Source organism: Cherax quadricarinatus, chromosome 39, assembly GCF_038502225.1.
Source record: "Cherax quadricarinatus isolate ZL_2023a chromosome 39, ASM3850222v1, whole genome shotgun sequence".
Lineage (NCBI taxonomy): Eukaryota > Metazoa > Arthropoda > Malacostraca > Decapoda > Parastacidae > Cherax > Cherax quadricarinatus.
Window position 1 is genome coordinate 16,266,854 of NC_091330.1, and position 72,089 is coordinate 16,338,942.

Below are 72,089 nucleotides of genomic sequence, written 5' to 3' on the forward strand. Positions count from 1 at the left end.
CATCTCATGGACATTTCAATGCTCAATGCATATAATATGTACCAAATAAAGACTGGCAACAGACCACCGTATGGTGAATTTTGTTTGTCTGTTGTCAGACAACTCATAATGAAGTACCAGGTAAGAACACCTGCTATACAACATGGTCCTCGAATTCCTCAGGATATACCCAAGCGTTTGAGGAGGGAAGGTGATCATTTCATAATACAACTTCCTTCAACTCAGAAGAGATGCATCGTCTGTGCACAAACAAAACGACGGCAACAAAGACGCAAAGACACTCGGTTTGTGTGTGAGGAATGTAAGGTGCCTCTGTGCATGGTGCCTTGTTTCAAGGAGTTCCACAAGCTCCAGCAGTTCTAAAACCATGTCCAGTGATTGTAAATATGTAAATATATGATAGAACATTAGTATTATACAAGATTTGTGCATGTTTATTGTAATAAACAACAGTGGTAAACAATAATATGATAATAACTTTAGTGCGGTCATTGTGTTCAATACAGTGAGTTTATATATATACATTATATACAGTATTGGTCTCTCAGGCCCCAAATGTTAGTAGGAATAGAAAAAAATTGGAAAAGAAAAGGAAAAACAACAAAAACCGCAAAATAATGTAATGCGCGTATGTGGAATTCGTCGATGTTGCCGCCACCACATCATTTTTGACAAACTTCTTGGCACTGTATCTTGGTAAGTACTGATCAGAATTTTTTTTTTTGTCTTATTACCTTCACAAAAATATGCTCTTTAATTCTGTAAGAAAAAATAATTTTTTTTTTTTCAAAATTTCTTGGACACTGGAGCACCACTTCAGATTTTGGCCTTGGACCCTGAAGGGGTTAAGTTAGCAATAGAAGTAGGCATTAAAAACACAATAAAAGGTAATACACACACAGAGTACACTTATTACTTACCTTAAAATATTAATACTAATGTGTGAGAGGTGAGTGGCAGGGTGTTTATTGAATAAAATCAGAATGGCACACCATCAGCCTCTAACTTGGCACTTAAAACAAGAGGCTTACGACTTCTTTTTTTATTACAGCTAACCTTAGACGCTATCGTCAATGAGAGCCAACTAGTTAACGAAAGAGTAAACGAGAGAGAGAACGAGATACAGAGTTGAGACAATGTAAGAACACAAACTGAACAGGTAGTGGACGATCACTTGGTCAGGCGAAATAAATGAGTATTAATATGTGTCTACTTTTAGTTCATTCACGTCCATTTGTAAGAGTTTGTAAAACATTTACCTCAATATTTTTTTATTTTAATAATAATTACCTCACAATACAAATACTCTTACATTGTGTACAAGTTGTACAAGTTAGTTCAGAATAAACAAACAGCAACACACCATTTTTAGACTGAATGAAGATAATAATAATAATAATAATAATAATAATAATAATAATAATAAAATTATTATTATTATTATTAATAATATTATTAATAATAATAATATTATTAATAATAATAAAATTATTATTATAAAAAACACTAAACCCACAAGGGTCATGAATTGCTATACATAGAGTAAAGGCATACGAAAAGAATATTTTTCTACAGTTACCCCCAGTGTTTGACTAGAGAAAACGTAATTCTTCCGACACCACCTACACAGCTGCTTTGTAAACAAATCTCATATTTACGTCAATTTTTATTCTGAGTGTATATATCATGTTTATATGATATGTAATGGGTTTCATATATAATTTTGAGGAAAATATCATAGATGGATTAATGAAAATGCCTATATTGATGTAAAATAAGACATTTAGTGTGCCCAAGAGTGATTATTATTACGTAGTATTGGCGTCATGAGTAGAGAGAGACTTAGCGATTTTAATGTGTACCTGCACACCAGCACAGTGTGTAAGTATATTTAGGTACAGGTACACAAGTATAATTATCAGAGTACATATAAAATATGCAGAAACTTTAAAACACTTGAAATTTTGGAAAGTTTCCTGACATAATAGATGTGGTCATGGAAAATGTAAACAAACCGGGTGAGGGGTGCCGTATTTAAAAGACCACTTGCCGTATAGCAAATTTTGGTCATAATTTGACATCACCGTATTAGTGGAACGCCATAAAGCGAAACGCCGTAAAGCGGGGCCTTACTGTACTGTACATTAAGAAAAAGATTTAAATATCCTCCACAATTTCCATTATAGAATGCTACAGGATTAAATGCATATAAAGACCAAGGCTTTCCAACACTCTCTTCTAGTATACAAAATACCAAGGGAATTTATTACAATATGTCTTCACGCTTACAGCCACTACAGTGGCTGTAAGCGTGAAGACATACTGCAATACTTTGCAACAAGGATGCAAAGGAGAAAGAGCTCTATACATAAGAATGGAACTTCTGTATTCAAAGCTTTTCAAAGACCCAAATAGGCAATGACTGCTAGAAAATAAAACAGTTGGTGAAAAATGTGCAAACTGGCAACCAGAATTCAGAGATTTGCAATAGCTTCCTAATGATGCAGATGGAAATAAAAAATGGAGATTAAAATTACTGCATATAAATAAATACTATATTCTTCTTATTGTAGGGAACATAAATGCTGAAATGGGAGAGACTGTTGTAGATGACATAGCAGGTAAATTTGGAGTGCCAGGGGTTAATAATAATAGGGATCTTTAACTGTATTATGTATAGAAAGAAGTTTGGTAAATACGTATTCATGTCTAGGAAAAATAAGTATACAAGCTATGATATAGTGGATAATGACAGCAGTTTGCTAGACTATGTAATAGTAGAAAAAGTGTAGATTTCTGCATGTTTATGTTTTTAAAAGGGTAACATATGTCAGATCATTATTAAGTAGTAGATAAGTGAAAGTAAGAGGAAAATGGAGCACAAAGTGATTGTCATCAGTGGGTAAAAGTAAAAGTGAATGAACTAAATGAGATATGGGAAGATATGAGCAAATTATTATTGGAAGAAAGGTATGTTAAAGTACAGGTAATGAGGGAAAGGATGAAGAGGTATTGGGTACATTTAAAAATGGATTGCTAGAGTATGCAGCAAAAGTTTATGGGTGTGAATAGGCGAGGTCTTAATTAACTTTGATGAGAATAAGAAACAGTTTTGGAGGGAGACTAATAGGCTGAGAAAGCCTGGGAAGGGAATGAATTTAGAAGTTAAAGAAACAGAGATGTCAAATGAGAAGGTGGTGTTGGGAAAACAGAATAAATTTTTTCAGCTGTTAAATGCTTGTGAAAAAAAAAAAAAAGGAGGCAGTAATTTCAAGCAGTGGAAAGGGAAGAATAACTTGTAGGAGTAAGGCAGAGTCAGATGAGTGGGTAGAATGAGGGTAAAGCAGCTAGGACAGATGGAGTTAAGACATGTTAAAACCAGGTGAGGATAGACTTTTGGAGTTGCTAGAGAATATGTTCAATATACATGTATATGCATGAGACAAAGGATGGAGCCTAAAGATTGGCAGAGAGCATAGCTCTTTTACAGTGTCCCGTAGCTCGATTGCTAGCGCACTTGGCTCACACACTGAGATCTGGAGATAGAATCTCTGGTATGGCTGGAAAACATTAGGGATGTGTTTCCATAAGACACCTGCTGTCCCTGTTCACCCATCAGTATAAAATGGGTACCTGGGTGTTAGTTGACTGGTGTGGGTAGTATCCTGGTCCAAAACTGACCTAATTTGCCTGAAATGCTCAGCATAACAAGTGGCTTTCTATATTGTAGTATGTCATTGATGTCAGCTAGACCTGTATACCTTGTACATGTACTTGTAGAAATAAGATATTATTATGATTATACAAGGTGAAAAAGGGGAAATGAGAGTTAAAGAATTATAGGGAGAATAAGTTTAGGTATACATGTATTGGGTAATGTAAGGAATATCTTTAAAAAGAGTTTAGAGTAAAAAAAGAAAAAAAAAGTAGGAGTGCAGAGGAACAAGGAAGATTTAGGAAAGGTATGGGATAAGTACAGATCTGTCACATTTATGAATTTAGAAAAGTAATGTTTACATGTGAATAGTGAGGCTCAGGTTAAGATCTCCTAGTAAAAAGTAGACTTTGGACAGGGATGCATGATGCCACATGGTAGTTTAACATATTTATAGATGGGATTGTAAAAAAGTGAATACTAAGGTGTTAGAAAGAGGTGTGATACTGAAAGGCAATGAATCTGATACAAAGTGGAAATTGTCACAGTTGTTCTTTGCCAGTGACATTATTTTTTCAAGTCCGAAAAGATGTTGCAAAGGTTGGAGGAGGAATTTGGGAGGATATGTGAAAGATGGAAATTAAGAATGAACATAGAAAAGAGAAAGGTAACTAAAAGAAAGTTTAGGAAAAAGAAAAAAAAGCTGGATATCAGACTGGGTGAGGAAATATGAAGTGAATGTATTCAGATATTTGGGAGCAGACATATCAGCAGATGGGTCTATGAAAGACAAGGTGAGCCATAGAATAGACAAGTGTAAAATAAAGGTAGGTAGTGTGTTGAGGCATCTGTGGAAAGAAGTTAATTTATGCAGACAAAGAAGAACACATCAGAGTACAGTGATACCAACACTTGTATGGGTGTGAGGCATGGGCTCTCAATATTGAAGCAAGGGGGCTGGAGGCAGTGGAGATGTAATGTTCGAGAGCAATATACGGTGTGAATGTTACGCAGATATGTCAGAGTGTGAAGATTAGATGGCATGGGATTATCAAAAGTACAATTCACAGAGCCAAGGAGTGGTTGTATAGCTATTTTTGGCATTTTGAAAGGATTTAGCAGAATAGGATGCCAAAAGCAAATGTAAATCTGGGGGTGAAGGAAAAAAACTGTTGGAGGGAGGGGGAGGGGTTTTCAAGTGCTAGGGGCTTGAACAATCAACAGGCTTCTGCAAGTGCATTACATCAGAGTAGAAAAGAGTGTTTTTTACTGCTTAACGTGCTATTGGAGGGCGAGCATGTTAACATTTATGAAGAAAATCAGATAAACCAGGAAGCACAGATCCTGGAGGTGGGAAGTACAGCACTTGCATTCTGAAAGAGGAGCAGGAATGTTGCAGCTCAGCACACTTTTGGCAAGACAGTGACCAAGTCATGGTGAATCTGTTTCCTTTTTCCGGGGGCTATACATTTCAAGGACCCCAATGAATATAAATCACGTTGACTTTTTTAGGTTATCCTAGGTATTTTACACTATCACAATTGATCTTATGTGCACCTGTGCCTAAATAAACTTGCTTACCTCTATGGGAGATGGCATATGTATTAAAAAATCTTAGACATCCCTTGAGCCTTTATTCCTTCTGGAAACTTATCTTCCTTAAATAACTGAACTGAAATAACAACATCTCAAAGAACAATTTGACAATTAAAATATTTCATTACTGAAAATGAAATGACTGGTACCTTTACCCAAGATACTTACAGCAAAATGATTACAAAATGAGCAAAACTAATTTAAGCAGAGTACTACCTGGTACTGCTGCTGCTGTGGTGGCTGCTGTGGAGGAGGTTGATACTGCTGTTGTTGAACTGGTTGTTGAAATTGCTGCTGCTGTGGTGGCTGTTGATACTGTGGTTGTTGATAATGTTGCTGCTGCTGTTGCGGTGGAGGAACGCCTGGAGCTTGCCGATATTGCTGTTGAGGTACACCCTAAAAATATAGATACTAACAGCCAACATTCAAAAAACAGACTAATAAAACTCGAGCAGTCATTAGAAGGTAACCTTTTATTAACATCGTAATGTTGCAAAATTATAAAGTAAACAGTATCGAGAGCGGTTAACAATGTTAAACTATGAAGTAAATAGAATTCAGAAGTTAGTACTGTATGGGAGAACTGTAAATTCAGTCTAATAAGGTAACTTCGCTTGGACACTTTCCCCAGACTTGACACCACCCTTGTTATGTATGGGGGTTGCAGCTGTTCCACAAGGTCACAGTGTCTACACCTTAATCAAATTAGTATGCGAATCACATAATAGTGCTCATATCATCAATCTCCCATAGTTTTCAGCCAATGATATCAGGGGTAATAGTCAACTTTGGCAGGATAGTGCCCTTTACTTCAATGGTAGTATGTTCAACTCAACCAGAAATATCTATGTTTGCTTCCCAGGTGGAGCAAGATGTATGGACATCTCTCCTGCTGCCTATGTTCAACTATCTATAAACTGGATTATGTACTAGGTTTTAGCCAGTTATGGGGAGGCATCCTAGGAAATAATTCCACTGAAAATCAATTATTTATTTATTATTAATTTGGACATGATACATAGATGTACAAAGAAATACAGTGGTTAAGTGTACATGCCAAAAGCCCCTTGTATGCAGAGCATTATGGGCAGGCTTAAAATTAACTTAAGATTAATTAAGCAATGATATATTCAGTGGTAAAAATTACAATAAGCAAATAACAATTAAGCACAAATGAGTATTTCAAAGGCAGGTCATATGGTCATTTGATGAGTTACTGTGTATTCAAGAGAATGGAGTATTCTGTTAGGTAATGTAATTAAAAAAACAAAGTTTGATAGGGTCACAGGTTATACATGTAATTTATAAGATACAGTTATGCAGTATTTATTTAGTTGTGGGTGAGCAAGTGGTTTTTAAGAAGAGACTTTAATTTATAAACAGACAGCGTTTCTTTTATGTTCACAGGTAACGAATTCCAGATTTTTGGGCCTTTTATGTGCATTGAGTTTTTGCATAGTGTGAGATGGACACGAGGAACATCAAAGAGTGATCTGTGCCTTGTGTTATGGTCATGTGTTCTGTTGAGGTTGATAAGGAGACGTTTGAGGGGAGGGTTTATATCCGAGTTAAGTGTTCTATGTATGTAGTAGGTACAATAATAAGTATGGATGTTTTGTACGGTGAGTAGGTTTAGAGTTTCGAATATTGGTGGAGTGTGCTGCCTGTAGTGGGAATTTATCATTCTGACTGCAACCTTTTGTTGGGTAATTAATGGTCTGAGATGGTTTATTGTTGTTGAGCCCCATGCACAAATTCCATAGGTGAGATAGGGGTAAATGATTGAGTGATATAGGGTCAGGAGGGCTGACTGTGGAACATAGTACCGTATCTTCGATAGTATGCCTACAGTCTTGGAAATTTTCTTGGAAATTTGTTGTACATGTGTTTGAAATTTGAGCCTATTATCAAGGTGGATTCCTAAGAATTTTCCCTCTGTGAGCTTTGTGATAGGTGATCCGTTTATCATTATGTTAAGAGGGACATCTGTAGCTCTGTTTCCAAACTGAATGAAGTAGGTTTTGTCAATGTTGAGAGCAAGTTTGTTAGTCATCATCCAGGAAGATATTTTCTGTAATTCGGTATTTACAGTATTAGCTAGCATGACTGGGCATGGGTGAGAAGATGTATGTAGTATCATCTATAAACAGTGTGGGTTTGAATAGTTGCAATGCATTTGGTAGGTCATTTATGTAAATGAGAGAGAAGAGGGTCAAGAACATTTCCCTATGGGACACCAACTGTAATTGGCTGTGTGGAAGAGTTTGCTCCATTTGTGTACACATATTGGCTTCTGTTGCCGAGGTATGACTTTAGGTAGTTGAGGAAGTGCCCTCTTATAACAGTGTGACAATTTTATGTGGAGCAAATCGTGGTCAACTGTATCAAAAGCTTTACGTAAATCAATGAAGATCCCCAGTGGGACTTCTTTTTTCTCAAGTGCAGTGTATATTTGTGTAAGCATGTGTATAATAGCATCATTCGTATTTTTATTAGGCCTGAACCCAAACTGACAGGGGTTGAGTATGTTGTGGGAGATGAGGTAGGAATAGATTCGCTTATGAATTAATTTTTTAAAGATTTTAGAGACAGGGTGTAAGTTGGATATTGGTCTATAGTTATTCAAGTCTGTTTGGTCTCCTCCTTTATGTATCAGGGTGACCCCTCGCTATTTTGAGAATTGTAGGGAAGGTAGAGGATTTGATGGACTTGTTAAAGAGTGTTGCAATGATTACCTGGAGTTTACCTGGAGAGAGTTCCGGGGGTCAACGCCCCCGCGGCCCGGTCTTTGACCAGGCCTCTTGGTGGATCAGAGCCTGATCAACCAGGCTGTTGCTGCTGGCTGCACGCAAACCAACGTACGTGCCACAGCCCGGTTGATCAGGAACTGACTTTAAGTGCTTGTCCAGTGCCAGCTTGAAGACTGCCAGGGGTCTGTTGGTAATCCCCCTTATGTATGCTGGGAGGCAGTTGAACAGTCTCGGGCCCCTGACACTTATTGTATGGTCTCTTAACGTGCTAGTGACACCCCTGCTTTTCATTGGGGGGATGTTGCATCGTCTGCCAAGTCTTTTGCTTTCGTAGTGAGTGATTTTCATGTGCAAGTTCGGTACTAGTCCCTCTAGGATTTTCCAGGTGTATATAATCATGTATCTCTCCCGCCTGCGTTCCAAGGAATACAGGTTCAGGAACCTCAAGCGCTCCCAGTAATTGAGGTGTTTTATCTCCGTTATGCGCGCCGTGAAGGTTCTCTGTACATTTTCTAGGTCAGCAATTTCACCTGCCTTGAAAGGTGCTGTTAGTGTGCAGCAATATTCCAGCCTAGATAGAACAAGTGACCTGAAGAGTGTCATCATGGGCTTGGCCTCCCTAGTTTTGAAGGTTCTCATTATCCATCCTGTCAATTTTCTAGCAGATGCGATTGATACAATGTTATGGTCCTTGAAGGTGAGATCCTCCGACATGATCACTCCCAGGTCTTTGACGTTGGTGTTTCGCTCTATTTTGTGGCCAGAATTTGTTTTGTACTCTGATGAAGATTGGTGACAGCACTTGCGAAGCTTTTTTGTATATAAAGGATGATAAGGTATTTAAATCTCCTGTCTTGTTTTTTAGTGTGTTGATAATAAGGGAGACTTCTGTTGGGTTAGTTGGAGCTAGGAACAGTATGTTCGGGTGTTGCCAGTGAGGTTGTCATTGGGTGGGGTATTTGAGCTTGGGATTTTATCGGCAAGGTTTTTTCCTATGGTGGAAAAGAAAACATTGAGTCTGTTTGCTGTTTCAGTTGGTGGGAGTTGGGGTTCATCTGGTTTTGTTAGTTCAAATGTGCTATTTTCTGATATCTTTTATGTTCCTAGAATTTCTGATAGGGTTTTCCAGGTCTTTTTTATATCTCCTTTTAATTTGGATAATCTGTTCTCATAATACAATTTTTTAGCCCTTCTTATCAGGCTGGTTAGGACTGACGAGTAACGTTTTGTTTGGTTTCTGGTTACGTGACCCATTCTGTACTGTTTTTCATATAAGTGCTTTGTATTTATGAATTTCAGGATGCTGGGTGTTAGCAAGGGACTGTTCAGTCTCTTAGCTGTGATCTGTTTAGCTTTTTAGGGCAGTGCTTGTTATAGAGGTATTGGGCCTTTTTTAAAAAATTATTAATACTGTACGTTCATCAATATCTGTATAGATTTCTAGCTCAGTATGCCAGTCGATGTTTGTCATTGCTGTTGTGAAGTTATTAATATCTTTATTTCTACAAGTACATGTACATGGTATACAGGCCTAGCTAAAAACAATGACACACTACTATATAGAAAGCCGCTTTTTATGCAGAGCATTTCGGGTAAATTAGGTCAGTTTTGTCCCAGGATGCGACCCACACCAGTTGACTAACACCCAGGTACCCATTTTATACTGATGGGTGAACACGGACAGCAGGTGTCTTATGGAAAGACATCATACTGGAGATTAAAACTCCGGACCTTAACGTGCGAGCTAAGTGTGCTAGCAATCGAGCTATGGGATGCCTTATACACTAACTTTGATGGGTTAACCGAGACAAAGAACCTAATTAAATCATTTGTCCTTTACATCATTTGCAGAAATGTTGTGGTCCTGGCACTGACCCGGGGATATGCCATATTTCCTGACTTATGAGTGACTCCCTGCTACAATATGGTGACAGCTAAAGTACCTAGCAGTAAGCAGGTGCCTGGGTATTAGCTGACTGATATAGTTCTCATCCTGGTGGAGAGGGTTAAGGAACCCCAATGGAAACGAGGGAGACAGTCCATGATGACATCCTAATTAGTGGGTTATCCTGGGTTACGAGACCTCTGAATTAATAACTGCAATATAATCATCTGCATTCCATGAAAATTGCCACCTGTAAATTATATTTTATAAATCAATATCTAAATATTAAATTTCATACATAAGAGGCAATGAGTGGTACATGCTGTGGTCCATGCAGTGGTACATGCTGTGGTACATGCAGTGGTCCATGCTGTGGTGCATGCAGTGGTGCATGCAGTGGTGCATGCAGTGGTGCATGCAGTGGTGCATGCAGTGGTGCATGCAGTGGTACATGCTGTGGTACATGCTGTGGTACATGCTGTGGTACATGCAGTGGTACATGCTGTGGTCCATGCAGTGGTACATGCTGTGGTACATGCAGTGGTCCATGCTGTGGTGCATGCAGTGGTGCATGCAGTGGTGCATGCAGTGGTACATGCTGTGGTACATGCTGTGGTACATGCTGTGGTACATGCTGTGGTACATGCTGTGGTACATGCTGTGGTACATGCTGTGGTGCTTGCAGTGGTACATGCTGTGGTACATGCTGTGGTACATGCTGTGGTACATGCAGTGGTACATGCAGTGGTACATGCTGTGGTGCATGCAGTGGTACATGCTGTGGTACATGCTGTGGTACATGCAGTGGTACATGCTGTGGTACATGCAGTGGTGCATGCAGTGGTACATGCTGTGGTACATGCTGTGGTACATGCAGTGGTACATGCTGTGGTACATGCAGTGGTACATGCTGTGGTACATGCTGTGGTACATGCAGTGGTACATGCTGTGGTGCATGCTGTGGTACATGCTGTGGTGCATGCAGTGGTACATGCTGTGGTACATGCAGTGGTACATGCTGTGGTACATGCTGTGGTGCATGCAGTGGTACATGCAGTGGTACATGCTGTGGTACATGCAGTGGTGCATGCAGTGGTACATGCAGTGGTGCATGCAGTGGTGCATGCAGTGGTACATGCAGTGGTACATGCTGTGGTACATGCTGTGGTACATGCTGTGGTACATGCTGTGGTACATGCAGTGGTACATGCAGTGGTACATGCAGTGGTACATGCTGTGGTACATGCTGTGGTACATGCAGTGGTACATGCAGTGGTACATGCAGTGGTACATGCAGTGGTACATGCAGTGGTACATGTGTGTACATGCTGTGGTTGCATGCTGTGGTACATGCTGTGGTACATGCACATGCAGTGGTACATGCAGTGGTACATGCAGTGGTACATGCAGTGGTACATGCTGTGGTACATGCAGTGGTACATGCAGTGGTACATGCTGTGGTACATGCAGTGGTACATGCAGTGGTACATGCTGTGGTACATGCAGTGGTACATGCAGTGGTACATGCTGTGGTACATGCAGTGGTACATGCTGTGGTACATGCTGTGGTACATGCTGTGGTACATGCAGTGGTACATGCTGTGGTACATGCTGTGGTACATGCTGTGGTACATGCAGTGGTACATGCAGTGGTACATGCTGTGGTACATGCTGTGATACATGCTGTGGTACATGCAGTGGTACATGCTGTGGTACATGCTGTGGTACATGCAGTGGTACATGCAGTGGTACATGCTGTGGTACATGCAGTGGTACATGCAGTGGTACATGCAGTGGTACATGCTGTGGTACATGCAGTGGTACATGCAGTGGTACATGCAGTGGTACATGCTGTGGTACATGCTGTGGTACATGCAGTGATATATGCTGTGGTACATGCAGTGATATATGTGGTACATACAGTGGTACATGCTGTGGTACATGCTGTGGTACATGCTGTGGTACATGCTGTGGTACATGCTGTGGTACATGCTGTGGTACATGCTGTGGTACATGCAGTGGTACATGCTGTGGTACATGCAGTGGTACATGCTGTGGTACATGCTGTGGTACATGCTGTGATACATGCTGTGGTACATGCAGTGGTACATGCTGTGGTACATGCAGTGGTACATGCTGTGGTACATGCAGTGGTACATGCAGTGGTACATGCTGTGGTACATGCAGTGGTACATGCTGTGGTACATGCTGTGGTACATGCTGTGGTACATGCAGTGGTACATGCAGTGGTACATGCAGTGGTACATGCTGTGGTACATGCAGTGGTACATGCAGTGGTACATGCTGTGGTACATGCTGTGATACATGCTGTGGTACATGCAGTGGTGCATGCTGTGGTACATGCTGTGGTACATGCTGTGGTACATGCAGTGGTACATGCAGTGGTACATGCTGTGGTACATGCTGTGGTACATGCTGTGGTACATGCTGTGGTACATACAAGTACTGAACTTTCACTTTTTTGGGGTTACGCTGGGTAATTTATGCCTATGTTACTGTACAGGATAATTGTGATCACCTAAATTTGTACAAGTGTACCTAAATAAACTTAATAACCATAACCTACACACCTCAGCAGTAATTAAGGGAGCAACAGGTGTTTTAAACACATGTATGGGAAGGCACTAGACCCACAGGGGTCATACGGTACCTGGGGCATGGAAGGAACGTAATCTTGATCCGAGGAAGAGGAGTGATAAGTCCAATTCCTCAGATCAAGAGCCTTTCACATTCATAACGGCACCTGGCTGTGTCCGTATGGAGGGGGAGTATATATCACCAGGGGAATGGAAAGTTAAGCTTGATCCGAGGAACAGGAGGGTAGCTCCTGTTCCTTGGATCAGTAAGTTTAGACCTGCTTGCTGACCTGCTGCTGCTGCTGCTGCTGCTGCTGTGGTGCTGGAGGTCGTGGCTGCTGCTGCTGCTGCTGAGTACCTGCCTGCTGGTACTGTCCCTGTGGTACCCCGGGTGCTACTCTCTGCTGTGCCACAGTCATCACTGCCAGGCACAGTGCCACACACCACCCTAACATGGTGTACATCAGTGTAGTGATGACACAAAGGTGTAGCGAGTGAGGTGTAGTGAGGAGGGAGTGCAGTAACACCCTGCTACCCTGCTGACACTACTACCACTGCTGCCGCTGCCGCTGCTGCTGCCTCAGTCTGACGTGTACCTAACTCACCTCATTATCTACTCTACATTATATCTATTTTACATCTACTCTGCTTTTCATTACTCGTTTATCAAGAAACTCAAATAATAATTTGCTTAGCCTCTGGGTATTATTTTATTCTTGTAAAATACACTAAATGTCACTTGATGCTTTCTCTTTAGTTTCCCATTGTCTTTGAAAGAGCCTTGATGCCCTATGGCAGGACTCTTGATCCAAGGATCACAATTATTTGTCTTCCATCACCTTGATCCAAGGATCACACCGCTCTTATTACTTTAACGCTTCCCCATAAGAATAATGAGAATAATTCAAGGGTACCTTGATGACGGGATTTCGATACAATGAATTAAAGCTATACTCCCCTTCCTCGGATTAAACAGGATTACCCTACATCCCCACGGAGCTGTATTAACCCTAAGGGTTTAGCGCTTCCCTTAAATTACAATAATGGTGCCTCCTCCCTCCAGGTAACCTACCTGGCACCCCGGGGGTGCCACAGCTCACTGGTCAGATTATAATCATGGGGGAGCGCTAAACCCGTAGGATTATACAGCGCATGGGGGGGGGGATGGGAGGCATTCTCGCTCAATTCAGGGAACTGGAGCAGCACAGATCCAATTCCCTAGATCAAGAGCCCCTCACCAGCATCAAGGAACCTCCCTTGAGGGGTCACTGGTCAGATTATTATTATTATAATCAAAAAGAAGCGCTAAGCCACAAGGACTATACAGCTTCACTGGTCAGAGCGTTGGGCACCCGCCAGAAGTGTCTTGGGTTTGATACCCGGGCTCGGCACAATGCATAAACGTTTCATCTAAAATCGCTTATCTTCCTGCCAGTAAAAAAAAAAAAAAAAAAAATATGACTTAAATTCACAAAGTGCTAAACCCACAGGGGCTCACACAGCACCTGAACATTCTAATAACATGTTCATTTTTCCACTATGTATAATCTACCTTCTCTATAATTACTATCGCATTTGTTTTGTCTGTTTTGTAAAGTGAAGTACAGGATCTTTCCTTAATTCATGGTATACTTAACAAATCTTTATAGACGATTGTGTTGTAGAGATCTGAGCAAAGCTCAGACCTCTGCAACACAAGTGACACGAAGTTACAGTAGAAACAATCCTGCCAACAAGTGCGTTTGGCTTCGTGGATGACATGGCGGGCGGTTGCTCTCATCCACTTAAAATCAAGTAGGAGCTCTGTAGTCCTATTGTACCAATATCTGCCCCACGAAGAGCATTTCAAACATACTGCATGAGCACAAGCAGGAGACCACCTAGACACGCACTTCTGACAGTGCCTGCCTGAGGTTTGGGGTATAGAATGTGAAGCCGCAGTTAAAACTGAGGTCAAGAATAGGTGTTACAGCTCATCAATGGAGGATGAGGAAGGAATCTCACTAAAAGCAGTTTGCCACAAGTACTGGTCCCAACGCACTCTGTCAAATTGACAGCATGGGTGACGATGGGGTGGAGAATACAAATGAGAATTAAGAAGGATTGGAAAATGATCACTGTCATGTAAGTCCAGGAGCACAGATCAGGTAAAATCTAGTGCAGTTGAGGAAGAGCAAACTGAGAGAACAATGCAAGAGATCGAGTATGAGGATCAAAATGAGTGGGAGAACTCGTATTAAATAAATAAATACCTTTATTTCTACAAGTACATGTACAAGGTATACAGGCCTAGCTGATATCGATGACATACTACTACATATAGAAAGCCACTTGTTATGCAGAGCATTTTGGGCAAATTAGGTCAGTTTTGTCCCAGGATGTGGCCCACACCAGTCGACAAACTCCCAGGTTCCCATTTTACTGATGGGGAACATAGACAACCAGTGTAAAGAAACTCGCACAATGTTTCTACCCTCACTGGGAATTGAACCTAGACCCTCAGCGTGTGAAGCAAGAGCTTTAGCCATCAGACCACGGGGCACTATGCAGATGGAGAGAAGTGAGAAGATCCTCTAACCGAATGCCGCAAGAATCACTGTGAGACCCCCCCCAAGAGGAAATGGTGAGCATTAAAATCGCCAAGTAACAGAAGTGGTGGTGGTAGGGAAGAAACCGGAAATGCAACGTCTGGGAGCACTAAACCCATAGAAATATACAGCACCTGTAGAGGTGGGGGGATGGAAGGTATTCAGACTTAATTCAGAGAACTGGAGCACAGATCCAATTCCCTAGATCAAGATTCCCTCACCAGCATCAAGGAACCTCCCTTGAGGGGACATCTCTATCAAAGACACAACCTCCTCAACAAGACCCCTGGACACTGGTGTACCACAGGGAAGCATTCTTGGCCCCCTCCTTTTCCTTTTATACATCGACTTTCCAAGCATGTCACAACAACTTATGGCTATTCTCTTTGCTGACAACATGACTTTTGTCATATCCCACCCTAATCTAGCTTCACTCGATACTATTGTTAATTAAGAGCTCGCAAAAATAGCAACCAGGATGACAGTCAAAAAACTTACAGTGAACACAGACAAAACCTTTTACATTATGTTTGGGAGTAGAGCAAGTGAAGTCCAACTAAACATTATGCTTAACAACATCCTTATTGCTAAACATAACAAAGGAAAATTCCTGAGTCTACACTTTAACAGCAACCTGAAAGTCAACACCCATATTCAACACAACAAAAAAAGTATCTGAAACTGTTGGCATCCTCTCAAAGATACATTACTAAGTACCATAAACAGCACTACTTACACTATACCATTCACTGATCTACCCCATGCCTCAATTATGCAATTTGTGCCTGAGGTTCCACAACGACAAATCACCTAAAGCCAGTAATAACCCAACAAAAAGCTGCAGTATGAATGATCACACAATCTACATCTAGACAACCCCCCCCCCCTGCCCCAACTTTTCAAAGACCTAAACTTACTCACTATACAAAACATTCACTCGTACTACTGTGCCACCTACATTTGCAGAACAATCAATTCTAATATATGTAATCCTGACCTGAAGCACTTTCTTGACAGTTGCAATAGAACCCACAGATGCAATACTAGGCACAAAAATCCCTATGACATTCCCTGTGTCAGGCTAAATCTTTTCAGAAAGTCAATGCACATAAAAGGACCCAGAATTTGGAACACTTTGCCAGAAATCTCCAGAACTACTGGCTCGGCATTTTTAAAACTACAGTTAGAAAACACCTTATCTCCTTAACCTATCCTCGCCCATCATAAATATGTAAAAACTATATGTGTACAGTATTTGCTCAATATCATTAACTTAATTAAAACATTATAATTAATATATACTACTTACTCTCGATATCTGTAATCCTCTCAAATGTTAATCATTCCATTTTAGGTTAATAATCAAAACTCTAATACTTCTCTACCAAACTTATTAAAGCCATATAGCATAAACTAATAGAGCAGTCAATTTTCTTGTATTCATTATAGCTCACCTAATGACCATAGGTACAATTACTGCACTGTTATTGCCTTATTAATCTTAAGTTAGTCTTAAGTTTGCCCAAAATACTCTGCATATAAAGGGGCTTTTGGTATGTGCACCCAACTGTTATACTCTTTTGTACAAACATGTATCATGCTAAAATAAAATTATTAGTATTATTATGAGGCAGAACTACGGTACCATTGCAAGAACTGAGAGAAAAGTGTTTTCGAATTGTGATAGGAATAATGTCTATTGAAGTAAAAAGGAAAAGATTGTGAGCCTGGCCAGCATTTCGTACTGTGATGATATGTGCACCACTCTCAAGAGAATGAAATGAAATATTTTGACCTACATGGCACAGAAATGCCTTGCTACTACCATGATCAGAAAGATAGTCAGCGGGAGATGTCAGCTGCAGTGAAAAACTTAGTCCAATGTGTACTTTGAAATGTAGTGTGTAAGGGGAGAGAGTGTCATGCTGGTCTTTTCTGGGAAGAGTGAGAGGCAATCGAAGCAGTGTAATCAGTTAATAGTCGTGGTTGTTTAGGAGTGGAACCAGAGGTGGTCCATCCTGAGATTGGGCAGGTGATCTGAAAAATCATTGCACCATAGAGAGAGAAGCAGGATGCATGGTCAAAGACATGCAGAGGTCAGATGTATCATAGGAGTCAAGCAGAACCTTGGCACTAGGAGCAGGCAATGAAATGTTATTCGCTGAAGGTACCGGGTTGTTAGAAAGGTCCAAATAATAGTCCGATAATAAGGTAGATTCGTGAGAAAGCACTACAGCAGAAAGGGATCTGGGAGGACAAGTTTCACGGATTTGTGACTCCATGGTTAGGTTACATTTTTTCTGTCTATTTTTCCAAAAAAGGGAAAAAAGAAGAAAAAAAAAGGGGAGAACATGGAAGGGTAGCTCCTAGGAGGGACAAAAGGGTTGTAAATCCCCCTCCACACTCAAGAGGACCTCAATGTGGCCAGTAGTGCAGATGCAGCATGGAACCCATGCCATACCCTATCCTTCATGCCAGTAAACTGGCAATCCAGGATAGCAACCTCACATCCACCGAGCCACCTTGGTGGACAAAAGAGAGGGCAGTTGGATACCCACCACAAGGCATACTTCCTTCAGCCACCACCTCCTGGAATCCGACAGGCAGCCTCCAGAGATACACATGTCACCCGAAAGGTGTCATAAGCCCCTCCTCAGGAGACTAGAGAGAAATCGGGACATACTCCAGATGACCCAGATTCCACGGCAAATTACACCACCACCAAGGACCTCAACGGAATGCGATGGGCAACAATACCCTTTCCCCAACCTAGGAACTAGAATGTCTGAGGGGAACACCAAAGGCCAAAAGCAGCAAAGGGAGAGGGGAGGGATGGGAAAAGGAAGAGGGATGGGAAGGATGGAGCAGAGACAGAGTGAGGGGGTATTTAGGCTCAGTCGGAGAAAAAAGACCAAAAGGTCCAATTCGTCAGACCCAAATACAATAACCCCTTGAAAGGCCTCTATTATTACACTCAAGAGGAAGCACTAAAGCAATACAGTATGGTTATATAGTGCCTTGAGACTAGAAGACATTCAGGTTTAGTTCAAGAACTCTGAACAGGGTTCCAGTTCCTTAGAGTGAGAGCTCTTCACTAGCATCAAGAAACCTCCTCCTTGAGGGTCCTTGAAGGGTGAAGAGCCACTAGAAGAACATTAATACCTAGTAGACTAGACATTTTATTCAGGGGAAGCACACCTTTGAGGCCACACAATGCCTAGGGAGTAGGAGGCAATCAGCTTCAATCCAAGAAAGGGGTTAGATAGATCCAATTTCTTCGATCAAGAGCCCCTTACATCAAGTCACCAGCCCTGAAGGGTACAATATCAGACTGGATAATATACTTAAACTATTAAGATCCCACTGAAGCATTTTCAATGTGTTCCCTAAAGCTACAAAAAATTCCTTGGAATTTGTAGTTACCATCCCACCTCTTCCTTGAAGGGAGTCTGGCCCTGTTACTAGTTATAAATGTTTTACAAAGAGGTTGCTATTCCTATTAGTGATTTCTGGGACCTGACTACTGCACAAAAATATATTCAACTGGTCTATTAAATTATCAGTGTATGTGGGAATATTTTTATTTCCTATTTTAAGGGGCATACAAATCATAATTGCATCACATGAAAGCATATCCACAGCTGAACCTTCTTTGGAGATGATTGTATTACATGAGAATTAATAATTTATCAAGCAAATAATAAATGAACATGAATATAAACTTTTATAAACCCATTTCATATTTGGAATGAAAAAATGTATTTGATAGTTTAACAATATTATATCCATGAAGTTGAAAGTAAAAAAAAAAAAATTATAGGTACAACCTGGCTCCAGTGTTTAAAAAAAGCAACAATATTAATATATTGTTTATTAGAATGTGGGTTCAATCATAAAATTAATTATGAACATTTACCTTGTAACAAATTAGAAACATAGTCATACCTAAATTTTTATATTATACAATTAAAAAAAGATTTATATGAAAGAAAATTTAATTTGTTGCCCTTTAACGATGCAATGTACTAACCCAACAGTAAATAATGAAAATCTCTTAATTTACAGATGGTTTAAGATGCTATCTTCTCTGAAGAGAGTTTAATAGCTCACTAATGCCAATTTTGCCACTGGATACAGGCTCAGATTCAAGCCGCTCTGGTGGAAACAAATTTACTGGCGGTCCTGTAGGTACTTCAGTTAAGTTAGGTGCTGCTGGTGCAGGTGGCACTACTGGCTGTTGCTTAAGATTGCGATGCTGAGGGAACGTTGGCATCATCCGTGGATCACATGCTAGAAAAGAATGAGTTTTATTAAGGAGACAAAATATTCCTGTTAACACTAGGCTAAAATTCAAAAGCATATAACAATATTGCAGTATTCTTAGAGGATGAATTTTCAACTTTTGATGGCTAATATATCTTGCCTACAAGTATGATGTCATACTGGAACTCAACACATTCTTATAAACCAAGTCATTTTTTTCATTGTTCTCAGTGATTATTATTGTGTTATTATCATTATTAATATGGCATCTTCAAGACCAATTATACTCTGAGTGGCTCTGAGACAGGCAAGCAGACAGAAAGACAGACACACAGGTAGACAGAAAGACACACACAGGTAGACAGAAAGACACACACACAGATAGACAGAAAGAGACACACAGGTAGACAGAAAGACACACACAGGTAGACAGAAAGACACACAGGTAGACAGAAAGATACACACAGGTAGACAGAAAGACACTGGTAGACAGAAAGACACACACACAGGTAGACATAAAGACAGACAAGTAGACAGACACACAGGTAGACAAAGACACACACAGGTAGACAGAAAGACACACACAGGTAGACAGGCACAGGTAGACAAAGACAGACACACAGGTAGACAAAGACAGACACACAGGTAGACAGACACACAGGTAGACATAGACACAGGTAGACAGAAAGACAGACACACAGGTAGACAGACAGATAAACAGACACACAGAGATACACAGATATACAGGCAGACAGATACAGATAGGTTTATGTGCAACAGTGAAAACAAATAGAGAGTTCGAGAGAAAGAGCCTTTCTTTCCACAATCTCCAGTGCAAGATTCAGACTTCATCTTAGGGGCCATGGTGAAATTTACTGTCCAGTTAGTACAGTTAATACAGTATGATGATGCTGATAGGGCAGGGTTACTCAAACTGATGCTGCCTGCATGACGCATTGCCGCCACGAGTATTGTCAAATATTGTACTGTGGTGTGCATCAGCCGGCCCAGCCCAGCTGCCAGATGCACGGTCATAAGTCGAGTGGACGTATGTTGAGCAGGTCGTAAGTCGGATGGTAGGTGTATTTACTTAAAACAGCACTTCAATTTTAACCTAACATCCTTACTTGATTTATCATCACACAATATTTAATTAACTAAAACTATAAACAAAATAGCACTCTACTGCTTTTCTGTAATAACTTTTCTACTGAATTTACAAAAGTAAATTTGCAAAATTAGTCTACTGACTGCTTTTTATACAGTAACTACAGGTATTCTAAATACAAACCATGATTGATAATATACATACGTAACGGATTCTCTTTAAAATAGGAGCTCTTGAGGCACTCCTCTGCAGTAGCCCGTCTCTTGGGGTCATACATGAAAAGAAAGTTGAGCAGACGTTGTCCAGATGGTGATAGTACTGGGAACTTAGTCTTCAGATTATTGTATGGTTGAGATTTCAATGTGAAGTTCTCAATTGCTGCCAACTGAGAGAAGTCAGGCCAGATGGTGTCATTTGGTGTACCTGGCAAATTAATCATTATTTATATAAAGAAGTACGTACTTAAAATTGTAACTATGGTATTAGATTGTAGAGTACACAGTTCAGTCTTTAACACACAGGCCATTTCCCACCAAGGCAGGGAAAACCAAAGAAGGAAACACATTTAACATTACCCAGTTTATGACTGTCTTTTCAGAAGTGCACAAGCACACAAGCATAACAATTTTCCACTCATCTTACCTAAGAGATTAATAATGAGGTTAATCTGTTCAATTTCAGACTTCCCAGGCAACAGTGGCTTGTGCAACAGGAGTTCCCCCAGAATACAACCAGCTGCCCACATGTCCACACCTGTTGTCTGTGTCTTTGCCTGATGATACATAAAAAAGAAAATGTACGTATACAGTATCATAAATATTTATAAAGTTGGAAAGAGAACGTAAGGTTAGGTTGGGTAAGATTCATCAGGAAACAAGACAGGTGTTTCCTGATATGGGTCTTGGTCACATGATGACTTGTCGCTGGGGCTTTTGGCCATCTGACCAAGGCCTTCTGCTGGCTTACTAGTCCACCCCTTTAAAAATTAGGATTATATACAAAGAAGTTGCTTGCTTGCTTTAGATGCTTTGGGATGGATATGTCAGTAAATATTTTTATGGAGAATGAAGGAAATCACAAAAGAAATGAAGAGAAATTTACAGTTTAGGAGAATTTTTAAAGAAAGAGGTTGACCAATGCGTGCAAACACGTGACTGCATTAATGATACCACTACTACTGTGAGTGTAAAATATGGTTAATAAAAGTTGCAGCAGGAGAGAGAGAGGGTTGGAAGTAATGTTTTGCTGGAGACTAACATTTTTTTTTTTTAACACTTTGGCCATTTCCCACCAAGGCAGAGCGACTCAAAAAGAAAAAAAAAAAAATGAAAGTAAAAACTTTCATCATTGTTCAACATTTTCACCATCATTCATACATGATCATTGTATTTGCAAAGGCACTTAGATATGACAGTTTAGATGTCACTCCAAACAGCCAATATCACAAACCCCTCCTTCAAAGTGCAGGCACTGTACTTCCCACCTCCAGGACTCAAATTCGGATAACTGGTTTCCCTGAATCCCTTCACAAAATATTACCCTGTTCACTCCAACAGCTCGTCAGATCCCAAAATCCATTCGTCTCTTATTCTCTCCTATGCAGCATGCTTGCATGCATGAGCATGTTAAATAGGAGCCCAAAAATCTCCTTTACCCCCACCCGCCAACCTTTCCTAGGACGATTCTTACTCCACCTGGCATAGAATAAAGAATAAATAATAAGAAAATGGGGCAGTGGCATAAGCAGTATGATTCAAAGAGAAGAAGAGAGGTTATTGAGAATGTTTGAGAATTAAAAAATATTGGAGCAAGATAGCTTGGTAAAGAGGATGTATATCTTTCTTTCAACACACCGGCCATATCCCACCGAGGCAGGGTGGCCCAAAAGGAAAAACGAAAGTTTCTCCTTTTTCTTTCTTTCGACACACCAGCCATATCCCACCGAGGTGGGGTGGCCCAAAATGAAAAACGAAAGTTTCTCCTTTTTCTTTCTTTCGACACACCAGCCATATCCCACCGAGGTGGGGTGGCCCAAAAGGAAAAACGATAGTTTCTCCTTTTACATTTAGTAATATATACAGAAGAAGGAGTTATTAGAACCTTGCTCCTGGCATTTTAGTTGCCTCTTACAACACGCATGGCTTACAGAGGAAGAATTCTGTTCCACTTCCCCATGGAGGTAAGAGGGAATAAACAAGAACAAGAACTAGTAAGAAAATAGAAGAAAACCCAGAGGGGTGTGTATATACTATATGCTTGTACATGTATGTGTAGTGTGACCTAAGCGTAAGTAGAAGCAGCAAGACATACCTGAAATCTTGCATGTTTATGAGACAGACAAAAGATACAAGCAATCCTACCATCATGCAAAACAATTACAGGCTTTCGTTGTACACTCACTTGGCAGGACGGTAGTACCTCCCTGGGCAGTTGCTGTTTACCAACCTACTACCTAGGGAGGTTGTATATTTTTTTTTTCAACAAAGTGGCCGTATCCCACCAAGGCAGAGTGGCTCAAAAAGAAAAAAAAAGTTTCTCTTTTTAAATTTAGTAATTTATACAGGAGAAGGGGTTACTAGGCCCTTGCTCCCGGCATTTTAGTTGCCTCTTACAACACGCATGGCTTATGGAGGAAGAATTCTGTTCCACTTCCCCATGGAAATAAGAGGAAATAAACAAGAACAAGAGCTAGAAAGAAAATAGAAGAAAACCCAGAGGGGTGTGTATATATATGCCTGTACAAGTATGTGTAGTGTGACCTAAGTGTAAGTAGAAGTAGCAAGATGTGCCTGAAATCTTGCATGTTTAAGAGTACAGAGAAAAGACACCAGCAATCCTACCATCATGTAAAACAATTACAGGATTCTGTTTTACACTCACTTGGCAGGACGGTAGTACCTCCCTGGGCGGTTGCTGTCTACCAACCTACTACCTACAGGATGTATTTTTTTTTTTTTTTTTTTTTTTTCAACAAGTCGGTCGTCTCTCACCGAGGCAGGGTGACCCAAAAAAAGAAAGAAAATCCCCAAAAAGAAAATACTTTCATCATCATTCAACATTTTCACCACACTCACACATTATCACTGCTTTTGCAGAGGTGCTCAGAATATAACAGTTTAGAAGCATATACGTATAGAGATACACAACATATCCCTCCAAACTGCCAATATCCCAAACCCCTCCTTTAAAGTGCAGGCATTGTACTTCCCATTTCCAGGACTCAAGTCCGACTATATGAAAATAACCGATTTCCCTGAATCCCTTCACTAAATATTACCCTGCTCACACTCCAACAGATCGTCAGGTCCCAAGTATCATTCGTCTCCATTCACTCCTATCTAACACGCTCATGCACGCTTGCTGGAAGTCCAAGCCCCTCACCCGGTGAGGGGCTTGGACTTCCAGCAAGCGTGCATGAGCGTGTTAGATAGGAGTGAATGGAGACGAATGATACTTGGGACCTGACGATCTGTTGGAGTGTGAGCAGGGTAATATTTAGTGAAGGGATTCAGGGAAACCGGTTATTTTCATATAGTCGGACTTGAGTCCTGGAAATGGGAAGTACAATGCCTGCACTTTAAAGGAGGGGTTTGGGATATTGGCAGTTTGGAGGGATATGTTGTGTATCTCTATACGTATATGCTTCTAAACTGTTATATTCTGAGCACCTCTGCAAAAGCAGTGATAATGTGTGAGTGTGGTGAAAGTGTTGAATGATGATGAAAGTATTTTCTTTTTGGGGATTTTCTTTCTTTTTTTGGGTCACCCTGCCTCGGTGGGAGACGACCGACTTGTTGAAAAAAAAAAAAAAAAAAAAATATATATATATATATATATATATATATATATGTATATATCTGGATTAAACATAAGGTGTAATGCAAGTAAATAGTTAAAGGACCATGAAGGAGACAGTACTGAACCTTCAACAGACATACAGCATGTAAACATGCTTGAATAGAGGAAGCAAGCAGTGTGTGATACTTGACATTCTGTTGAAATGTGAGCACCATAATATTTTTGAAGGAATTCAATAAAATTAAATGGTTCTACTTGAGTTCTGGAGTTTAGAAAATACATTCTGAGATTGATGAGCAGATAATAAAGACTTGGGGCTGCAGGAGAAATGATAAATGATTGGTAGAATATTTCAGGTATAAATGGTGGTAAAGGATAAAAAGTTACCCATAAAAGCATTTTGCAGTGCAACACTGCTGCAAACACTCAAAATCTAACTCTCAGTTATAAGAATGACTAGATACAATGATTATAACAGCTTTCCACAAAAATAAGGATACAGGACTAGGTTTTGGATTTGAGTCTCAAATTCCTGCTGAAAAACACAACTTGCTGCAAGGAAACTTTTAACTGGTCTCAAGAGAACAATATTGAGGTGCTTTACCAGTTAAATATGATGATAACATGAAATAAAGGCAGAAAGTGCCTTGGTGCTAGTGAAGGGCTCTTAATCCAAGGAACTGGAGCTACCCTTCCCTTCACCAAATCAACCTTATGTCCCATTCTCCAGGTACTTATGACCCCTAGAGGTACAGTGCTTCTCCATGAATATAATAACATGATGGTAGTGAAGGAGCATCAACTGACAAGAAAAATATGTGTACCATGATTAAAAGTGAACTAAGCATGTAAGTTTACAAAGTACCATATAAACAGATTTAAAAACTATTAGATACAAAAATAACTTACAATAATATTCCCTGTGCCATTTGGTTTGGCTAACATAGGAATACAGTGGACCCCCGCATAACGATTACCTCTGAATGCGACCAATTATGTAAGTGTATTTAAGTAAGTGCGTTTGTACGTGTATGTTTGGGGGTCTGAAATGGACTAATCTACTTCACAATATTTCTTATGGGAACAAATTCGGTCAGTACTGGCACCTGAACATACTTCTGGAGTGAAAAAATATCGTTAACCGGGGGTCCACTGTAATGTGGGAACCAATTTCAAAATAAAAATTGATGTACAGTAACACTAACCTGGAAGAGCAGCTCAGGAGCCCTGTACCACAATGTTACCACCTGTGGTGTCATTGGAGACATTGGATGTCCCAATTCGCGAGCCAATCCAAAGTCGGCTAGAAATAAATGAAAAATGTAAAGAGAACCCAAAGAGCATACGTATTGTTGGTTAAATAATGAACATTTGCAGCAGAGATGCACGCATGTATTTAAATTAACATGAATATATAATTTACAAAGTGATTAATCAAATATTTAACGTTCAATAATCTGGAATCACTATTAACCACACATTTTCCAGTGCAGATAACGAACCCTTGATCATTCATCTACCAGTCAGATAAAAAGACAGCGTGAAAAAATTATTAACCATGATGATCATTAAGGCTGCATTTCATCTACAGTACACACCACCAATCAAAAAAAAAACAGACTCCCTAAAAGTACATTTGTCAATGTATATATACCTTCTGAATTTACAATTGAATGCTTAGACTTACATAAACCTTAAACTGTATAATTGCAGAATTTATGGAAGAGATGATGTACAACAGTAATAAAATGAAAGCTCTCATATGTTAATTTAAAGGATTCTTTAACTCCTGTCTTCCTAAATATTGTTTCTCAGATCAGTAGTACACTACTTCAGTGAATTTATAACATTTAATCAACATTCTGATAATAGAAACCTGACCAAATCACCTATTAACAAAATCTGCTCATACATTAACATAAATATGTCTTAAACTATATCCTGTAGTCATTGCTGCTATCATTATTAAGCATTTGTGTACCACAATTTTATTACGGAATGAAGGTATTTAAATTTTAATGCTTCTTTCCTACAGAATTCCCTAAGCAAATTAAATATTGTAACCTAATTCAAATACTATACCTATTTTTATTGTTCCCATATTTGTTAAAAGAAGATTGGACACCTTCACATCGCGATGAACAATCTCTTTTTTGTGAAGATATGCAAGACCCTTGAATACCTGTTGGAGAGAACAACTGTTTTGAGCTCAGCAGAAAGCAGATGTCTCTCTACTGCGGTAATTTCCAATCATCTCAGCATTAGCTCGTCTATGTGGGAGTTACATGGATACTGCTGTTCAGTACTTGCCTGTATCATTATACACTTGACTTGAGCTTCCATGAATGGTGTCTGCATGTTGTCCAGTAAACTTGCCAAGTCCTGCTCACAATACTCCATTACCAGGAAAATACTGGAATGCAAACATTAATTGTATAAGATTTCCACTAGAATATAAAATAAAGTACAATATACTATACTGTAATTATGAGCTCGATAATAATTAGAGTAGAACAGAACAGAAGTCACAATATTGTGGCTGGAACAATTTAAAAGTCACAAACTGGAAACTGAAGATGTTTTCCTTTGGTACTAAGGCACACTGATGACAGTAATGAAAAGAAAGAGGTAGAGTGCACAATTCTATTATCACAATCCTATGCTCTGTGCAGGGCAATATTTAATATTAGCTAGAATAACTATTATATCAATTCAGCTCACTTTTCCAAACAATGCCAAGAACCACCTCATTTCAGGACACAGTATCTTAATTTAATAAATCTCTACATAGGGTGAGATGTTATCACAATGAAAACATGATCTGTAGCTGTCTTTTCTTCATGTTTGCCTCTCCTAGTAAGCAAATAATATTCATGACAAAGCATCTTGATAATAGTACAGGGCAGACAGAACTGACATCTAGTTTCCTTTTTTAATTTGTGGGTTACTGCAGCAGTGCACAGTACAGTACAATCCTTTATATCAAAATACTGCTTACTCTTAGGTTTAGCAGAATGTTATTTATAAAAAAACGTTTTTTTTAAAACAAACTGGCCGTATCCTACCAAGGCAGGGTGACCTAAAAAGAAAAATGAAATGTACTAGGGCTACATGGCAATATTTATCATTAGCTGAATAACCACTGATTCAGCTCACCTTTCCAAGCTACGCCCAACAACCACCTCCTTCAGGCACACAATATTGGGATGATTACACGACTGCAGCAACATTATCTCCCGCAGACCAGATATCGGCATCCCATCCTTTTCTTTTTCCATGCGCATTTTTTTGAGAGCCACAATTTCATTGGTTTTTGTATCTCGTGCACGATCTGAAAAACATTAGTATAATCAAGCAAGTATTTTTAATAATGAAACTGAATACAGCCTCTCCTCACTTAGCGACATACTCATTTACAGATGACTCGGACTTACGACGGGCTCTCTGACCAGTATGCACACCTAAATAATGTATATTAGAGCTGATTTCCTCTATAAACATTTAAAAATATACTAAAAAATGTTATAAATGGTGCAAACCATTATAGTATGCTCCTTGCTTAATGACAAATTCATTTACCAATGTGGTCTTAGAAACAAAACTCCATCATTAGGTGAGGAGAGGCTGTATAGAACAATGTCAACACTTCAAAATCTAAATCAATAAGACCGAAATTTCATCCTGAGGCTAACAAATACAAGGTGTGGTGATAAATTAGACACATGTGCAACATTTGGGTATCTTTAATGAGGAAACATTTGGCCACACAGTAGCTTCATTAGTCCATACAAAGGAGAATGGCAAAGAAGAGGAGGAGTTTGAGGTAATCAGTCCCTTAGCCTTGAGTCAACATGATCAGTCCATCTTTTCAAGGTTGATGGACTGATCACATCGACTCAAGGCTGAGGGACTGATTACCTCAAACTCCTCCTGTTCTTCACCATTCTCCTTTGTATGAACTGGTGAAGCCACTGTGTGGTGAAACATTTCCTCATTAAAGATACCCAAATGTTGCATGTGTGTCTAATTTATCAACTTGTCAGTTCTCTGAACCATTTATCTACAAGGTGTGGTATTACTTTTAATTTTTGTAAGATTACTCTGCTAAGTTAAAAGCTCAAACCTAAGCTATTCTTTTGACTTATTATTTGACATAATATCTGGCTGTCTTTCACCATTTTGAAATACAGTAAATATATGAGCTAGAACATATATGTACTTACAAACAACACCGTATGTGCCTTCTCCAACACGATTAAGTTTTTCAAATTCTCCTACAAACCTGCATATTCCAAACTGAAAGCAAATAATATAATTAAAGAGTCAGATATTGTGCTGCACTATAATAACTAAGCAACATCTATATACATTATAAAAATCATACACAATAGTCCCCCCATATTTGCTGGGGATACTTTCCAAGACGTATTGTGTATACCCGAAACCATGGTATATGTCATTTTTCATTTACATATATACCTGTGATACCTGGAGATAAAGTTTAATTAATAAATTAAGCACAATAAGCACTTCACAGCTTCTCTTAGGCTTTGATAAACTGCCACCATCACTACTCTTGTGCTTTGGTGTCATTATTATTAAGCAAAATTAAGGGTTATTTTTGGGCTACACTAAACTGTGGATAACTGAAACTGTTGAAACCAAATTCATGGACACAGGGATTCTACTGTATAAAAACCACAATGAGGTTAAAATATAAATTACAACACTAGATTAATGACCAATATACATTATTATAATAATTATTATTATTATTATTTCTTTCTTTCTTTCAACGTACCAGCCGTATCCCACTGAGGTGGGGTGGCCCAAAAAGAAAAACAGAAGTTTCTCGTTTTAAATTTAGTAATATATAGAGGAGAAGGGGTTACTAGCCCCTTGCCCCCGGCATTTTAGGAGCCTCTTACAACACGCATGGCTTACGGAGGAAGAATTCTGTTCCACTTCCCCATGGAGATAAGAGGAAATAAACAAGAACAAGAACTAGAAAGAAAATAGAAGAAAACCCAGAGGAGTGTGTATATATATATGCTTGTACATGTATGTGTAGTGTGACCTAAGTGTACGTAGAAGTAGCAAGTTGTACCTGAAATCTTGCATGTGTATGAGACAGAAAAAAAAGACACCAGCAATCCTACCATCATGTAAAACAATTACAGGTTTCCGTTTTACACTCACTTAGCAAGACGGTAGTACCTCCCTGGGCGGTTGCTGTCTACCATCCTACTACCTAGTATTATTATTATTATTATTATTATTATTATTACCAGTAGAGAGAGCCATTTGCCCAGCAGCCAGGAAGTAAACAAGTAGACGAATAATACACATGTTCAACAGAGTAGGCTATCTTTATTAAAATGTTATGCAACATGGTAGACTTCTTTAGTTAAATGATTGTAAATGGTAAAGTGATACTGTACTGACAAACTGTGGAAAGGGACATTTGTGAACAGTTCAGGACATTTATTAAAGGGAACATTTCACCATGACTGATGAAGCCAATCATGGCAAAATGTTTTATTTAATATCCTGAACTGTACATATGTATCATTTTCTTTAGTCATATACAGAGCAGAATATATATGGAGGCAGCAGCAGTAGTGGCAAGGTAATGGACTGATCATATCATCTTTACCTCACCATTACTGCTGCTGTCTTCTTATTTATTCTCCTCTGTAATTAATTGAAGAAGCCTACTATGTAGGCAAACTGTTTCAATAACAAAGATACTGTACTGTTGTATGTGTCTTACTCATCTACTTGTCAGTACTCTACACATTTTCATCAGGCAGCAAACAGTTTGTTAAGGCTTATTAGTAAGTTCATTTAGGTACAGGTCCACATAAGTACAACTATCTTACACAGTAACATATGTGTAAATTACAAGGACACTAATGGCAATAAGTTACTTTGTGTGATTTTTTGGGGCTATCCTAGGTAATCTACCCATATGATGGTATGTATGATAATTTATCCAACTGTATTTACGTGTACTTGTACCTGAAAAAACTTACTTACTTACCTAGGATAATCCAAAAAAGTCAAAGTGACTGATTTCCATGGCAGTCAGGTAGCAACCAATTTATCAGCAAGATTAGGTATGGTTACATAAACCCATAAAAATGTATATAAACCCCAATGCAAATAAGTCATTGTGTATGTTTTTTGTGTTATCCTAGGTAATTTGCATGTAAGTTACTATGTATGATAATTGTTCTTATATGTATACCTGGTAGATGGTAAATGTAAGAATACAGAAATGAAAGTTGGTAGCCTGGGGGGAGACAGGAGCTCTAGTGGGAAAACAGGTGTAGACAAGGACATGCAAAACCCAAAGCTACAAACTAGCAATACCACTGGAGATAGTAAACAAGGGGATGCCCCAGGGAATAGTGAAAATAAAATACCAGAAAATACTGGCACCATTGTTAGAACAAGTGCTGAAGATAGTAGAGAGACAGTGAAACACGCACCAGCAGGGAATGCAGTCACAAAAAACCAAGGCAAACAGAAATCAGACCTATGCAAATTCTATGCATCAGGTATCTGCATGCATGGAATATCTGGAAAAACAAGTGAGATGTGCAACTTTGACCACCCCAGAAAATGCCGTGCCCATATGACAACAGGAAAATACAACCTTCCTTCTTGTAAGCTTTTCTACCCTGCAATGTGTCAATCTTCAGTTCAGGAAAGACAGTGCTATAACTTATATTGTCAGGCACACCACCTAAAGGGGACAAGAAGATACAGAACATCCAGACCATGGGAAAACTTGGGTAGCCACAACCACTCCAGAGACAGGAATGAAAAAAAGCTGGCAGGAAATGACAGAAATCGTACACCAACTTCGATCATTTCTGGAGCAGAATCACAGTCAATGGCCTCCGCTTCAAAACAACAGATATTAGTGCCAGAAAAAAAAGACATCCCCCATACCACCAATACAACAACATTCATCTTTGCAAATATACAGGGTCTAAAGCCAGTAGACTATTTACAGAGTCAAATGCAACGCTCACAGTTTTCACGGAGACCCACCTAGAGGATCACTGACAATGAAATATGGATCCCGGGTTATAACCTACAGAGTGAACAGGCAAAAGGATGGGGATGGGGTTGGCCTGTACATCACAGAGTCACTGATATTCTTGGAACTACTAAACGCCCCTAATGATGTAGTTGAAGTTTTGGCAGTAGAGATCGAGAACCAAAACCTGGTCATTGTGGTTGTATACAAGCCTCCGGATGCAACTTCCCAACAATTCCAGGAACAGATTTTGAAAATAGATAACTGTCTGCAAAAACTTCCAGCTCCTGCCCCAAACATCTTGCTCCTGGGGATTTCAACCTAAGGAACCTAAAATGGAGGAATGTAGCAAATAATGCTGTAGCAGAGATAACCCCAGGAGGCAGCTCAGATGAAAACACACACATCTGAGCTTTTAAATCTCTGCACCAAATTCAACTTAAACCAGCAAATAATAGAGCCAACAAGATTGGAGAATACACTGGACCTCATCTTCACTAACAATAATAATTTGATACAAAATATTACCAGATCATAAACAATATACTCAGATCACAACATAACAAAGGTTCAAACATGTATGCACGGAGCCCCAGACTAACAAAATGTGATCAGTCACGAGGAAGCCTTCACCAAATTCAACTTCAATAACAAAAACATAAGATTACACCAAGTCAACCAGGTCCTATATGATATAAACTGGGAAGATATTCTAAGCAACACGGATCCTAACCCATGTCTAGAAAAAATTAACTCTCTGGCACTCGAGGTGTGCTCAAGGCATATTCCTTTAAGGAAAAAGAAGAGAAGATGTAAACTAGAAAGAGAAAGGTGCTCCCTATACACGCAAAGGCAAGGAATAACAGAGTGGCTAAAAGAGGGCAATATATCTGTAATACGAAGGGAGGCACTGGTCCGAAATAAAGGAATCTTACGAGAGTCAAGAAATGCGGGAAGAACTAACAGTCATAGATGAAATTGAAAGAAACCCAGAATATTTTTTTTTCTTATGCCAAATCTAAGTCGAGAACAACATCCAGATGACAGATGATGACAGCAAGGAAATGAGTGAGCTACTAAAGTCCCAATATGAATCAGTTTTTAGCGCACCGCTAACCAGTCTGAGAGTCAAAAACCTAAATGAATTTTTTATGAGTGAGACACAGAATTTGGTAGACTCAAACCTATCTGATATTATCCTGACACCAAATGACTTTGAAATGGTGATAAATGACATGCCTATGCACTCTGCCCCAGGCCCAGACTCATGGAACTCCGTGTTCATCAAGAACTGCAAGAAACCCCTATCATGTGCTTTTAACATCCTATGGAGAGGGAGCATGGACATAGGGGTCATCCCACAACTGCTAAAAACAACAGACATAGCCCCACTCCACAAAGGGGGAAGTAAAGCAATAGCAAAGAACTACAGACTGATAGCACTAACATCCCATATCAAAAAAATCTTTGAAAGAGTTCTAAGAAGCAAGATCACCACTCATCTAGATACCCATTGGTTACACAACCCAGGGCAACATGGGTTTAGAGCAGGTTGCTCCTGCCTGTCCCAACTACTGGACCACTATGACAAGGTCCTGGATGCTCTAGAAGACAAACAAAATGCAGATGTAGTATACACAGATTTTGCAAAAGCCTTTGACAAGTGTAACCATGGTATAAAAGAGCACAAAATGTGAGATGAAGGAATAACAAGAAAAGTTGGTAGATGGATCTATAATTTCCTAACAAACAGAACACAAATAGTAGTAGTAAACAGAGTAAAGTCTGAGGCAGCTACTGTGAAAAGCTCTGTTCCACAAGGCACAGTACTTGCTCCCGTCCTGTTCCTCATCCTCATAACTGACAGACAGGGATGTGATGCCCAAATTTGCATGACAGTGTCCTCCACTGAAGACACTGCAAGACTCCAGGTGGACATCAACCAAATATTTAAATGAGTCACAGAAAACAATACATGTATGAAGTTCAATGATGAGAAATTTCAATTACTCCAATATGGAAAACTTGAGGAAATTAAAACTATATTGGAGTATGAAACAAATTCCAACTACACAATAGAGCAAAAAACTAATGTCAAAGGCCTAGGAGTGATAATGTCAGAGGTTCTCACTTTCCAATATCACAACATTGTATCAATCGCATCTGCTAGAAAAATGACAGGATGGATAATGAGAACCTTCAAAACTAGGGAGGCCAAGCCCATGATGACACTCTTCAGGTCACTTGTTCTATCTAGGCTGGAATATTGCTGCACACTAACAGCACCTTTAAAGACAGGTGAAATTGCTGACCTAGAAAATGTACAGAGAAACTTCACAGCACACACAACTGTGATATAAAACACCTCATTTATTGTGACATTTATTGTCACATTAGTTGCACTTGTGTCCTTTTACTTTACATATTGTCGGTAATTCTACCAACTTTATTACAACATGGTTTTGTCTAACACGGCATTTTCAGGAACGTAACTACCAAGTTAAACGACGGTCTACTCTATATAAATATTATCACTGTCACAGTAATCCACCAAGAATTTATAAATTCCTGTAATACAAATAACAAAACCTTATAGGGATGTACACCAAAAATAGTATGTCATAGCCAGCTTTAATGTGATATATCCATCCATAAGTCGCACGTACATTCTCAATGCAAGGGATAAGATTAATAATTGAGACCATTAGCACCTGAAGGGTGTTCCCATGCAAGGAAATGCAAGAAAGGGAATCACTTAGTAGCAAGTTGGTGAGCCAACTTACTTTAGCAGCCCACAGTTATCAGAGGTCAGTTATGGTCACGTGATCAGCGGGAAGCCGGCAAGTCAATGAAGGGCTGAATCAACCCTAACTACCAGTACACTGGTAAGTGAAATACACATAAGATCCTAACCAAAATATACAATAAACATAATATTCACAATGGAGGTGCCAGAGATTATATTTATATACCATGGTATCTGCAGTGTCAGGTAATATTATAAAGTTAACCATCTCCAATCTAGCTATCAATGGAGATCGTTACAATATAATGTAAGGTAGAACCACTGTACAAAATGTTCTTTAACTGAGTCTTTAGTCTAAGATGCAACAACCTGTGCCTAAATAAACTCACAATATACAAGTTCCAAAAATATCACTCATTATGCTGTGTAAGCGACTATAACATCTCAGATAGCAGTTGAAATCCTAATTATATATTATCTTAATTAATCTTACATTCACGGAGACCCGCCAGACACGTTGACAAACATACCAAATGCTTTTTCGGAATCTCGATGGGTTTACCAGTGAGAAAGGAAACAAGACCACCCTTCTTGGAGCTGGAGGCAGCAGAGTTCTCCCCTTGTTCACACATTTTGCGTGGGTCCCTGGTCTTGCCACTGTCCTTGTTACTTCAGGTAAGTGTGGTGGTGAGCCACGGCCACTGCCTGGCCTCTTGCAGCAGCCACAGTCAAGCAGACGCGGATTCTTGTTGGGGTTTTAAAGAGCCACTGACAGCTAGCACCGTATTGAGCCCGGCCTCCGGGTGTCCAGGAAAGAAATGCTGCCCAAATATGAACGATGAAAGAAAAAGTTAACCTAAGTTCTCTTCGGGAACAGAAATGCAGGAAGATCTTATTAAAGTCTGCGAGCTTCTTTGCTTTATAGTTATCTGTTTACATTAATGTTTTATCACTGATTTCATCATTGCTTAGTAGCAGCGCTGTATAGTCCTTGTGGCTTAGCGCTTCTTTTTGGATTATAATAATAATAATAATCATTGCTTAGTTAATCTTAAGTTAATTTTAAGCCAGCCCGTAATGCTATGCATAGTATAAGTGGCTTTGGCATACTGCTCTTATCTGTATTTTTTTGTACCTCTGTATGTGTGCACAAATTGGAAATAAGGCCTCAGTAGTGCAGGACGCCCAGATCCCTACTTGAATTAGTAACCCCAATGGAAATAAGTCAAGGACCCCAATGGAAATATGCCAATTTCTCTGACTTTTTTGGTTTATCTAACATAATTATACTATGTATGAAAATTGTACTTTTGCGTACCTGTGCCTAAATAAACTTACCAACCCTGGGAGAATGGGCGTGAAATTTTGTATCCGATATTTAGAGCACAACAAAATCTCAACTGCAAACCAACTTAACATTGTACAGCTCAAACTATAATTAATGGCTAAACTCCGCCGTGTAAGAGTCATCTACTATTACCCTAAACTTATATATAGGGGACCTCTATGCAAGTAAGAAAATATTGGAATCCTCTGGTGGATCGATAATTTGATAAGTTTATTCAGGTACAGGTACACAAAAGTACAATCATCATACACAGTGTATATTACTTAGGATAACTCCCAAAAAAGTCTGTCAGTGGTCCTAAAAACAACTAAAAGAGAACACCATAGTCTGTCAGTGGTCTTATAAAGCACCTGCCTAGTATGGGCCAACAGGCCTGCTGCAGTGATCCTCCTTTCTTATGTTCTTATGTTCTAACACTAACACTGGAATCTGTCAGTGGCCCTATGCAGCATCTACAAGAGAACCGACACGTTCTTTGAACCCGCACATATGCCGTATTCTATTTAAGATTGATGAACTGACCACATCGACTCAAGGTTGAGGGACTGGTTACCTCATTCTCCTCATGTTCTTCATGATTCTCCTTTGTATGGACCGATGAAGCCATTGTGTGGCGAAACGTTTCCTCAATAAAGATACCCAAGAGTTGCACATGTGTCTAATTTATCAACCTGTCGGTTCTTTGAACCATTCATCTACAATCCTGTCAGACACTGCAACTTCTTGGGATCTTAATACTTGAGAATTCTTCGCTTGCCTAACCTTTGGGCACGACCTACTTCTGCATTGGACAAATGTGACGCTACCTACGACTGCTGCACCTCTCCTGCCCACGGTATATAAGCTACTTCTCACCACATATGCCGTATTCTATTCAAGATTGATGGACTGACCACATCGACTCAAGGTTGAGGGACTGATTTTCTCATTCTCCTCCTGTTCTTCATGATCCTCCTTTGTATGGACTGATGAAGCCACTGTGTGGCGAAACGTTTCCTCAATAAAGATACCCAAGAGTTGCACATGTGTCTAATTTATCAACCTGTCGGTTCTTTGACCCATTCATCTACATACCAGAGTTTGTCAGTGGCCCTACAAAACACCTACAAGAGGAACACCCGAGTCTGACAGTGGCCCTATAAATCACCTACAAGAGGAACACCAGTCTGTCAGTGGCCCTATACAATACATATAAGAAGAACACAGGAGTTGGTCAGTGGCCCTATAAAGCACATATAAGAAGAACACCGGAGTTGGTCAGTGGCCCTATAAACCACGAACAAGAATGACTCACGAAATCGTAATGACACGACCAAAGCCTTAAGGCTCTCTCCTGATCTCTGGCATGAAGTGATACCATGTTGTTATGAAAAATAAATGAGACACAAATACAGTATAATGTGAACCATTATTGGCAACGTTTCGCACACACGTTGGACGAAACAACACAACCAACACCACCACCAATTGTCACTACAATTACTTCAGCAGCGACGCTGGTACAGTAAGCTTATTTAAATATAATTTTACACAAGTTCTGGATATTTACTATTGTCTTACATAGTAATGTATGTAGAAATTACCTAGGTTCTTGGCTTCATATCAAGAAGCAATAATAATAAAAGCCCTCAGGCTATACTTCTACTTTATATATCCTTGGTAAGACCTCATTTAGATTATCTGCACAGTTCTGGTCTCTACATTACAGAATAGACATACATGCACTGGAAAACATACAAAGAAAGCTGTCGAAGAGGATTCCATGCTTTAAAAATCTTGTAAAGTAAAAGGACACAAGTGCAACTAATGTGACATTTATTGTGGCAACGTTTCGCTCTCCAGGAGCTTTATCAAGCCATTACAAACAATACATGGACACAGAGGGTATAAAAAATCTTTCATACGAGGACAGACTGAGGACATTGAATCTGTATTCTCTGGAAAGGCTTAGAATGAAGGAAGATATGACTGAAGTGTACAAATGGAAGGCAGGAATAAGCAAACGGGATATAATTAAAGTGCTAAAAATATCTAACCAAGATAGGACTCGCAACATGGGTTCAAGTTTAGGAAAAAAATAGAAAAAGTATTGGAAAGTACTGGTTTGGCAATAGAGCTGAAGATGAGTAGAACAAACTCCCGAGTCGAGTCACTGAGGCGAGAACCTTTTATAGCTTTAAAAATGGGTTGTTAGGTAAGACACATATGCAACAGTTAGGTATCTTTATTATGAAACGTTTCGCCTACACAGTAGGCTTCTTCAGTCAAGTACAGAAAAGTTGATAGAAGCAGAAGATACTTGAAGACGATGGAACAATGCTCTTCTCCAGACTGAGGGACTGACCACCTCAAAACTTTAAGGGTGATGGACTGATTACATCGTCTTCAAGTATCTTCTGCTTCTATCAACTTTTCTGTACTTGACTGAAGAAGCCTACTGTGTAGGCGAAACGTTTCATAATAAAGATACCTAACTGTTGCATATGTGTCTTACCTAACAACCTGTCGGTATTTTATACCATTTTAATGTTCAAAAATGGGTTGGATGAGTACATCAGTGGGTATGGGTTAGACCTGCCTGGCATGAGCAAGTAGGCTTGCTGCAATGCCCTTTCTTTCTGTTCTGATTTTCATAATAATAATAATAATAATAATAATAATAATAATAATAATAATAATAATAATAATAATAATAATAATAATAATAATAATAATAATAATAATAATAATATCTTTATTTACTACAAGTACATGTACAAGGTATACAGTCCTAGCTGACATCAATGACATACTACTAAACAGAAAGCCGCTTGTTATGCAGAGCATTTCCCGCAAATTAAGCCAGTTTTATCCCAGGATGCGACCCACACCAGTCGACTAACACCCAGGTACCCATTTTTACTGATGGGTGAACATGGACAGCAGGTGTAAGGATACGCGCCCAATCTTTTCACCCTTTGCCGGGAATCGAACCCGGACCCTCAGCGTGTGGAGCGAGAGATTTTGCCACCAGGCCACGGGCCACTGTAGGATCCTTGTAACACCGTTTTTTTAAAGCAGCTTAACTATTACATAATGTAAAAATCAATCATGATTATTAACAATAAAAATAAAGCAAACAGAGTAAACCAAATGCAAGGCAACGAATTACAAGAATATATATGAAATAGAAATAAAAGTAAGCAAATTATATACATGAATATAACTTACTTCATTATAAAGACGAAATTAGTCGAATAAGTTACTCGAATATTTATTATACAAGAAATCACTTTTCTCTTTTTCTGTAACCTCATTCATTAGGTATTTTTGGCTCTCTTCTTAAACTGATTTATGGTAAGACTGGCATAAACACAATTAGATTACTCTGCTCTTAGGAAGAGAGCTGAAAAATACCTAATGTGTAGACATGTTTGCTGGGGAAGCAAAGCGCCTGACTCTGCCCGTATTTAGTCTTAGGCTCCACTTGATATAACTTTCAGGTTCCCATTTCTTTTTTCCAGAGGAAACTTCATTTCCTTTCCAATTCCCGCTCAGATTTGGGCAACATATTTTTCCCCGCGAGGTTCTTTACACATATGCTACTATGTATGATAATCTATGTAACTGTAACATACAATGCCTAATATAGCTATTGCCTATTAAATCCTATGTTAGTCTTACTAAATTTTAAGTTAATCTTAAGTTTGTATAAGATACTCCACCATTATGATTTTAATGGAAAAAAACATATCATGTTAAATCAAATCGATTCCCATTACTAAATCTGCCATTTGTACTAATGTTAAATGATTTGACTACCAGCCCTCTTAAACCTAATTATGTATGTACCTAACTGATAATGTTCCTGTTTAAGTGCCTAATGATATATTCAAATGTACTGCTCAAATATGACCTGTATCAAAATGGCGTAAGAATTAGTATTAGTCTGCTCGAAGTGCCTAGCCACGATAGTGGGCATCTTTGTAACTTAATCTTATAATCTGTAAACCATACATTGTAAGCTTTACAAGGAAATAAATATTTGTATTTGTATTGTATTGTAACTGTATTTGTGTATACCTGAATGAACTTACTTTCAAAGGAAGGCTTCAGTAAGGCTGAGTGCCGTTAGTGGCCCTATAAACCCCAACAAGAGGAAGACCACCACAGGAAACATTGCTTCGGGCTCGATACGGCGTATGCTGTCAGTGGCCCTGAAACCCAACAGAAGAAGACGGAAACATTGCTGGCTCAGCGGCCCTTACAAACCCACAACAACAAGAAGCAACGTTGCAAATTGAAACCTTTAAACAAGCTGCACGTAACCTGAAGAACGTAACAATGAATCCCACGTTTAAAAAGGCTGTTAGAGTGGCACTGGGCAGCTGGAACCCATTACAGGCAAGTATGTCTGCATGTGGGTGACCATGACACTATTAATAGATGAATAAGACACGTGCAACATTTAGGTACTGTCCTTAATTACCAATCATCTTCCTCGGATCATATCTGATTGCCTCACATGCTCCAGGTGCTGTACGGCCCTTATTGGTTTAGCACTTAATAATAATAATATCTTTATTTCTACAAGTACAAGGTATACAGTCCTAGCTGACATCAATGACATACTACTATATAGAAAGCTGCTTGTTATGCTAAGAATTTCAGGCAGATTAGGTCAGTTTTGTCCCAGGATGCGACCCACACCAGTCGACTAACACCCAGGTACCCATTATACTGATGGGTGAACAGGGACAACCGGTGTAAGGAAACACGCCCAGTGTTTCTACCCTTGCTAGGAATTGAACCCTGACCCTTGCCGTGTGAAGCGAGAGTTTCAGCCACCAGGCCACACGGCACCAGACATCAAAGTTTCATCGCTGGTGGGCTTTGTTAAAAGGAAAGCTTGATGCTCATTTTAAGCTTTGTAAATTTCAATTTGCCATTTTTATTAGTTTCCCCATGTAATAACTAGAGAATGGTTCTTCTGATTGGTTTCAAACAATAAATGTCAATTTGCTATTTTTTTTTAATTATTATCAAGGTGGCTTTCTTAAAAACGTAAAAATAAAAATTTTTTTTTCTTGCAGGATTGTATAGAATCTGAGATAAAATATATCTTTATTTTTTTTTACTACAAGTACATGTACAGGGTATACAGTCCTAGCTGATTACAATGACATATTACTATATAAAAAACCTGAAAAAACTAATTTTAGGGCATTTTTAAATTTAATGAGGACAGACATTTCTAACATCAGGATATTGATGATGAAAAAAACCATACCACGGGCAGGGATAGAACCTGCGATCAGAGAGTCTCGAAACTCCAGATCGTCGCGGGTTCTATCCCCGCCCTTGGTATGGTTTGTTTGCATTTGTGTCATTACGATTTCATGAGTCACATTGATGGTGTTTTTTAATGGAAGGTTTGAATCAGATTTGGGCTATAATAGATTTGTTGGGATTTTTAACTCGAGGGAGGGTTAGCCACCCAGGATAAGAAATTGCATCAATGAGGACTGTCTTTCTTGTTGCCCTTGTGGCCATTCTGTCTTGTCTCCCAGGATGCGACCCACAGCATTTGACTAACACCCAGGTACCTACTTAGTGTGTATGTCACAAATTTCCATTTTTATTAAAGTAATTGGGACATGAATTTCAATATGATGACTTCCAAATGCCTCTTCTGATTGGCATGAAATCTCCAGTGCTGATATTTAACTTCATTACAAAATACTGAAAATAAATTAAGAAAAGTAATGACAGTATCAAAACAACTTATGATCATGACTCAAGAAATCGTAATGACACGATTGCAAATAAACCATACCCCCAGCCTGGATTGAACCCGCGGTCATAGAGTCTCAAAACTCCAGACCGTCGCGTTAGCCACTAGACCAGCTAGCTGGTCTAGTGGCTAACGCGACGGGCTGGAGTTTTGAGACTCTATGACCGCGGGTTCAATCCCGGCCGGGGGTATGGTTTAACTTATGATCACTTAATTGCATACCCCCTGAAAATTCCTTAGTGTACCCCAGGGTGGGGGTATACCTATCCAGTTTGGGAGCTCTTGCTCTGAGGTATACTACCCAGTCCTCCCCCAGGAAGCAACCTACACCACTTGGTTAGCACTTAGACACTTTGATGAGTTCCGAGAGCCGTTCTACTCCCAGAGCCCAACCATGGGCCAGGCTCCTCTGGTGTTTGCCTGGTCAACCAGGCTGTTGCTGTTGGTGGCCTGCTGACCCACATATCCATCACAGCCTCGTTGATCTGGCATCTGGTTAAGATACTTGTCCAGTTTCCTCTTGAAGATTTCTACACGTGTCCCAGTAGTGTTTCTAATATCTTCTGATAAGATGTTGAATAGTCTGAGGCCACGAGTATTGATACATTGAATATGATTAGCACACTGTACAGTACTTACTGTGTAATACTTACTCTGCAGTACTTACTGTACAGTACTTACTGTACAGTACTTACTGTACAGTACTTACTGTACAGTACAGTACATACTTCTCACCCTGCATGAGAACCAAACCCAAGCCTCTGTGACCGAGTTGCAGCACTCTGCCACTGAGTTACAGGTTAAGCATGTATTGCTTTCATAAGACCATAAGAAAAGCATTAGTGACATTCACTTTGTTACACTTCCCAGAAGGGTCTAAGCATAATTCTGCTCATTTTGCACACATTTTGTGTTTAAACTCACTGTCTGCTTCAAAACGTAATATACATGTTATAAATTTCACGAGAGGTATCAGTACCACTGATGTTTCAAATACTATCATGCAAATAACACAAGCACTCTCTTTCTGTAAAGTATCATACCCTTGCTGTGATACCAATTTGAGTAACTAGAAAATCTCTTTGGTGGGGCACAAATGCAGTTTTTTATTAGTTTTAAATCCGACAGAAAAGCCAGAGATGTTGACCCCAGTTAAATCCACAAAAAGTATGTTGATCTATATCATGCCCAGCTCCTCACATGCCCATGAGTTTATGTTGTAAACAGTTTTTTAGTTAAATTTTGTAAATTCTTAATTTAGGTGACTAATATGGGGGAGCAGGTGTCTGCTAACATCATTTGTAGTGGATAGAGAGGAGATTGTTGTGCCATGTTCCTAACATAATGAACTCTTCTTTAACAAACTGATTGTGTCTATTGTTTGTAAATCAAGTGACGCAGCAGATGTTGTCCAGCATTTCCGAAGTCTGTTAAATTATTGTTTGTTAAATTGAGGGTTTACTGTACACTACTATACACTATTTAGTTGTTGTCCTTAGCTTTCTCTTTTTCTTTTGAATCATCGTTTTACTGATCATGATTTTTGCCATTCTTGAGGTTTGTTATTGAACCAGGACCCTTGTGAACTGCTGGGCTTTATTTGACCATGCTATGCCCCCATTTTTTTTTTCAGCAATTGCCATTTCCACCAGGGAAGAATACACATTCACCTTTACTCCTTGATACATCCAAGAACTGCTTTCAAGTATTACTCATTTAAATAGATATAAGCCTCCATACCAGGAGAGGTGCATCCACTGAACTATCACTGTCTGTAAAAGTACAATATCACAAGAACCAAACATATATAATTGATTTAATTTTATTTCCCTTTTTCAGTTTGCTGTTCAGCAACAAGCAGGTGGCAAGCAAAGTGCTGAAATTGCTGAGTGGATGATTGGCATCATTGAACAATATTTCTGTGAGAATGGTAAGACTGTGTATGTGGTACATGTAGTCATACTGTGTTTGGTGTTTCATGGAGAAACACCAAACCTATAGGGATCATGCAGCTCCTAGGAATAGGAGGTAATCTGATTTGATCCAAGGCAGGGGAGAGCAGTTCCAATTCCTTGAGTCAAGCTCTCGCATTATCAAGGAATATTCCTTGATAATGTGAGAACTTACTATTCCTTGATAATGTGAGAGCTCATTATTTCTTGATAATAAGAGAGATCACTGTTACTTAATAATGAGAGACATCACAAAAGTGCTTAGAATATTGCTTATTTTCACTGTGGTTATATTGTATGCTAATATACTGTACTACCTGTTTCTTGTAATCTTGTTATATAGTGCACAATATGAGAAGTAGGAATTGGAATTCAGTAATAGTCCAGGAATTTACAAATAAAAATAGTCTAGACAGGAATGTGCAGTCGCATCATTACTAATAAGGGTTCAAAGTAATAGTAACAGTCCTAATGTAGCAGTAACAGTTAATTAGCAGTAATAATCCTTAATTAACAGCAACAGCCCTTAAGCAGCAGTAACAGTCCTAAATTAGCAGTAACAGTCCTAAAGAACAGTAACAGTCCTTCCTTGATAAAATACAGCTACTCAAATCACTTTTTTTCATTTCAAAGATGACAATAAATGTAATTGATCAGTATATTACCATGAACATGTGATATTAAACTTGAGTTATTAACTTAGCCCCAGCGACATAAACTTAGGTCAAGGTACAGTAAAGCATCTGAAGCCATTTCTTTTACAGCCTTTATGTGCTGCATGTTTATAGTGCTACAATTGTATTTAAAATACTTTAAATAAAATTGATATTCAGTAGAATTTATGTTTCTTCGGTGTGGTAAACTGGAAAATTGGTTGGGTTTGTTTTTCGTTATTGGCTTCATTCAGTGTAGAGTTTCCACAAAATTTGCTTTATTATAGTAAGTATAGCAATTATTATTTTCTAACTGCTTCATAAAGTGCATTTTGTGTTGACAGAGGATCTTGAACCTGAAGATGTTGCAGATTATCTGGCAACAATAATGGACCAAGAGCTTAACATTCTTGTTGAAGATGATTCAGACATGGAGGTGAGCTTCACGTGATGTGTTCACCACTGTAACACATTTCAGTTACTGGTAAGAGACACCTGCACAGTGGTAAGGGTGCAGTGAAATAAAGTACCAGTAAAAAACAAGTGTTTGGTGACATATCAGTGTCATCAAACTTTGATCTGTGTGAGTCAGATTTTTAACATTACTTTTTTAACAGTTTGGAAAAAGCATCTGCTTGTTAGGTACAAATGGCTTTACGATGGTTTAACTTAAGATATTTTAACTTTACAGTGGTACGAATGTAATGATAGGATAAACTTGTATTCATTTATTTAATATTCATTACTGGTATTTAGTTAATTACAGTAGATATTTGTTTATTTATTTGTTTATTCAGTGACAGTAGTTATTTATTTACTTATTTATTTATCATATTTATATTTGACATGATATTTTCAACTTATGATGGGTTCATCGGAACATAACCCCACCTTTAATGATGATGAATTCTGGGAGTTTTTCTTTTTCTACTCCCAGAGCCTGGCTTTGGGCCAGGCTTGTCTGGTGCTTATCTGGTTAACCAGGCTGTTGCTACTGGTAGTCCACTGACCCACATACCAATCACAACCTGGTTGATCTGGCACCTGGAGAAGATACTTGTGCAGTTCCCTATTGAAGACTTCTACATCTGTTCTGACAGTGTTCCTGATATCTTCTGTCATGTGAGTGCTAAAATGGAAACCTGTTTTGCATTTTACACTGTAACATGATCATTGGTTTATACTTTTTTTTTTTTGTGTGAAAATTGAAATGTCACACTTATCTTAACCCTTTTGCTATCATGTAAGTTTACATGATTGGGGCCAATGTCACTTACTTAGATATATGTACATATAAATCATAGTACCCTCAGATTTGTTGCAAGTCATAAATTTTGGCATAGACGTAAGAGAATGGGTCTGTATGGTAGGTGTGTACAGCATAAAAGAAAAATCCTGCCCCATCAGTGCATAATGGGAACTGCTAAATTCTGACTTTGTGTTTGGGTTAAAAGAGTGAATTTTGGGCATTTTCTAGGGGTAGTTTTCATGGTTTTATTGCCTGTTTCTTGGTACCACTAAATAGGCCAGAAGACATACTAACAAAATGGGAAAATATTTGGTTGGTTTCTGGCTGGAAGTGATGAAAATTGTCAATTCTGGACAATGAAATTTTTTATTTTAGCAGTTTTTCCATGGGAAGGGGAAGGGGCCCCCAACCCCCATGATCTGTTTTATGAGCTTTTACTAGGTCTGCTTCAGTTATTGGGAAAGCTGCACCCTGACCAAGCATTCATGGTTATGATTTATTAGCTGAGGTTTAGGGAAAAATATTGAGTTTTTATGCATCTATTCACATTGGAAGGCAAGTGTTATATAGGAGAGGCCTAGGGACATGATTTATGAACAGAGGGAAGATGGCTTTAGTACTTATTTTTAAATTGGAATTTGTTGAAAGTGTAAAATTGGCCAAAGTACTGACTTCTGGGCACAAAATAGAATAGTTATGATGGGTCGGTTTCTTGCAAATAAGGAATAACACTCAAGGCATTATAGTGAAACTAGAATTGACTCAATTTGAGCACTGGAACTGGCCTAAAATATTCCTCAAAGTTATTCTTTTTTACAGTGAAGATAATAATTTTTTGTATGGTCATTATCAAAATAGAACAGTAGTTTTTATTCTATTCATTCTAAATTAGTTCTGCTCTTTTATCTAATAATTAAGCAAATTATTTACAGTTTTCCTAGGTAACAGGGTGGTAGACAGCAACCGCCCAAGGAGGTACTACCTTTCTGCCCTCTGAGTGTAAAACGAAAGCCAGTAATTGTTTTACACGATGGTAGGATTGTTGGTGTATTTTTTTCTGACTCATAAACATGCAAAATTTCAGGTACGTCTTGCTACTTCTACTTTCACTTAGGTCACACTGCACATGCATGTTCAAACATGTATACAGTAGGGCCCCACATATACGGCAGGTTAGGTTCCAGGCTATCGCCACAAAGCAGACATCGCCGGAGAGCAGAACGCCATTTTTTTCCACTTATAAATACATATAAATGCCATATAAGTTTACACTAACATATATTAACCCTTTGACTGTATTGGTCATATATATACGTCTTACGAGCCACCGTTTTTGACGTATATATACTCATAAATTCTAGCGGCTTCAAATCAAGCAGGAGAAAGCTGGTAGGCTCATATGTGAGAGAATGGGTCTGTGTGGTCAGTGTGCACCATATAAAAAAAATCCTGCAGCACGCAGTGCATAATGAGAAAAAAATAATTCTGACCGTTTTTTTTTTTAATTAAAATGCCGAGTTTGTGGTCTATTTTTGTATAGTATTTATGATTGTAATCTCGTTTTCTTGGTCTCATTTGATAGAATGGAAAACATACTATAGAAATAGAGGTGATTTTGATTGGTTTTACTATGAAAAGAACCTTGAAATGGAGCTCAAAGTAGGGAAAATGTTTGATTTTTGCCAGTGTTCAAAAGTAAACAAATGATGTCATTTTCCAATAAATGTCCAAGTAGCCATTCTAATATGCAGTCATGAATGGGTTGACATTATTTATACAATTATTGCAGTATTGCAGTAGTCTGCATAACAGTAAATCTTCTATTTTTTGTTTGAATAAAAATTCAAAATAGAAAGCAAGAGTAATATCAGAGGGGCCTGGAGACATGACTGATGAACAAAGTAAATTTTATTTTAGAGCAAAGGAATGTCTGCATTGTTCATTCGTGACCCTATTTTGAAATTGTCATATTTTTTAATTTTTGTGAAATTGGCAAAATTGCAAATTTCTGACTACGTTATTGGGTAGTTGAAATCGGTAAGTGGGCAGTTTCTTGTACTCAGTCGATAGAAAAAAATGGAGTTCTAAAAAAATAGTTATGAGTTTGGTTGACTGGAACAGTGGAATTAGCAGAAAATAGGGCTCAAAGTGGGCGAAATCACTGATTCGTAAATATCGCCAAGGTCACTAACTTTGCGAGAGTGTAATTCCGTCAGCTTTCCATCAAATTTCGTTCTTTTGATGTCATTACAATTGGGAAAAGATTTTCTATCATTTCATAATAATTTTTTTTTTTTGGGGGGGGGGGGGGATTTTGCAACATCAGGAGACACCTCAGGATTTGGGGTTGTGACAGTCAAGGGGTTAAGTTAGCAATAGAACTAGGCATTAAAAACAATAAGAAGTAAAATACACACGCAGCACACTCATTATTTACCTCAAAATATTTGTAGTCTTAATGTAGGGCAAAAGGTGAGTACTAGTATGTATTGTAAGAAGTCAGGTGTGGGTAGGTATGTAGCCCTCCTGGCCACCCCACCCACACATAATATACTACGATGCATAAAGTGCCTTAGAGTGATAAAATGCATGTATGTACAGTACACTCATTACTTACCTTAAAATATTTGTAGTCTTATTACTAAAGTTAAAAAAAGAAACTTTTGTTTTTCTTTTTGGGCCACCCTGCTTTGGTGGGATATGGCCAGTTTTTTGAAAGATGATGATTTACAGTTTTCTTTATGCCTTTCCAGATTGGGAGTTGCCTGTGTCATCTTTACCAGCTGTGTGTGGCAGGCAAGGATGCACAGGTGATGGATGAGTTATCGTTGATGCCAAAGTGCGATCTCTCATTGTGTAGGGTACAAGAACAGCCAGAAGGTGGAGAAAGTGAAGTAAGTTTATGCTCTTCATATATTTAGGTGGGGATATAGTTTTGGAGTGGTTGGTGCAATTATTTAATAAATGTATGGAAGAGGGTAAGGTACCTAGGGATTGGCAGAGAGCATGCATAGTTCCTTTGTATAAAGGCAAAGGGGATAAAAGAGAGTGCAAAAATTATAGGGGGATAAGTCTGTTGAGTGTACCTGGTAAAGTGTATGGTAGAGTTATAATTGAAAGAATTAAGAGTAAGACGGAGAATAGGATAGCAGATGAACAAGGAGGCTTTAGGAAAGGTAGGGGGTGTGTGGACCAGGTGTTTACAGTGAAACATATAAGTGAACAGTATTTAGATAAGGCTAAAGAGGTCTTTGTGGCATTTATGGATTTGGAAAAGGCGTATGACAGGGTGGATAGGGGGGCAATGTGGCAGATGTTGCAAGTGTATGGTGTAGGAGGTAGGTTACTGAAAGCAGTGAAGAGTTTTTACGAGGATAGTGAGGCTCAAGTTAGAGTATGTAGAAAAGAGGGAAATTTTTTCTCAGTAAAAGTAGGCCTTAGACAAGGATGTGTGATGTCACCGTGGTTGTTTAATATATTTATAGATGGGGTTGTAAGAGAAGTAAATGCGAGGGTCTTGGCAAGAGGCGTGGAGTTAAAAGATAAAGAATCACACACAGGGTGGGAGTTGTCACAGCTGCTCTTTGCTGATGACACTGTGCTCTTGGGAGATTCTGAAGAGAAGCTGCAGAGATTGGTGGATGAATTTGGTAGGGTGTGCAAAAGAAGAAAATTAAAGGTGAATACAGGAAAGAGTAAGGTTATGAGGATAACAAAAAGATTAGGTGATGAAAGATTGAATATCAGATTGGAGGGAGAGAGTATGGAGGAGGTGAACGTATTCAGATATTTGGGAGTGGACGTGTCAGTGGATGGGTCTATGAAAGATGAGGTGAATCATAGAATTGATGAGGGAAAAAGAGTGAGTGGTGCACTTAGGAGTCTGTGGAGACAGAGAACTTTGTCCTTGGAGGCAAAGAGGGGAATGTATGAGAGTATAGTTTTACCAACGCTCTTATATGGGTGTGAAGCATGGGTGATGAATGTTGCAGCGAGGAGAAGGCTGGAGGCAGTGGAGATGTCATGTCTGAGGGCAATGTGTGGTGTGAATATAATGCAGAGAATTCGTAGTTTGGAAGTTAGGAGGAGGTGCGGGATTACCAAAACTGTTGTCCAGAGGGCTGAGGAAGGGTTGTTGAGGTGGTTCGGACATGTAGAGAGAATGGAGCGAAACAGAATAACTTGAAGAGTGTATCAGTCTGTAGTGGAAGGAAGGCGGGGTAGGGGTCGGCCTAGGAAGGGTTGGAGGGAGGGGGTAAAGGAGGTTTTGTGTGCGAGGGGCTTGGACTTCCAGCAGGCATGCGTGAGCGTGTTTGATAGGAGTGAATGGAGACAAATGGTTTTTAATACTTGACGTGCTGTTGGAGTGTGAGCAAAGTAACATTTATGAAGGGATTCAGGGAAACCGGCAGGCCGGACTTGAGTCCTGGAGATGGGAAGTACAGTGCCTGCACTCTGAAGGAGGGGTGTTAATGTTGCAGTTTAAAAACTGTAGTGTAAAGCACCCTTCTGGCAAGACAGTGATGGAGTGAATGATAGTGAAAGTTTTTCTTTTTCGGGCCACCCTGCCTTGGTGGGAATCGGCCAGTGTGATAATATAATATAATATAATAATATATATATTTAGTGTATGTATGTGTGTAAAAGTAGAAAATTAACATAGATAAGAGTAAAGTGATGAGGGTATCAAATGATTTAGATAAAGAAAAATTAGATATCACACTGGAGGGAAGGAGTATGGAAGAAGTGAATGTTTTCAGATATTTGGGTATTAACCATAGAATTGATGAAGGAAAAAAGGTGGGTGGCATCTTTGGAGACAAAAAATGTTATCCACGGAGGCAAAGAAGGTACTGTACAAGAGTATAGTGGTATACAGGTATGAGTGATGATGAAAGTGTTTCTTCCTTTTTGGGTCACCCCGTCTCAGTGGGAAATGGCCAGTGTGTTAATAAAAAAAATCAAAATTCATATACATACTGTATTTTATTATAATCAGAAAGAAGTGCTGCTAAACCTACAAGGGTCATACAGCGCTCATAAACTATATATAAGAATGCACTGTAATGAATGTCTTTAGTATTACTGGGTGGGAAGAATTAAGTTCTCTTATGCTACCATGGGTATACACATCTTCATAGCTTTTATTATTCATAACACCCTTGCTCTTGACTACTATTCCATTAAATTAGATCATACTGTACTATAATTTTGTCTTAACTAGCATGATAATGTGTGTGTTGGTTGCTTCTCCTGAGTGGACAGCAGTTGAATAATCACTTAACACAGTACAATTATTATGTCGATCTGCAGGATAATGCACCACAGTTGGTTGCTGCTCATCTAAGTGGAATGCAGCTGCATGACACAAGTAATGCAGCAGACAACAGTTGTACCAGTGAGCCTCTGAGAGAACTTACTGAACTGGAACAGCAGCAGCTTCATGACGAGGAGGATGGATGGACGGTTATACGAAGAGGAAACAAGAAGCGATAGGAAATTCTCATCAAATATAGTACTGTAAGAATTAGAAGAATGGCTTTCTTATTGAAGAATTGTATGTATTTTGTACTTTACTCTTTCAGGGGTTAATGGACCGTTGTTCACTTAACTACAGTGGACCCCCGGTTAACGATATTTTTTCATTCCAGAAGTATGTTCAGGTGCCAGTACTGACCGAATTTGTTCCCATAAGGAATATTGTGAAGTAGATTAATCCATTTCAGACCCCCAAACATACACGTACAAACGCACTTACATAAATACACTTACATAATTGGTCGCATTGGGAGGTGATCGTTAAGCGGGGGTCCACTGTATTTACTTGCATGCAGGAACACTCAGTTTTCCCTTCAGTGGGGTGCTTCAATGCCAGTAAAAAAAAATTTAGTTGAAGTTACCATCATGACTCACAAAATCATAACAACATGATTGCAAACAAATCATGGAATGGATGTGGCTCAATCTTTCCCCCTTCCCCCCATTCTGTGAGTTATTTTAGTCCAAGGAAATGGAGATAGCCATTCCTTCTTGGATTAAACTTGATTACTTCCCATTCCCCAGGCACTTAGTGCCTGGGGAATGGGAATGGGTTTAGTGCTTCCCCATGAATATAATAAAAGTTATTTATTTTGGGATGAAACAAAAACAAGCTGAACAGCTCAGTACAGATATTAATAAATTTAAGATATTTATCTATTTCAGTACAGTGACAATGTTGCACATTTATATAAAGCATAAAATATTTCATGGTTCTGCATAATTACTGCAGAGAAAATGTATTTTTGTGAAAAAAGTACAATACAATATTTTATACTGTACTGTACAGAACATGAAAAACAAGCACTGCAGTAGGCCTACTGGCCCATGATATGCAGGTCTTTTTTTAATTATATTAAATTCTTAAATTTGTAAAAAACTGTCAATTTAATCAGTGACAATGCACATGAATTATATATATATATATACATATATATAATTACATACCCTTTATTTAGATGCGTAAAATATCTTATTAATTTGTAAATAAATATTCTACAAACTATACACCTATACTGTATACTGTATACTATACTGTACAAACAAATTGGCACATTATAAGTTAAGCCTTTTAAAATATATTTTCAGACATCTCTGTACGTCTTATGATTTCCCTTGGACCTTACAAGTTAAAAGTAGAGACCATCCCAGTGATAAATTGGTGTTCAATAATTTTAAGAGTTTGAGATTCTGTAGTGTATAGGTTTTCTTGTTAATAATAGTGATATACTGGCAGTTTGGAGGGATATGTTGTGTATCTTTATACGTATATGCTTCTAAGCTGTTGTATTCTGAGCACCTCTGCAAAAACAGTGATAATGTGTGAGTGTGGTGAAAGTGTTGAATGATGATGAAAGTATTTTCTTTTTGGGGATTTTCTTTCTTTTTTGGGTCACCCTGCCTCGGTGGGAGACAGCCAACTTGTTGAAAAAAAAAAAAAAAATACTGCTCTGCAGATATTTCCACCATATCACTTAATAGTACCCTGGCTAGACATAATATATGTACAGAACAAGCTATATGGGCATGGAAATTTTAAGTTCAACTTGTTCTACACTGTTAACATTACCTGTTGGCCACTGTACTTCATATAGTACACATGAAAGGCTTTGAAAATTTATGAAATAATGAAATGTGTTCTGTGCTCACATTGGTCAAAATGTAATCACTAGAAGTGCTAAATCCCATATGGGTCATACATTTCTCATGCACTGTATGATGAATGTTATTGTATTCCTGGAAAATGCTAAGTCTGTGTGGGTCATTCAGAGCAGTGCAGTAAGCTCATGCTGAAAGAATCTTGACCCAAGGAATGAGATATTACCTTCCTTTTCTTGGATCAGATTTAATTATCTTCCATTCTGTAGGTGCTGTATGACTCTTACAGCTGAAGTATTTCCACATGTATAAAAATAATTAGGAAGATGTGGTAGCAATGTGGAGTCAACTCTAGTGACAGATGAAAGATATTTCCCACAAAATATTATTACATGATGGTTACATTTAGAAACTTGCTTATAAATACTAGTATGTACAGTAGTTTAGTTTTAAATATACAAAAAATCAGGATTTGCTTGTACATTTTTTATAGCGACTGGTGAGATTTAGTTCCTGTTATTAATATGAATTTAAAAGTGATTATGTATTTTTTTTTATTACTGGAACCAGTAGGTTCAGTAGTGAATTTTTAGCCCTTAAACTGTCCAAACAGATCTATGTTCACATGCGTAGTGCTCCAAAAGTAGATCTACGTTTTTTTACATATTTGCAAACAAAAAAACGTACATCACAGTTTTTTTTTACACGTTTTCAAATGTTAAAAAACAAAAAGAAGATTACATTTTTTTACATACTTTCAAATGTTGAAAAAACGTAGATCAACGTTTGGACAGTTTAAGGGTTAATTTACAGTGGACCCTTAAATTTCGTAATTAATCCATTCCAGAGAATCTGACTAAAGGCGATATATATGAATGGCGAAACCATTTTCCCCATAAGAAATAATGTTAATCCAATTAATCCGTTCCACACACCCAAAAGTATTAACAAAAGATATTTTTTTACATTAAATATAGATTTACATACAGAAAACAATGAGACATCAAGTATAAAGCAATAATAATATCACACTTACCTTTATTGAAGACTCTTGTTGGTGTATGGAAGACAGGAGGAGGGGAGAGGATGGAGAAGTTACACTATTGTTTGGAAGGGGAATCCCCTTCCATAAAGACTTTAGGTACCCAGTCCTTATCCAGGGATACTTCCCTTCTTCATTTTTTAATGCCACTAGGACCAGCTTGAGAGTCACTGAATCCATGTCGCTCCAAAAATTGTTCCAGAGTGCTCTGTTTCTGGCCTCTCTTTAAAGTTTGCTTAAAATGGGACAAGACATTGTCATTGTACATGTTGCTGACATGGCTTGCAACAGCTTTGTCAGGGCGATGTTGTTCCACAAATGTTTGTACCTCACTCCACTTTGAAGAAGGCACTTTCTTCCATCTCTCCCTCCTCCTCTGAAGCAATTTCCTGAGCTGTGGTCTGTTGCTGTTGCAGATGGTCTTGCACCTCTTCAGTGGTTAGCTCTTCACTGTGGTCTTCCACCAACTCTTCCACATCCTGGCAAGTCACATCCAACCCTATGGAATTTCCCAGTGCCACAATGGATTCCACAACTGGCATAGGGTTGTCTGGGTCAGCCTCAAACCCTTCAAAATCTTTGTCGAGGACACAATCTGGCCACAATTTTCTCCAAGCAGAGTTCAAAGTCCTGAAAGTCACTCCCTGCCAAACCTTATCTATAAGGCTTATGCAGTAGAGGATATTGAAGTGATCTTTCCAGAACTCTCTTAGGATCATTTGAGTGTCTGAGGTCACGTCAAAGCATCTTTGACGCTTTTTTTTGGTGTAGATGTTTTTGGAAGTTTGAAATGATCTGCTGAGTCATGGGCTGGATGAGAGGAGTGGTATTAGGGGGCAAGAACTTCACTGTGATGAAACTAAACTCCTCCACCATTTGGTCATCCAAGTTTTGAGGCTGAGCAGGAGCATTGTTCATTACCAGGAGGCAGTTGAGTGGCAATTTATTTTGTAGGAGGTATTTCTTTACACTTGGGCCAAACACTTCAGTGAACCAATCAAGGAAAATTTTCCTTGTGACCCATGCCTAACTGTTAGCCTTCCACATCACACAGTTTACTCTTGGTGACACTGATTCTTGAAATTTACGAAGCGCGAGGCTTACGAAACTCGAGAGTCCACTGTATGTTCCTTTTGTTTTTTATTTTAAAATCTGCCAGGTGTTAAAATTTCCTATATTTTTCTAGCCTTGTCAGCACTATTCTAATGTAGCTTCAGCACTATCCTACTGGTCCTGTATCTTCAACACTATCATATTGTACCTTCAGCACTATCCTAGTGTAGCTTCATCACTATCCTACTGGTAATGTAGCTCCATCACTATCCTACTGGTACTGTAGCTTCAGCACTATCTTATTTTAACTTCATTAGTATCCTACTGGTACTGTAACTTCAGCACTATCTTACTATAGCTTAAGCACTATCCTATAGTAGCTTCATCACTATCCTACTGGTACTGTAGTTTCATCACTATCTGATCGTAACTTCAGCACTATCCTACTGGTACTGTAACTTTAGCACTATCCTACTGGTACTGTAACTTTAGCACTATCCTACTGGTACTGTAACTTCAGCACTATCCTACTGGTACTGTAACTTTAGCACTATCCTACTGGTACTGTAACTTCAGCACTATCCTACTGGTACTGTAACTTCAGCACTATCCTACTGGTACTGTAACTTTAGCACTATCCTACTGGTACTGTAACTTCAGCACTATCCTACTGGTACTGTAACTTCAGCACTATCCTACTGGTACTGTAACTTCAGCACTAACCTACTGCAGCTTCAGATTTCAAAATTCCATTAGGAATAATTATTTTTATAAATGTGGACAACAGTGACTGCTTGTATCTTGCTGTATCTTGTAATTAAGAGAAACAGAACAGTTTGACACAGCAGTTACAGCATTTACAGAATCATGATCATGTGTGATCTGAACCCATATTGTGAGCACTCTGATCCTAGTGTCATTATTATTTGTAATCAAAAAGAAGCGCTAAGCCACAAGGGCTATGCTGCGCTGCAGGGTAGGGAAGGAAGCGAGGGTATTGGGCGGCAGAAGGGGGGAGGGATGATCAGTAGGTTACAGAAAACAGCGGGGCAGGGGAGAGTGCGGGGGTAGAGGGCAGCAAGAGATTGAGGTAGAAAGGGCTGAAGGTATCAGAATTTGTGAAGTAAGTTAGTTGTTGTCAAAAAGTCAATGAGAAAGTCCGGATGAAAGGTGGGTCCATCAGCGAGAAGGAAAGGTAAAGAGAGAGCAGCGGAGCAAAGACGATGTTGGAGGTATATTCTGCGTGCTCGTTGATAAAGTGGGCAGTCTAATAGAATGTGGCGAACTGATAATGGAACCTGACAGTTCTCACAGAGAGGAGCAGGGCGCCTCTCCATGAGATAACCATGAGTAAGACGAGTATGGCCAATGCGAAGGCAGGAGAGAGTAGTCTCCCAACCTCGACACTGGTGACAAGAAGATGGTCAGTAACCTATACTCTGTTTAATAGATATAAGTTCGTTACCGAGCAGAGTAGACTAATGTTGTTGCCAACGGGTGTGAAGGTGGGTAGCTATTGCTGCAAAATAGTCCATAAATGGAACACCTCTATATGAAACTGGTAGGTCATGTACTGCTGACTGCGCAGCAGTGTCTGCCTGTTCGATGCCCTGTGCGTCAACATGACCAGGGACCCAACAAAAAACAATATCTTTATGCTTGGAAGAGATGCGGCGTAGCCAAAGTTGGATACGGAGGACTAAGGGGTGAGGTGTATCAAATTTCTGTATAGCCTGTAAAGCACTAAGGGAGTCTGAGACAACCACAAATGATGACACAGGCATAGATGCAATACAGATAAGTGCTGCAAGAATGGCATACAATTCAGCAGTAAAGATACTAGCCGAAGATAGTAAATGCCCTTGTACGATGCTGTCCGGAAACACTGCTGCGAATCCTACGCTGTCAGAAGACTTAGAGCCATCTGTGTACACTGCAATGGCACGAGAATGAGAGTGGAAGTGGTCAAGAAAAAGAGAGCGGGAGGCTACCGTAGACAGTTGGGCTTTCGAACAAGGGAGTGAGAAAGAACAGACTCGAACAGCTGGAACTTCCCAGGGGGGTAGGGAAAAGTGAGATGCTACATGAACATAGAAAGGTGGTAATTGAAGAGAAGACAAGAGCGAATGTAGGCGAAGGGAGAAGGGACAGAGCAAACAGGGGCGGCAAACAAATGAAGAATGTCTACTAATATCGGTGACCATTCTATAAATGGAAGGATTGCGGAGATCATGAGAGCGTACATAGTAGCAAAGGCAATGGGCATCACGGCGATCGGATAAGGATGGAACGTTCGCTTCTGTATAGAGGCTCTCAACAGGGGAAGAGTGAAAAGCACCAAGGCATAAACGTAATCCTTGGTGATGAATGGGGTTAAGGCTCGAGAGAGTAGCAGGAGAGGCCGCTGAATAGATCTGGTCACGATAATCAAGTTTCGATAAAATGAGGGCGGAATGTAGGCAAAGGAGAGTGTGACTATCGGCTCCCCATGAAAGATGAGCAAGGGTTTTAAGAAGGTTCAGCCGGCTGTGACAAGTTGCCTTCAGAGAGGTAATGTGAGGTTTCCAGGATAACCTACGGTCAAAGAGGAGGCCTAGAAACCTGACTGTATCACGGTCAGGGATATGGGAGCCATAGAGGTACAAAGGATGATCGGAGATGACAGAGCATCTAGTGAAAGTAATTTGGTGAGTTTTGGTACTGGAAAATTTAAACCCATGTGTGGTGGCCCAATTGGAAACACGGTCGACTGCATGTTGGAGAGAAACTGTAATGAGGTGACAGTCAGCGCCTGCACATGCAATAGCGAAGTCATGAACAGAGTGATAACCAAATATTGGATGGAAGACTAGAGGCCAAATCATTTATAGCAAGGAGAAAAAGTGTTGTGTTTAGAACACATCCCTGGGGGACACCTTCAGCTTGGATAAAGTCCGGGGAGAGCACATTATTAACCCGAACACGGAAATGTCTGTCAGTTAAAAAGTTCTTAAGGAAGGATGGTAGATTGCCTCGAAGGCCTAAGGAGTGGGCTTGGGCCAAAATATTATACCTCCAAGTTATGTCATATGCCTTCTCAAGGTCAAAAAATATGGCAATAACTGAGTGGTTATTCGCAAAGGCATTACGAACATACGTATCCAAGCGTAGTAAGGGGTCTATGGTAGAACGGCCCTTACGAAAGCCATATTGACGAGTGGAGAGACTGTTGTGTGTCTCTAAATACCACACTAAACGTCTATTTACCAGACGGTCCACCACTTTGCAAACTGCACTGGTAAGAGCACTGGGATGATAGTGGGAGGCTTCATGTCCCGTAGTACCCGGTTTGCAGAAAGGGAGAACAATGGCAGATTTCCACAGCTGTGGAAGAGCTCCCTGTGACCAAATAAGATTGAAAAGGCATAATAGGACTGCAAGGGCTGACTGATGTAATGTTGTAGCATACGAATATGAATGTCATCGGGCCCAGCTGCCGATGATCGGCAAGCCGAGAGTGTTGCCTCCAGTTCCTGAAGTGTAAAAGGCACATAATACTGTTCTTCTCTGAGAGAAGAAAAGTCCAAGGGTGCTAACTCTCTGGCAGACTTTGAGGAAAGAAACGAGGGGCATAGATGGAGCCCCTGAGAAATACGGACCAATTTTTTCCAGACTGCACTCATAGAGGAAGCAGAGGTGATGGTGGAGACAATCTCGCGAGCAAGTATGTTTAGCGTCATGGATGACACAGCGAGCGATCGCACGCTTCTGCTTAAAATCAAGAAGTCTCTCCGTGGTTCTATTGTACTGGTACCTGCCCCACGCAGGGCGTTTCAAACTTACTGCACGAGCACAAGCAGGAGACCACCAAGGCACGCATTTCTGAGAATGCCTGCCCGAAGTTTGGGGTATATAATGAGAAGCTGCGGTTAAAACGGAGGATGAGAAGAGGTGTAAAAGCTCATCAATGGAGGACGAAGGAACCTCACTAGAAACAGTTGTGAGTAAAGGTTCCAATTTGCCTGATCAAATTGCCAGCGTGGGATACGAAGAGGTGGTGAATATGAAGGGGAAGTAAGAATGATTGGGAAATGATCGCTGTCATGTAAATCCGGGAGAACAGACCAGGTGAAGTCTAATGCGGCGGAGGAAGAGCAGACTGAGAGATCAATGCAAGAGAGAGTATGAGTCCGAGGATCAAAATGGGTGTGAGTACCTGTATTTAAAACATGGAGGGGGTGGGTAGCAAGAAAAGCCTCTAACTGAATGCCACGGGAATCACAGTGAGACCCCCCAGAGGAAATGATGGGCATTAAAATCGCCAAGTAACAGAAGTGGTGGCGGTAATGACGAAACAAGAAAGGCAATATCTGGGATAGATAATGCCCGAGAAGGAGAGAGATACAAAGAACGATCCTAGTGTCAGCCTGCAGCAAATCATTGTGGTCTAGTCTGTGCTAATTATTGTGGTCTAGTCTGTGCTAAATATTGTGGTGTAGTCTGTGCTTATTATTGGGGTCTAGTCTCTAGTAATTACTTGGGTCTACTCTGTGGTAAATATTGGGGTCTAGTCTATAGTAATTATTGTGGGTCTAGCCTGTGGTAATTATTGGGGTCTAGTCTGTGCATATTATTGGGGTCCAGTCTGTGCTTATTTCTGGGGGGGGTCTAGCCTGTGCCAATCATTTAGGTCCAGTAACAGTGATTATTATTGTTGTAATCAGATCCAAGTGCTAAACCCACTGGGGTCGCCCAGTAACAGTGAAAGGCTTCTAGTCTTGCGTAAATACTACTTATTCTGAGTAGTTACTATAGCAAAATACACTGTCACTTGCCATTGTTTCACCCGTATGTTGAAAACAGTCACAGTGGAGATATTTTCTTTTCTGAAGTATTCAGTAGCACAACATTTCCTTGCTACAGACAAATTCACACAGCATTGATAATTATTAATTATTTTTATCAGTATTTGCAAAATAAATGATGAATATTTAATTAAATGGTCCATTTGTACTCTTTGTACTAAAAAATTCTTGTTTTTCTTACTAAATGTTAACCATGTCCAGAGGAAAAATATTATGTGGCAGTGATATATAAAAACACGCACTCAGGCTGATGAGGCACTTCAACTGAAGTTTTTCATATACAGTATTATAAAAATACTGGTAATCTTTTTTTTTTTTTAATGAAGTGGTTAGATTGCATGTGCTCTACTTAATGGAGAACTGGAACAAGAGGCTTTGTAGTACTACACTGACATTCCTAAACTAATTTAGTACAGTACTACATATATCTACACTTGTGTAAGTATATTAAGGCCATTAGCAGGCAGGCAGTGGGTGTACAACACACAACTACTACACTTAACACACCACCTTCATTCAGGTAAACTTGATGTGCAGTCATTGTAAATCACTTTGAACACAGCTTTAGTTGTGTGTGTAAACTGTGTACAGTATTTTATGTATTAACACAATTTGTGTAGTCCATACTGAAGCTGGACTGTGAAACAGTGATCAATATTTACTATGTCTCTCTCATAAAAGTCAGTGACACTGAATCACATTTTGTTTTTATGAAAGAACAGTTATCATTCACATTCAGCATCACTTGAGTCTAGACACTTATCAGTGCACTTATGAGGAATCTGCACTAAAACATCAATTTAGTTTTTCATCTACCCTAGAAACACAGTTTTGCAAAGAGTAGTTGTCCTCCAATAAATGCTTCACTCTAATTAGGAACTTTACATATTTGAAGATGTTGTATTATTTTTAATGAAGCATTTTTCTGTTTCAATAAGCATTCAACTGCCCATCAAGGGTTATTTAGCTGTTTTTATAAGGGTCAGTCAGCTACCCTTCAAGGAAACTAGTAGCTATCCTTGAGAGAAAGGTTCACAACTCTTTGATAAGGGAAGCTCATTTGTCCTTGACAGGGATGTCACCTGGTCATTAAAAGACAATTAGCAGTCCTTCACATGAATGTCGGTTTTCAATAATGGGGCAATTGTCTGCCCTCCATAGGAATGCCTGAAATCTAGTAAAGGGTTCTCAGCTTTCATGCACAGGGATGTCAGCTCGGTCTTGGTGGTCTGGGTGGATATCAGCTGTCACTGAAACAAATGACAGGAAGTTTTACCAAATTTTAAGCAAAGTATTATCATTTTATATAGAGAACAAATTTTTTCATAAAGATTCAGAGTGATACATCATAGCATGTTGATATTACTCACCATCTCTTTCTTGACACTTGGGACCAAGCCAACCAGGGGAGCAGGAACACTGGCCTGTAGCAAGATCACACGTGGCACCATTGTAACATTCACAAACTTGCTGACACCCAGGGCCATATCGTCCAGCACCACATGCTGCATCATTAAATGGCAAGTTAAAATTTTTAAACGCTGGCTTTTTCTCGCCAAGGCAGGGTAACCCGAGAACAATAACACATTCATTATTTCTTATTCCTTATCACTAGAGCTACATGATCCATGTGGGTTTACCACTCTTTTGCAAATAATAATAATAAATGTATGGAAGAGGGTAAGGTAACTAGGGATTGGTGGAGAGCATGCATAGTTCCTTTGTATAAAGGCAAAGGGGACAAAAGAGAGTGCAACAACTACAAAGAAATAAGTCTCTTGAGTATAGCTGGTAAAGTGTATGGTAGAGTTGTTATTGAAACATATAGGTGAACAGTATTTTGATAAGGGTAAAGAGGTTTTTGTGACATTTATGGATTTGCAAAAGGAGTATGACATAAGAACATAAGAAAATGGGAACACTGCAACAGGCCTACTGACCCATGCAGAGCAGGTCCATGTCTCCCCCCCCCCCCATTAGCCCAATGACCCACCCAGTCTGGTCACCTCCACTCAAGGATGGAGCACTGCACGAGACCCAGCAGCACAAGCTAGTCAGGTCCAACTCACACCCACCCACACCCACTCATGTATTTATCTAACCTATTTTTAAAACTACACAATGTTTTAGCCTGAATAACTGTACAGGGTGGACAGGGGGTCAATGTGGCACATGTTGCAAATGTATGGAATAGGAGGTAGGTTATTGAAAGCAGTGAACAGCTTTTATGAGGATAGTGAGGCTCAGGTTAGAGTAGGTAGGAGAGAGGGGGATTATTACCCATTAAAAGTAAGCCTTGTCTACAAGGATGTGCGATGTCACCATGGTTGTTCAATATATTTATAGATGGGGATGTAAGAGAAGTGAATGCTCGGGTGTTGGCAAGAGAAGTTGCAGAGGTTGGTGGATGAGTTCGGTAAGGTATGTAAAAGAAGAAAATTGAAAGTGAATATAGGAAAGAGTAAGGTGATCAGGATAACAAAAAATTAGGTTGTAGATGAATGGTTCACAGAACCGACATGTTGATAAATTAGACACATGTGCAACTCTTGGGTATCTTTATTAAGGAAATGTTTTGCCACACAGTGGCTATATCAGTCCATACACAGGAGAAACTTGAAGAACAGGAGGAGAATGAGGTAATCAGTCCCTCAACCTTGAGTCACTGATGAAGCCACTGTGTGGCGAACGTTTCCTTAATAAAGATATCCAAGAGTTGCACATGTGTCTAATTTATCAACATGTCGGTTCTGTGAACCATTCATCTACAATCCTGTCAGACACTGCAACTTCTTGGGATCCTAATACTTGGGAATTGTTCGCTTGCCTAGCCCTTGGGCACGACCTACTTCCACATTGGGCAAATGTGACACCACCTACGACTGCTGCACCTCCCCTGCCTACGGTTTATAAGCTGCTTCTCAGCTCATATGCCGTATTCTATTCAAGATTGATGGACTGACCACATCGACTCAAGGTTGAGGGACTGATTACCTCATTCTCCTCCTGTTCCTCAAGTTTCTCCTGTGTATGGCCTGATGAAGCCACTGTGTAGCAAAATGTTTCCTTAGTAAAAATACCCAAGAGTTGCACATGTGTCTAATTTCTCATCAAAAAATTAGGTAATGAAAGATTGGATATTAGGTTAGAGGGAGAGTATGGAGGAGGTGAATGTATTCAGACATTTAGGAGTGGACGTGTCAGCAGATGGATCTATAAAAGATGAGGTGAATCATAGAATTGATCATGGGTAAAAGGTGAGCGGTGCACTGAGGAGTCTGTGAAGAGAAAGAACTTTGTCCATAGAAACAAAGAGGGGAATGTAAGTGTTATATCTTGGAAATTGGTCATCCTGTGTTATTTAACTATTGTAAGAGAATATGATCATCACTTAATATTATAGCGCGAAAGTCCCCATTTATAGCTAGAATAGAGACTTTCGGCATTATATTATTATCTGTTTAAAATATAAAAAATACCATGGTATTGTCCCTATTTTATTAATATTATTATTATTATTATTGTTAGGTAGGATTTCTTGTGTATATAGAGCATAAATCTCGGAACCATCCGGTGAATTGTTTAATTGTTTATATCCGGCTGACTGACGTTTGGGTCAGGTGATCCAACCTGACGACGGGTCAACAGACTGGCAGGTAGTCAGTCCGCTCCCTGTTCTAGCCTTGACAGCTGATCGTATATTGGCTCTCTCTTAGGGTGTACAGTTTGAATGGATTTGAGAATTAGACTCTAGAGCTGACTCAGTTTGTTCCTCATTGCTCTGAAAGATTCTTTTGATATTTATATTCTTGGTCAATTCAGTAATCCATAGAGATACGTCTTCTCAGACAAACTCTTGCTTTCTACTTCCTTTACGGCCGGATTCAAAGGTCTTGTTGAATCTTGTACATTTTGTAGTTTGAGTTTACACAGTCTTGTTAAGACAAAGACGTAAATGTTAGTGAAGACTTAATTACAGGAAGAATAATTAATCTTCCTTATTAATGTGATATTTCCATGATTTTGAACTAAATATGTATATAGTAAATTTATTGTACAAAGTATTAAGATAATATTAGGTACAGAGAAAAGATAAAGTATTGTATTTAAATACTTTAATAAATTTGAATATTATTCTATGGAGTTTCCCAGTTGAAATTATTTCCCCTAGACTCTAAAATACCTTTAACTCTGATCCCAAATCTTGTTGCCTATGAAGAAAATAGTAACAGACCACTTTCTGAAGTTCTTTATAAAATTTCTTATTCGCAACAGTAAGAGAATATAGTTATATCAACACTCTTATATGGGGTGATGAATGTTGCAACAAGAAGGCTGGAGGCAGTGGAGATGTCGTGTCTTGGGGCAATATGTGGTGTGAATAAAATGCAGAAAATTCGTAGTTTGGAAATTAGGAGGAGGTGCGGGATTACCAAAACTATTATCCAGAGGGCTGAGGAGGGGTTGATGAGGTAGTTTGGACATGTAGAGAGGATGGAACAAAATAGAATGACCTTGAGAGTGTATAAATCTGTAGTGGAGGGAAAGCGGGGTAAAGGTCGGCCTAGGAAAGATTGGAGGGAGGGGGTAAAGGATGTTTTGTGTGTGAGGGGCTTGGACTTCCAGCAAGCATGCGTGAGCGTGTTAGATAGGAGTGAATGGAAACAAATGGTTTTTAGGACTTGACGTGCTGTTGGAATGTGAGCAGGGTAACATTTGTGAAGGGATTCAGGGAAACCGGCAGGCCAGACTTAAGTCCTGCACTCTGAAGGAAGGATGTTAATGTTGCAGTTTTATAATTGTAGTGTAAGCGCACCTCTAGCAAGACAGTGATGGAGTGAATGATGGTGAAAGTTTATCTTTTTCGGGCCACCCTGCCTTGGTGGGAAATGACCGATGTGTTAAAGAAAATAATAACTGAAACATTACACATACAGGTTTACCACTTTTTTATGAAAATGATAATTATTCCCTAACTATTTTTCCAGAAGAGATATATCACAATGCAGAGGAACTTTGTAATGGCAACATACCACAATGAGAAATGCAATATGTATCAAACATGAAGCACTAAAGGCAGGGAAAATATTTTTGTTAACATACCAGCTTTTTCCCATCAGGGTAGAGTGACCCAAAAAAAACACTCATGGCATTCATGCAATCACTGTCTTTCCAGAAGTGTGCTGACATCACAGCTGAGATAACCTTCTGAACTGCAATATTCCTACCCCTCTTTCAGAGTGCAGGCACTGTACTTCCCACCTCCAGGACTCAAGTCTGGCTAACAAGTTTCCTTGAATCCCTTTGTAAATGTTATTCTGCTCACACTGCAAAACCCTTTTGTATGCCAATTTTTTCTGCCATGGCTAAAGCTCCCGCTTCACACACGGAGGGCCCGGGTTTGATTCCCGGCGGGTGGAAACATTTCGACACGTTTCCTTACACCTGTTGTCCTGTTCACCTAGCAGCATATAGGTACCTGGGTGTTAGTCGACTGGTGTGGGTCGCATCCTGGGGGACAAGATTAAGGACCCCAATGGAAATAAGTTAGACAGTCCTCGATGACGCACTGACTTTCTTGGGTTATCCTGGGTGGCTAACCCTCCAGGGTTAAAAATCCGAACAAAATCTTATCTTATCTTATCTTACCACCTTAATCTCAGTCCTCTAATCTCTCCTCTCTTCTCCTCTTCTCTCCCACAGCCACCCTTCTATATGTATTCACAAACTTCTGTTGCACACACTAAGAACATAAGAACATTGCATTCTTTAATATACTCCATACCTTGGAGGGATATGTTGTGTATCTTTATACATGTACGTATATGCTTCTAAACTGTTGTATTCTGAGCACCTCTGCAAAAAACAGTGATAATGTGTGAGTGTGGTGAAAGTATTGAATGATGATGAAAGTATTTTCTTTTTGGGGATTTTCTTTCTTTTTTTGGGTCACCCTGCCTCGGTGGGAGACGGCCGACTTGTTGAAAAAAAAAAAAAGAAACTCTTCAATCCCCTCCTCGTTACCTATATTCCTAGTACAGTGGACCCCCGCATAACGCTATTAATCCATTCCTGAGAGCTCAATGTTAGGCGAAATTATCGTTATGCAAATTAATTTTCCCCATAAGAAATAATGGAAATCAAATTAATCCGTGCAAGACACCCAAAAGCATGAAAAAAAAAAAAAATTTACCACATGAAATATTAATTTTAATACACACAAACTTAAGAAAACATGCACAGTTACATGACACTTACCTTTATTGAAGATGTGGTGATGATTAATAGGATGGGAGGAGGGGAGACTGGATGGTTTTAGTGTTTAGAAGGGGAATCCCCTTCCATTAGGACTTGAGGTGTCAAGTCCTTTTCCGGGGTTGCTTCCCTTCTTTTAATGCCACTAGGACCAGCTTCAGAGTCACTGGACTTCTGTCGCACAGCATATCTGTCCATAGTGGCCTGTACCTCTCGTTCCTTTATGACTTTCCTAAAGTGTTTCACAACAGTATCAGTGTAATAGTCACCAGCACGGCTTGCAATAGCTGTCTGAGGGTGATTTTCATCCATGAAGGTTTGCACTTCAAGCCACTTTGCACAGATTTCCTTAATCTTTGAAGTAGGCAACTTCTTCAATTTCTCTCTCCGAACTGGCAGCCTTACCATGCCTTATCACACTATGTATGCCACTACGCCTCTTAAATCTCTCAAACCAACCTTTGGTGGCCTTAAATTCACTCGCATCACCACTAGTTGCAGGCATTTTTTTAATTAAATCCTCGTGCAACTTCCTAGCCTTTTCACTTATGATCGCTTGAGAGATGCTATCGCCTGCTATCTGTTTTTCGTTTATCCACACCAATAACAGTCTCTCAACATCTTTTATCACTTGCAATCTCTGTTTCGAAAGCACAGTTAAACCTTTGGCAAGAACAGCTTCCTTGATTGTCGTTCTCTTGGACACAATAAAAGCGATGGTTGATTGGGGTTTACTATACAACCTGGCCAGCTCGGAGACACGCACTCCACTTTCATACTTAGCAATGATCTCTTTCTTCATCTCCATAGTAATTCTCACCCTTATTCCTGTAGGGTTGGCACTAGAAGCTTTCTTGGGGCCCATGGTCAATTATTTTTCAGGTGAAATCACTATAAAAAGGCTCTAATAATACGAAATGTTCCGACTGTATGCTTGAATGTTACCGCGGAGGCTGGCTTGTAAACAATGCCACTGGCAGAACAAGTGAGGCTGGCTCAGGCCGCATGGACGTGTCTCGGACAAATCGCGTTGAGCGAATTTTTTAACACTATGCGAGGCAAAATTTTAGCGATAAAATGTATCGCTATGCGGATTTAACACTATGCGATGCCAACGTTATGCGGGGGTCCACTGTAGTTGCTTATATCTTACCCTAACTGTCTCTTTTAAATGTAGAATAAAATTAAATGATATAACACTTCAATTGAAAGCCATCTTAGCATGTGGCAACAGTGTTTAGATGCTACTTGTGATGCTCACGTTGGGTGCAATATGGTCCCTTGAAGCCTGGTGGACAGAGGCATTCTCCAGTGTCCCTGCGGCACTGATAGGGTCCACACTGACACTTCTCCTCACACCCAGCACCAAATGTTCCTGCAAGAATGTTTTTTCTAAACGTTATGTTATATTCAGAAAATAATTATATTTTCCATGTGTGGGCTTAAGGTAATGGAAAACTGGACAGACAATTTGATTTTGATAATGCTGGTACTGTAATATCACTTTCTGTTGAGTTTATGATTAATAAAAAAACTGTGATTAATACAAAGAAGGTAGTTGTTGGGCTCACCTGGTGGGCAAGTAAGGCTGCAGGTCTCCCCGGTAAAGCCTGGGGCACAGTAACATTGGCCGGTTGTAGGGTCGCAGGTGGCCCCATGATGGCACTCGCACACACTGGTGCAATACATACCATAAAGCGAAGGTGGGCATTCTGTGAGTCAGTGGTAGTACAGTTTAGTGATGTAGTTTATTTGTAGAAAGTGACAGTTGTATACTGCAGCTGAATTTCACATTTTTTCAATAGAATGCAACACTATCATAATGTAATACATGGATACAAACAACCTCATTTCATACACCACTGTTTAATTTCAGTGCTTGCTGTACATATATTACAAGTACTAATTAAATGCAAATTAATATACACCACTTTTTTCATCAATTTGTTTACAATAATACATTATTGCACTGTATATATATTCAAGGTGGTACTACATGGCTAAGTACATAGTTATCAAGATCAAATAATTACTTAGCTGAAATTAACATACAGTACAGTAATTCACAAGTATGTTTTTCAGCCTTATACAAGTCACTGAACAAGCTAGTAGCTGTGTAACTGACCGAGCTCACAGTAGCGGCCATAGCGTCCAGGGCCACAGTCGCAGCACCCAGAGAAACGATCACAGGTGGTGTTGGCATAGCAGGCACAGTCCAGACTGCAGCGAGGGCCATAGCGTCCTGGCTCACACGGCTGGTCACAGTTTGGCCCGGTCCATCCCAGACCACACTGGCACTCACCCGTCGCTGACAGAATGATGACATGCAAAATGCTCTCAATTATGAGACTGAACTTACTGCTGTTTAAAATATACGCTGAACCTAAACAAGACCTGAGAACTAACATCTTATCTGACCCTTTTTTTTATTACATTCCAGCAATATCAGTCTACTGATAGATGAAGCCTCCGATGAGAGTGGATGAATTATGACAAAAGTGAGAAAGACTTTTTGCAGAGAAACATTTATGACATTTTGTCCATGACTAGATTTTGTCAAGTATAACATATACCTGAGAAAATCCAGTCCTGGACAAAATGTCATAATAAAGGTGCCCCTGTAAACACAGTCTCTCTCATTCCAATGAGTGTTGGTCAGTGACCCTTTTGGTTAGTTTTTAGTTTAATATGTTTATTATGTACCCCATACCCATCCTGTGGGCGGTAGTCAAAAGATTACAGAGGTACATAATGGGTCCAGGGACTGGGCCTCAAAGTTTTGATAGCTGAGCAAGTTACAGAGGTAATGAATTCACAATTTACAAAGGTAATGAACTCCAGGTAGGTCTAGTCACAATCATGACAAGTTACAAAGGTATTTACAGATTACAGAGGTACACAATGGGTCCAGGGACCGGGCTCCAAAGTTTTGATGGCTGAACTAGGTACAAGGTAATGAACTCACAAGTTACAAAGGTAATGAACTCACAAGTTACAAAGGTAATGAATACTGCAAGAATGGTTACTTACGTTTTGGGTGAGTACTTTGATGCTTGTGAAGGGCTCTTTATCCACCAAACTGGAACTACTGTACCCTTTCCTTCCTCAGATCACACCTCATTACCTCCCATTCCCCAAATACTGTATGACTCATATAGGTTTAGCACCTCTCATAAACATAATACTGTTGAGTAAGAGAGTGTGGTAATCAACAGAATTACACAAATAACCCGCACATAGAAGAGAGGAGCTTACGACGACGTTTCGGTCCGACTTGGACCATTTACAGTCACACTAACCAGAAGTGTACCAGGACGGCTATATATAGGAAGGAAGAGGTAGTGGTGGTGGTAGTAGTAGTAGTAGTGAGTAGTAAGTAGTAGTAGTAAGTAGTAGTAGTAGTAAGTAGTAGTAAGTAGTAGTAGTTAGTAGTAGTAAGTAGTAGTAAGTAGTAGTAAGTAGTAGTAAGTAGTAGTAAGTAGTAGTTAGTAGTGGTAAGTAGTAGTAAGTAGTAGTAGTAGTTAGAGTAACCAGTAGTAAGTAGTAGTAGGGAATTAAGGAGGAGTCAGTCAGTCAAATACAAAGAAAGGGGAGCACTGCAAGGGAGCTAGGTGCCTACAGAGGGAGAGCAAGTGCACAGAGGTGGGGGGAAGGGGAAGTGATGAAATAAATAATGAAGGAACATAAACACGCAACAGAAGAAAGGAAGACAAAAAAGGAAAGAGGAAAGGGGAAGAGGGAGAAGAAGAAAAAATGAGGAATCAGGTTAAGTCATGGGTGTTCTGAAGTTTGGAACATTTTACAATGTAGTGGGAGAGGAAAGCATCTACAGAGACGAAGCCAGGACTAAGATTCATACAAGGAAAGTTGTGTATTAGAGAGGATTCAACTAGACGGCGACTGTTAGAGTTGGAAGTAGGGAAGACAGTTTTAGAAGACCAGTCAATAGGATGGCTGTGATCTCTGACGTGACAGAACAGAGCATTGTTAGTGTTGGCAAGCCTAACACTTTTTGTGCTCCCTAAGTCTGTCAGAAAGAGATCAACCAGTTTCTCCAAAGTATTGAAGAGGACAGGAGGAGCAAGAAATAGAGCAGACACCAGGAACATCTGTAAAGGGAGGAGAGGTATGAACGAGATTAGTGCGAAGAGTGTTAGTCTAGCGGAAAGTAAGCTTGATGTCTAAGGGACAGAGAGAATTGCTGAGATTAGAAAGACCGGAAATGTAGGGAAGGCAGAGGCCGTCCTGCTACACTTCTGGTTAGTGTGACTTTGTAAATGGTCCAAGTCGGACCGAAACGTCGTCATAAGCTCCTCTCTTCTATGTGCGGGTTATTTGTGTATCGTTCCAGTCACGGTATTGTGCATTTTTTTGTTATCAACAGAGTTGTTGTACAGCCAGCAGCAAGGCTGTAGCTCAAGGCTCCTAAATTCTTTATAGGCCAGACCCAGAGCTTCTTAACCTTGCTGAGCAAGTATGACCTATACAGAATTTTTTGTTAACCCTAGCCATCTCTAACAAAGAATGACAAAAAGAGGAAATGCATTCACCATCATTTGTTCAATCACTGTTTTGCCAGAGATGTGCTGACAACCCAGTTCTGATGAACCTTGGAACTACAATATTCTCACTTCTTAGAGTGCAAGATTAATGCTTATTTTAATATAGTAATAATAATAGTAATAATCCTAGGTAGTAGGTTAGTAGACAACAACCGCCCAGGGAAGTACTACCGTCCTGCCAAGTGAGTGTAAAACGAAAGTCTGTAATTGTTTTACACGATGGTAGGATTGCTGGTGTCCCTTTTTCTGTCTAATAAACATTCAAGATTTCAAGTACATCTTGCTACCTCTACTTACACTTGGGTCACACTACACATGCATGTACAAGCATATATATATATATATATATATATATATATATATATATATATATATATATATATATATATATATATATATATATATATATATATATATATATATATATATATGTATAATCTGGGTATATTATATTTTCTATAGTTCTTGTATATATATATTCTCTTATCTCCATAAGTATAGATTCTTCCTCCGTAAATATGCGTGTTGTAAGAGGCGACTAAAATGCTGGGAGCAAGGGACTATATATATATATATATGCCTTGGTGGGATACACACACCCACACCCCTCTGGGTTTTCTTATATTTTCTTACTAGTTCTTGTTCTTGTTTATTTTCTCTTATCTCCATGGGGAAGTGGAACAGAATTCTTCCTCCGTAAGCCATGCGTGTCGCAAGAGGTGACTAAAATGCCGGGAGCAAGGGGCTAGTAACCCCTTCTATACATTACTTCAGTTTAAAAGAGAAACTTTTGTTTTTCTTTTTGGGCCACCCTGCCTTGGTGGGATGTGGCCAGTTTGTTGAAAGAAGAAGCATAATATATTGGTGAAGAAGCAGTTATCACACGAACTTGTGTTTGTGTGCTAACTGGCTCTCGTGTATATCCACAGTACCAGGTAATACTCCAGTACTTGACAACATACATTATGTAGAAAGTAATACATGAAATCTCCTTTAATAAAGGTGCCTTCGTGATGGTGAGCAGCTCTTGCTCCAAGGAACTGGATTTATATTTCTTTTCCTTGAATCAAACCTAATGACTCCAATTCCTCAGATTCTATGTAGTCCCTACATCTTTAGTGCTTTTCCCTGATTAATAAAATATATTTAATTTTGAATACTTTTACTTCACTTACATGAATGTGATGGACACTGACTCATCAATGTAGAAGTACAGAACACAAACTTAACTTTATTTACTCAAACTTATTCTCTCTCTCACTGTGTGTGTATGAGTGTGTGTGTATGAGTGTGTGTGTGTGTGTGTGTGTGTGTGTGTGTGTGTGTGTGTGTGTATGAGTGTGTGTGCGTGTGTATGAGTTTGTGTATGTGTGTGTGTGTGTGTGTGTGTGTGTGTGTGTGTGTATGAATTTGTATGTGTGTGTGTGTGTCTCAACAATCAATATTTGCACCAATAACTCACTACAGTTGTGACCGGGTGTGGAAGTGTGAATTGCTCATTACACTATAATTTGTTCATGATTGTAGCCATGTATAAACGTAAGTAACCATTCTTACAGGATTCATTACCTTTGTAACTTGTGAGTTCATTACCTTTGTACCTAGTTCAGCCATCAAAACTTTGGGAGCCCAGTCCCTGGACCCATTACGTACCTCTGTAATCTGTAAATACCTTTGTAACTTGTCATGATTGTGACTAGACCTACCTGGAGTTCATTACCTTTGTAAATTGTGAGTTCATTACCTTTGTAAATTGTGAATTCATTACCTCTGTAACTTGCTCAGCTATCAAAACTTTGGAGTCCAGTCCCTGGACCAATTATGTACCTCTGTAACCTTTTGACTACCGCCCACAGGATGGGTATGGGGTGCATAATAAACATATTAAACTAAACTCTCTCACTCAGCCTTTACTTCGCTTTTCTTAAAATGTAAAACATGGTTTTAACCTCTACCATAAGAGTCTCACTCACCTGGGTGGCAGATACCATCATTTTGACACTGACACTTGAAGTCACAGCCGAGGCCCCAAGTGTTGTTGGGACAGACATGCTCACAGCGATGCCCCGTATACCCGGCTGGGCACCGACACTCTCCAGAGCCACTGCACACACCCCCGTGTTCACACTCGCAAGTCTGGTACCCAAAAGAAAAATAAAGCTAGAATAAAACTGCAAGAAATCT

The 72,089-nt window shown here is 39.4% G+C and overlaps 4 protein-coding genes across 7 annotated transcripts in view; 1 reads left to right on the forward strand and 3 right to left on the reverse strand.

Annotated features, from left to right (window-relative positions):
* LOC128696366 (lymphotoxin beta receptor inhibitor-like) overlaps positions 1 to 13,081 on the reverse strand; it is a 19,890-nt gene extending 6,809 nt beyond the window's left edge. The window contains exons 1-2 of one of the 3 annotated variants that reach the window (XM_070092448.1): positions 12,774 to 13,081; positions 5,468 to 5,647 (exon numbers count right to left, since the gene is read on the reverse strand). In XM_070092448.1, the coding sequence (XP_069948549.1) occupies positions 5,468 to 5,647; positions 12,774 to 12,947 (354 nt within the window). In that variant the 5' untranslated portion in view covers positions 12,948 to 13,081. The remainder of the gene's footprint in view (positions 1 to 5,467; positions 5,648 to 12,773) is intronic. The other 2 variants (XM_070092447.1, XM_070092446.1) reach the window with 2 other exon arrangements.
* Positions 13,082 to 18,927: 5,846 nt separating this feature from the next.
* Positions 18,928 to 34,817, reverse strand: Cdc2rk (cyclin-dependent kinase 10). 2 transcript variants are annotated; one of them, XM_053787614.2, is made up of 9 exons: positions 34,568 to 34,817; positions 28,464 to 28,536; positions 27,397 to 27,571; positions 26,551 to 26,653; positions 26,323 to 26,422; positions 25,446 to 25,543; positions 21,085 to 21,214; positions 20,647 to 20,865; positions 18,928 to 19,361 (listed from the first exon to the last, which is right to left on the reverse strand). In XM_053787614.2, exons 1-9 carry the CDS (start codon positions 34,667 to 34,669, stop codon positions 19,150 to 19,152), a joined length of 1,212 nt encoding a protein of 403 aa, XP_053643589.1. In that variant the 5' UTR covers positions 34,670 to 34,817; the 3' UTR covers positions 18,928 to 19,149. The 2 variants fall into 2 exon arrangements, with proteins under 2 accessions (XP_053643589.1, XP_053643590.1); XM_053787615.2 differs by having other exon boundaries at positions 34,600 to 34,794.
* A 4,758-nt stretch (positions 34,818 to 39,575) lies between these two features.
* Positions 39,576 to 50,697, forward strand: LOC128696370 (pre-rRNA-processing protein TSR2 homolog). Its single transcript, XM_053787617.2, has 5 exons — positions 39,576 to 39,768; positions 42,998 to 43,088; positions 44,108 to 44,199; positions 47,766 to 47,906; positions 50,326 to 50,697. Exons 1-5 carry the CDS (start codon positions 39,709 to 39,711, stop codon positions 50,506 to 50,508), a joined length of 567 nt encoding a protein of 188 aa, XP_053643592.1. The 5' UTR covers positions 39,576 to 39,708; the 3' UTR covers positions 50,509 to 50,697.
* Positions 50,698 to 59,342: 8,645 nt separating this feature from the next.
* LOC128696431 (multiple epidermal growth factor-like domains protein 6) overlaps positions 59,343 to 72,089 on the reverse strand; it is a 120,389-nt gene continuing 107,642 nt past the window's right edge. Inside the window, exons 22-27 of the mRNA XM_070092449.1 lie at positions 71,879 to 72,041; positions 67,469 to 67,651; positions 66,915 to 67,055; positions 66,605 to 66,718; positions 60,459 to 60,593; positions 59,343 to 60,338 (exon numbers count right to left, since the gene is read on the reverse strand). Coding sequence (XP_069948550.1) covers positions 60,277 to 60,338; positions 60,459 to 60,593; positions 66,605 to 66,718; positions 66,915 to 67,055; positions 67,469 to 67,651; positions 71,879 to 72,041 — 798 coding nt within the window. The 3' untranslated portion in view covers positions 59,343 to 60,276. The remainder of the gene's footprint in view (positions 60,339 to 60,458; positions 60,594 to 66,604; positions 66,719 to 66,914; positions 67,056 to 67,468; positions 67,652 to 71,878; positions 72,042 to 72,089) is intronic.

Bases quoted from the DNA above. Each gene is read 5' to 3' on its own strand.
- LOC128696370 (XM_053787617.2), top strand. From the start codon at position 39,709: ATGAATCCCACGTTTAAAAAGGCTGTTAGAGTGGCACTGGGCAGCTGG. The intron at 39,769-42,997 runs GCAAGTATGTCT...TCCCTTTTTCAG, and splicing joins GCAGCTGGAACCCATTACAG to TTTGCTGTTCAGCAACAAGC. The intron at 44,200-47,765 runs GTGAGCTTCACG...ATGCCTTTCCAG, and splicing joins AAGATGATTCAGACATGGAG to ATTGGGAGTTGCCTGTGTCA.
- Cdc2rk (XM_053787614.2), bottom strand. From the start codon at position 34,669: ATGTGTGAACAAGGGGAGAACTCTGCTGCCTCCAGCTCCAAGAAGGGT. The intron at 27,572-28,463 runs GTAAGTACATAT...AATGTTTTTCAG, and splicing joins AGGCACATACGGTGTTGTTT to ATCGTGCACGAGATACAAAA. The intron at 26,423-26,550 runs GCAAGTACTGAA...TCTCTCCAACAG, and splicing joins TCAAGTGTATAATGATACAG to GTATTCAAGGGTCTTGCATA.